Below are 72089 nucleotides of genomic sequence, written 5' to 3' on the forward strand. Positions count from 1 at the left end.
AAATGGCAGCACCTGATGAATGTAAAGGTTTATTCCAGACCATAAAATACATATTTGATTATATCTACCCGTATAAGACCAAAAAATGTCCTGCAAACATGCCATACCACAGGCAAAACTGGTGAAAGAAAAATATAGTGTATTTGTGAAATAAAAAATTAAAATGCTTTCTAAGAGAACTACATGATCTCTTCAGACCTCGAACAGGTCCCAGCTCAAGGGGAATGTTTTACAGCAAATATTTAAAGGTAACAAGAATTATTAGAACAGATGTAGAAGAAGTCAAAAAGAAGAACAATTGATAGCTTCTTTGAAGGAACTCAGAAACAATACAAAGCAGTCAGTTCCATAGCAGCATTACGGCGAGAGGCAGATGAAAAGGAATAGCGTTTTTAATGGACATTAAGTACAAAGTTTTCAGATTGTATCACGAACCTCCAGAGGGCTGGAGAAATAATTTGCACAAGAGAGAAATACTTTAGGTCGTGAATTAGCTAATGTAACTAAAAGATCCTTCAGGATACCTGGGTGGCAAATGAAAATACGGTTTCTCCAAGAAGGCATAGTTGACAGTGCAGGCAGAGGATATCCTGAGAAAATGTTAACTTTCGTGAGAAATAGTGGGCTAAGTATTCGACATGGAAATGTCCTTTGATTCGTGGAAACCGCTTTACTTTCTGTAAGAAAGACCTGATTTTAGTGGATGATAATAAATTATTCAGCATTCAATTAATTTAACGAAACACAAGTGTATTCCTTTTACATTTTTCATTGTGCAGGTGTTGTTTCGCTAATGACAATAGAGTTCAAAGATCTTTATTATATGTTCCCAATTTCATGCACAGGATGTTTAAAGGAGCAGTTTTCCACTGTAATTCCACTAAGTAATTCTGTGAGGTGGTTTCATCTGAATCATTACAAACAACATCATCCGGGACGGAAGTTTTTTAATGTCTCTGTGTTTCTTCAACGGACTTTACGTTCTGTTGCATGTGGCGTGCTATCACTGGCGCTACTACCACAATGAAAATTACGCGACGGAAATTCGTTGCTTTTAAGCGCCCATTTGCGCAGTAAATTAAGCGATACCGAACGCAAGTTTCTAACATAATCAGTTGCTTTGAAATGGCGGGAGCATATTCTAGCATTTGCTACAGTCGCAGCGTCTTTTCTACAGCACTTCCACAGGCAAATCCTCTGCAGACGTGCATCGCGAGGGAAACCATGAAGCACTATTTCAGTCGCTTTAGTATTGCGATTGTGACAGTTAGAGCCAACAACATCACGACCTGGCACTCCTTGAACACACTCAGAACACTTGTAGGTGGACATCATTCACTACACAAACGAAACTAAGCGAAAACGAAAACACGCAGCCTACAAATATGGCCACCAAGTGGTCCTGTCTGACTTCATGCACATAGCAGCAGTAACGCATTTGGTTCTGCGCAGCGTTTAGTTTAGCCCCTGGCCCGAAACAGGAAAAACCAATTGGATTTCACGACATTCAGGTCTGTTCACGTGACGTTGTTTGCTTTCAAATGCGAAAATTTCATGCTAGATTTCATCGTATTCTGTCTCTTCCTTCCTTATAACTTGCGTTTCATAATAGTATGGCATCTGAAGACATTGTCGCATCAAAGATTCTTGGTTCAATTTGTTACAGTTCAACAGCTGAGTAGAAAAAGGATAACATACCATTTACCAACTTTTTGAGGGTACGAGAAAAACTTTTTATTGCCCAAACCACACCGAAAATGAGAAATCTCTCTCCACAAAAATATTCTTACAATTCCAGAGAAAAACTTTTTATTGCCCAAACCACACATCGTATTGAAACCTTCACTATTAAGCAGTTGTAGTAGTATTAATAATGGTTATGCCTCAATTCAATTCGATTTATTGCTCGTAATACGTAATTTTACAGGCATGTGCGTTTTAACTAAGTATAAAGCTTTTACAGTTACAATTTTTCAGTTTACATTATTTCTTATTACATTTTAATTAATGATGAATTCAAGTTATAAGAGCATTTTTGGATAAGCCACCGCTTGACTCGCTTTTTAAAAGCATCCCCTATCAGTATCTTAACTTCATCTGGTAACAAGTTATTAAAAACAGCTCCTTTGGCACAGGGGCCTTTCAGTGTTAATCTTCTGTTAACCACATGAAAATGTTTTCTATAACTTGTTTCGTAGCTAAGAATATCCATGTTCCTTTTTGTGATCTCAGTGTCTTCTTTCGCTAGCATTGTAGTTTCTAAAATATACATGGCATAAACTGTGACAATATCATGTCTAATGAATAGGGGTTTGCTTTTGCTTTTGCTGCGATCCTCAAGGTTTGCTTCTGCAGTATGAAAACTCAATTCATACTACTTTGCCATGCCGCACTCCACAATACTGATTTATAAGACAAGAAAGGATGCACTAATCCATAATATACAGTCCTTAGAGCTTCAAAATTAAGATATGGCGATAATCTTAATACAAATAGACTGGGTGTTATTTTGTTACAGATATAATCAGCTTGCTGCTTCCATGAAAGTCGGTCATCTATGCATAAACCCAAGAATTTACCATCTGTACAGGTTTCTGGTAGAATTTCATCGATCACAGTATTTTCTGTTTGGACCATTTGGTTTAAAAGGAATAATATTAGATTTTTATGTTTACTTTTTGGTTCTCTCTTTCAATGTTCTCTTGCCTTTTCAATAAAGTTATTTGTCTATTCAGCTAGGATGGGCTCATCATCTACATAGCAGACACCAGATGTATCATCTGCATACATAGTGATCAATTGCTTATTGTCAAGAGAACTTGGGAAATCATTTACATAGCATATGAAGAGGACTGTACCTAATATAGAGCCCTGAGGAACACCAAAATCTATGTTTCCTTACTTGACCTTCTCTGCTCCAGTATTTCTCCATTAGAGTACACAATCTCCATACACTGTTGTCTACCCTTTAAATATGTTTCTAGCAACTGTATGAGTGTTCTAGTAACACAATTCTTCGCAATTTTTGATAAGAGCACATCATGATGTTCTCTATCAAAAGCCCTTGGGAGGTCCAGGAATACTGCTGCTGCTTGGGAATTTTTGTTTATTTTTTCAAGTACATTATGGGCAAATTGTAGTGCTGCTGAAGTGGTACTTCAACCTCTTCTGAAACCATGCTGGAAATCATTTAATATGTCAGCATTGTAGTAATGTTCCAAGATTTTTTTTTATTATTTTCTCTATCAGTTCGCTGAAAGTTGAGATAAGGGCAATGGGTCTGTAGTGCTGTACATGCTTTATTTCCCCCTTTTTGTGTATTGGTTTCACTACAGATAGTTTAAAATTGTCATGGAACAGAATGTCTTCGGGAACACAGTTTATTAGATGAACTAGTGGTTTCATTAGTTGATGTTCACATTTCTTCGATAGATATGGAGAAATTTCATCTAATCCTGGTGATTTTTTCTTTCTGCGGTTATGAATAAGCTGCATACCGTCATATGTGCTTACTGCATGTAGTGTACAGCAGTTTTGTTTGTTACAGGACTCATATGAGTGCTGTATATCCTGTTTCATAGAGACATCGTTTTTGACAGAATCTATGAAGTAATTATTAAGGACATTGCCGACTAGAAGGGGATCAGACATATCTTCATTATTCACAGTTAATAGAGTATTATTAATTTTGGTTTTTGTTTCATCGTTTCTGATTTTATTTACAATGGACTAGCAAATCATTGAATTGTTATCTGAACCACGTATCTGTTGGCTTATTATTTCTGATTTTAATCTCTTGACTTCTTTGTGATACTTATATTTCTACTGCTTGTAGAGTTCTTTATGTAACTGTGAGTTAGTCTTTGTACACTATACATGTTTCCCATTTTTTCTTTCAGATCTGTTGTTTTAAAATCTAATGGCACAGATTTTGTTTTGAAGGCTGATTTTTTTGGACACTCACTTTTTTTAATGGCATGGCTTTATTTAAGTGTTCACTCATAATTTCTGTGAACATGTTTCATTTATTGTTGACCCCAATGGTACTTATAAATGATTCCCATGATTACCAGCCTAAACTGTGTCTTAGTGTAGCAATGTTGTTTGCAGGTAATATTTTCCTGTGCTCGTACATTTTTCTTGGTTTGATTTTTGTATTACATTTTAATACTAGTGTTTGGCGTAAATGATCTGAGAGGTGGCCATTTATTATGTCTGTTGAGATGATGTGGTCCTAATTTCCGATAACATGATCAACTGAACTACTATGTGTGTTAGCTATTCTGGTGGGTATAGTCCAAGAAGATCTTTAACCCCTTAAGACAGGTTACAATCTGTAAAACGTTTGCTTTCCTGACTGTCATGTAAAGTGTTGATGTTCACATCTCCCCCGTATGACAAGATTTACACTTCTACAGCCTGACATTAATTTACTTAAAAATCCATCAGGTGATTTCAGAAAAGCATCTAAGTTTCCATGGGGCGATCTATATACAAGTATGACGTAGAAAGGAATAGCGCAAAAAGTGATTTTAAGAATTGCAATTTCAAAATGTTTGTCAACACAGAAATTGTTCCCCCATAGCACTTTATCCGAGGTAGTTAAGGTCTTACATTTTTTTTTTTTTTGATTAGTAGGCAACACCACCCCCTGTCTTCTGTGTTCTGCAATACAACATAGCTAGGTTGTAGCCTTCTAATTTGCAATACTGAATGTTGTTCACTGTTTTCTGGTGTTCTGTCACTATTTCTACATGTGGAGATAGTATTGTGATAAATGATTCAAAAGCATCTGTTTTGTTTCCTAAGCCCTGTTCATTATAATGCAAAAGCGATAAATTATTCTCGTGTTGACTGACGTCTGCTTGAGGCACATATGAAACACATACACTTGCATCTGGTGTTGCGCTGGTGGAAGGTTTTATTGTCTTAAAAAATATCACTCTTGTATTGCCGATGTATTGTCTTACTGACTTAGTGTTTCGTAGTTGATTCTCCCAAGTATTCGTTACTTTTGTTCTCGCGAGGGATGGCCTCTGTAGCACAACACTGCACATTCAATTTGCTGGTCACTATTTCTTGGATCCGTTATACACTCCTGGAAATGGAAAAAAGAACACATTGACACTGGTGTGCCAGACCCACCATACTTGCTCCGGACACTGCGAGAGGGCTGTACAAGCAATGATCACACGCACGGCACAGCGGACACACCAGGAACCGCGGTGTTGGCCGTCGAATGGCGCTAGCTGCGCAGCATTTCTGCACCGCCGCCGTCAGTGTCAGCCAGTTTGCTGTGGCATACGGAGCTCCATCGCAGTCTTTAACACTGGTAGCATGCCGCGACAGCGTGGATGTGAACCGTATGTGCAGCTGACGGACTTTGAGCGAGGGCGTATAGTGGGCATGCGGGAGGCCGGGCGGACGTACCGCCGAATTGCTCAACACGTGGGGCGTGAGGTCTCCACAGTACATCGATGTTGTCGCCAGTGGTCGGCGGAAGGTGCACGTGCCCGTCGACCTGGGACCGGACCGCAGCGACGCACGGATGCACGCCAAGACCGTAGGATCCTACGCAGTGCCGTAGGGGACCGCACCGCCACTTCCCAGCAAATTAGGGACACTGTTGCTCCTGGGGTATCGGCGAGGACCATTCGCAACCGTCTCCATGAAGCTGGGCTACGGTCCCGCACACCGTAAGGCCCTCTTCCGCTCACGCCCCAACATCGTGCAGCCCGCCTCCAGTGGTGTCGCGACAGGCGTGAATGGAGGGACGAATGGAGACGTGTCGTCTTCAGCGATGAGAGTCGCTTCTGCCTTGGTGCCAATGATGGTCGTATGCGTGTTTGGCGCCGTGCAGGTGAGCGCCACAATCAGGACTGCATACGACCGAGGCACACAGGGCCAACACCCGGCATCATGGTGTGGGGAGCGATCTCCTACACTGGCCGTACACCACTGGTGATCGTCGAGGGGACACTGAATAGTGCACGGTACATCCAAACCGTCATCGAACCCATCGTTCTACCATTCCTAGACCGGCAAGGGAACTTGCTGTTCCAACAGGACAATCCACGTCCGCATGTATCCCGTGCCACCCAACGTGCTCTAGAAGGTGTAAGTCAACTACCCTGGCCAGCAAGATCTCCGGATCTGTCCCCCATTGAGCATGTTTGGGACTGGATGAAGTGTCGTCTCACGCGGTCTGCACGTCCAGCACGAACGCTGGTCCAACTGAGGCGCCAGGTGGAAATGGCATGGCAAGCCGTTCCACAGGACTACATCCAGCATCTCTACGATCGTCTCCGTGGGAGAATAGCAGCCTGCATTGCTGTGAAAGGTGGATATACACTGTACTAGTGCCGACATTGTGCATGCTCTGTTGCCTGTGTCTATGTGCCTGTGGTTCTGTCAGTGTGATCATGTGATGTATCTGACCCCAGGAATGTGTCACTAAAGTTTCCCCTTCCTGGGACAATGAATTCACGGTGTTCTTATTTCAATTTCCAGGAGTGTATAACTAAGTCCTTCCCTAGTCTGTTCAGATGTAAGCCATGGAATGTGTGGAATCTTCTTCCTTCACAGCTTATGTCCACAAATGTTTGAATCTCATGCATATGTTTAGCATATGTTTATATGTGCTTTGCTCTTCTTTATTAACACATGACCAGGCAAGTCATGTCGATGTGGGACAGAGAAGACGATCATGTTTGAACTTCTCTGCTTATGTAGCCTTCTTTTAAGTGAGGTTACTAGGTCTTTCGTTTCATTTTTTGCTAAGTTATTTGTTCCCCCTAAGAACACGAAAGAGTCGTTATTTGTTGTTGCTGTTTTCATGTCATGATTCATGGAAGTGACTGCCAGAAATTTTTGCACCTGGGTTCACTATGCTAGTAATTTTGTTACTGCTTCTAGACTGAAATTTGGCTGCTATGTTCCGTCCTTGAGTATGTGCAAATATGTTTATTTTATACTTCGTTGCTGGTTGATAGGCCTGCCAGTACTTGAATGTTGCGTGGTGGAACCGTTTGTTTTGTCTTTTTTGTCCATATTAGTCGATAATCCAACTACAGGGAAACTTGATTTTGATTCACTGTCGGTGACTATACTCACTGTTGCATTGTGTTTTTTTTTTTCCTGTGATTGAAACCGACTCTGTCGTTCTTTGTCTCTGATGTCCTTTTTCTTACCATTTGGTTCGAAACAGCTCGTTGAGATATCAGTCTACAGCTGAAAGCACTTCAAAAAGGTTCTCGTGCACAAAGATTATTTCACCAGTATCTTTACTGTTTACACGATTTTGTATCCCTTGCGTGCTGTTTTTGTAGGTGCTTTTAATCAATTTTTTGCTAGCAGGGGCGACGCTTTGCGGAATTTGTCGACTATTAGGCTCACTTTTTCCAAGCTGAAAATTCGAAATTTTCACTTTCAGAGCACTGATTATACATTGCAAGGTGGACACATATTCGTTTAATTTTGTGATTTCGTATTTACAACTTGCCCACACCTCCTTTTTAATGGCAAAATTAACACTTTTCCTCCGAGAACCACGTCTAACTTTCACGTTGATCGCCATGTTGAAAATCAAAATGTCGTAATAGGAGTGTCATTAGTTAATGAGTAATTAATGATTAAACATGACAGAATACTTTCCTTTTTCCAATTACTGTTTAAACACCTCTGTCAATAACGATAAGGAAGGCTATTGGGAAGGCCGAAAAATCATTCTTTTAATTATAAATTTGAAGGTTATTAATTAACTTTTCCTTTAATTATAAATTTGAAGGTTATTAGTTTAATTAACTTAAGTCGGAAAATAGTCCCAAACAAAGCACTGAAGACAATAGCTATTATTTACAGCTGTTAATGGACAATATATTTTCTGATAGAACAAAATGTGGACCTACTAAAATTTACAGAATCATTTCGAGATGCTTCACTCATCAATGTCGCTGATCCCAGTGACACAAGTATTCTGCAGAAGGATCTCATAGCAAAATGACCTGTCTTTTTCAGGCACATTGTGTTTGAACCTGTAGACCTCCTCTAGTTTCTTAGAACTGATAGTGTTTTTTATTACATATGTTATTTCTTTCAGGAATTCTACATCCTCTTCCTCCTTCAGTTCGAATGTCCCCCCATCTAGGCCATCGATCGATGAATGTGTGGTAGGAATGGAAGTACATTACGACTCTTGTTTGGGAAATGAAGGGATGTGTTCATAAATTTTAGCTGTAGTCGTTGCAAGAGTATTTCCACAGTTTGAATGTTTTTCTCTCATGTCAATAGACGACTGAATACTCTGTAAAACCTTGTTTAAACGTTGTACCACTTTATCTGAACCAGCATGCAAACTAACATACGCCTTACAACAAGTTTCCAGCCAATTTCTTTCAACGCGAAGTATCAGCAGTATGACGTGTTTTGTTTGGATTTTCTGTGGTTGGTCTCTGTCTAACAATATCGTGTCTTTCTATCACTTCTAACAGATATGTGTCTCCTTCATTTTTCGGGCATCGACTGTACAAATTTTCGATCACACTCCGTTTTTTTGCAGCACTCAAACCAGCCATGCACTTGTTACAGCATAAACAATTTAAACCAGTTATTTTAGCCTCCCCTAAATAATTCTTTCTTGTGACAAATTCGTCACCCCTTTCTCCAGCTGGTTTCTCCATTTACTTTGAATGATTATTTTTTTTCACTTTACTTAGCTTTCGTCTACACTACTTTCTCACCTAATCCAGAAATTTTGCACATAACACAAAAGAATGCTTCATTCACTGTGAAATATCTACTACCTGCTGAATATAAACAACCCATGCAATAAGCAGTTCGAACTTACACTGTTACAGAAGCTGTCAACAGATCTAGCTCTCATTGTCAACCCATTGTTCCACCATTTCTAAACATCTATAACAACTATGCACCTATGAGTGAAAAAAAGGATAACATTCCTGGAATATAATATCTATTTCACTGAACTAAATTTTGAATTTCTATTATATCATTGAAATTCGACTGGAATATTCCCCTTTGTTCATTCACTGGAGAGCATTTGGCCACAAAATGTCTATCACAATCTAGCTTCCCTTTTCTTGTCACTACAGTATAAAGATATACCCTTGCCCTAATTGATCCCATCAGTCTATTGAAGAAAGGGCCCACCACTCCCACCAGCGATTGAATGGAAAAAAAAAGCTTTGGTTAGTACCAATCAGCTAGTGTACACTATGCCACTTACTCAGTTGGTGCTACTTTGGCGTGATATAGGCAATGCCCCTAGGCTTTGGATCTGTTCAGCAGTTCTTCTGTGTGTGTGCCTGTTCATTTTCAGTTTATTCTGCCTTCAAGATTGCCTGTTCATCGGCACTCTGTTTTGTGCACCATTCTCATTACTGTCCCCATCTCCATTTCACTGCTGTTTATTCACTGTTTTAACATCGTTACTACCATCACTGCTACCATCAGCGCTGCCTTCACGCTGCTGCCATCGCTAATGCTGCAGAATACGTCAGCCATGTCAAATGATAACCCTACTGCCACCATACCTTTTTAAAACCACTACCTTAATAGTAGGAAAACAGGGGTGTCATCCCAAAGTACTGTTATCGAAGATGGCGGCCGTGACGTCAGCTGTTATCCAAATACACCCTGCTGATGGCTGAAGCTCTCTAAATCAAAATATCTTTACCATTCTTATGACTTGACGTATGCCTCCCCTCGTCATCACAGTATTGCACGTCAAACACATACCTTCCTTATGACTGGACATAGTAATTTCCGTTGCAAATTTCGGAACACAAACACATAGTTTATGAGCCTCCGCTTCAAGGCGAAACTATCAGACATCCCCTACTACTAAGTATAATACATTGTCAATAACTGATTGCCTTCGATACGAAGTAATACTGCCAAAAAATCAACCATGGGTCGACATGTTTAGTAAGTTTTCTCGCGAATGGTTCCACTGTGTCCTACAAAGAGAGGCTTAATCGTCTTACATGCAGCGAAATGCAGAAAAAAAGCACGACCATCACAAAAGTCTTGGTTCTACACGGAATATACACAGTGTTCGCTGGAGCATACCGGGATTTGGAACTGAGTCCTCCCATTCAAGCACATACATGCGTAGGATCCTGTGGAGAAGTCATTCATTGATTACAACCACTAATGAATCATATTTCTAACACCCTCATATCTCAAAACGATTCACCTTTCTCGAACCTATCTGTTAGAGTAAAATTCAATCCTTGTTTTAGGTAGCTCCCATGCATCTTGCAACTGCTGTGATTTCTTCAGCTTTAAGAATGTGATTGTTCCAATTTAAGTCGGAACTGAGTAGGAGTTGGGGGAAAATATATCTACCACCTTCTGCAACCCAGTATAAACAAGCTGAGCTGGGTTACTGTCAGAGGACTGTGTTTTGACCAACATCCCTGTTTGCCCATAATCCCTCTACACTACTCCTACCAAACACCTTACTCTCACTCTCTTCGTCAAAATGACTGTTACCTGGGCCACTATCTTTATCCAAGCAGATAAACCCATTCTATACCACTTCCTACCACACACAGGCCATACCTTTTCAAACCGTATTAGTGTTGACCTTAACATCCATAACTGGTCCCCTGTTGAACTCCAGTGGTGGCATCATTTTACTGACTCCGTCCATGGTGATATAATACCTCTACCACTGTGCACTCGCCCTGAAAGCAGTTCCACTCCGGATGTTGTCCTCATGCCCCCTAACCTCCATGAGTGCATTACTGAGGCAGTCCTGATCTGTCACAGCTTCAAATTGCAGTCCATGAATTCACAACTTGTATCCTTCAACACCCAACCAAATTTAAAATGAGGTTTACTATTGTAGATATTATATCATAAATAGTTACAGGTAGCAACTAACAGGCACAGGCAAGTATCTGTTCTAACAGCTACTTCTGGTCAGGTGACCTTTCTCCATGTAATGGAAGTGACATGTTGTCGCCTGAAATGGGTGCAAATTGATTATTTCATTGCTGTAGCTTTCAAGTGGTTGCACGTTTCATAGGAATGATAATTAAATGTAAACTCTGAGTGTACAATGAAATTTCCACTCTCCCCTTGTTAAGGCCTCGCTATAGACGTAAATTCTCCGCCAGGTTATTATAGATAAAGATTTGGTTATGTCTTTTAGGGTTGATGTTATGCAAGCAAAAAGAATCAGAAGTACAGATATATTAAAAGCTGAAATCAGGAATGTTTTAACTTCAGTACCTGATGACACATGCAAAAAGTATTCACGTATATTGTAGTGTTGAAGAAAGTATTCATAAGTGGGTCTCTCCCCTCCCCCCTTGCAGTTTTGCAATTTATGTACTATATATTCGTTTAGTACTCGTCGAAATACTCGTGGGAACGTTGTCCATTACCCAAAACACATTTTCTGAATTTACCTTGCACTTTGAATTTTTATGATGAAAAGTGAATCGCTTGTATTTAAATGTGGCACAAACGAAAATATAAGGTTAACTATAGGTCCGTCTGTTGCCATTACCTTTATTAGGCATTCGTCGATTCTCAACTGAATTATCATCTTTCACCCTAAACTAGAGCTCGAGCTACGCTACTGATCAGTCTGTCGCCTCAACCAAGATTACAATAGTGTGTGTGTGTGTGTGTGTGTGTGTGTGTGTGTGTGTGTGTGTGTGTAGGAGAGGGGGGCGATAGTCCAACATCACCCTACACAACAGTGGTACAATCCTATGTACATCCGCCCACGCACTTGACAGTCATTTGGAGAATAAGTGCATCTACTTCTACATGAGTAGTCTGCAGTTCACAATCCCGCCTGATTCATCGAATTACTTTCCAACTCTTTCTCTACCGTTCCATTCTCGAAGAGCATTAGGATAAAACCAACACTTAAATCTTTCTGAAACATCTCTGCTTTCTTATTATAACGCTCCTTTTTCGCTGACAAAATATTTTCGCATTCAGAGGAGAAAGTTGACGATTGAATTTTCGTGAAAAGATACAGCCTCAACGGAAATGACGTTGCTTTGATGAGTGTCACAGCCCCTTGCGTATCAAACCTATGACATTCTGTCCTATCATTTTACGATAACACAGAACGAGCTGCTTTTCTCTGAACTTTTTCGATGTCCTTCGTCAATCCTGTCACATAATAATCCCAAACTGCACAGCAACATTCCATATGAGGACCAACAACTACAGTGTAGGTAGTCTCTTTAATAAACTTGTTGAAGGGGTTATTCTGCTTGATGTAATCCCTCATGATGCAAAGATCAGTTCTGAAGTGTATTATGCTACCCTCAGCAAACTGAAGAATTGTTGATCCATCATCTTTCGGGCGTGCACTCGGGACAGCGACAATTCTTCTTGCGATATTTCGGCTAGAAACCTCCCAGCCATCTTCAAGGCGTGTCAGAGACTGAGTTCATAGCATTTGCACGTTCCTATTTATACGGAGAGTCACGTGATACAAAGCTGCTGAGGATTGAAAGCGCATGCGTCAAAGATATCAAAGTCGCCACTACTGCGCTAGTCATAGATAAGATGTATATAGCAAAGTTAACATACAAGCGCAGAGTGCAAACAAAATAGTGCTGCTGCGAATCCACCGTGCTTGTAAATAAATAATTAATCTTTAAAAGTAAAGTAAATAAACTTTAAAAGTAAATCACGTGAAGAATTGTTCGTCACCACAAAATTTCAACGATCTTCTCCTTCACCCAAGCCTGTAGACTCGAGGTCAATCCCTCCAAAACCCAGGCGATCATTGTAGGTAAAACCACCCCTTCCTTCCGCCTCCTTAATTTCTATCTCACCGTCTATGGCCGTCCTATCGCCCTCACTCCCACCCTTAAGTACCTTGGCGTCACCCTCGACCGTCGCCTCTCCTGGACTCCCCATCTCCGGACAATCCAAGCCAAGGCACGCTCCCGACTCCGTCTCCTCAAGCTCCTTTCCGGCCGTACGTGGGGTCTGGACCCCTCCACCATCCTCCACACTTATAAATTCCTCATCCGCCCTATCCTTTGTTACGCCCATCCGGCCTGGATCTCCGCCGCCCCCCTATCTTTTATAAATCCCTCCAAATCCTTGAACACCATGCTCTCCGCCTCGCCTATCGCATCCGTCTCCCCTCCCGCACGCGGATCCTGTATGATCTCATCCCCTTCACCCACCTCCTCCTCTTCCTTGAAAGGATACGGATCCTGTACACCTCCCGCAAACTCGATCCTCCTCATCTGCTTGTTTCACCCATCCTCTCCCGCCCCTGCCCACTGCCGCGCCTGTATTCCCATGTCCCACCCGGTCTCCATCTCTCCACCCTCCTCACCCTCTCCCAAGGTGGCTTCCGCCAGCTCCCCCTCCCTGATGATGTCCTCCGCCCAACTTCCTGTGTCCTTTCCTTTAGGCACCCTCCCTCCCTTCTCTTTCCTTTTCCCCCGTACCCTCCCTCCACCACTCTTCCCCCGGGCTTCCCCTCCCCCTTCCTCCCTTCCCCCTATCTCCCCTGCCCATGGCATCTGCTCTCCCCGCTCCCTCTCCCACCCCCCTCCTCCTCTCTTGGCAGGTCCCCGGACTCGCACACGCTCAGTGAACATTCGCGTGCCAGAGATCATCGCCATCTGTGTCACGTGTGTGTGCCTTCGACTGCGGTTAGTGTTCTTTCGTCGTCACGCCTCCACTGTTCACGTGTGCCGTCGCAGTCGTCCGTATTCTGTGCTCCGTGTCAACAAGTGTTAGTGTTTTTTCGTCCAGCGTGAACGGCTTCATGTCTATTGTGTTTGTATCTACATTTTTTGCCCGCCATTTTTCTTGTATTGTTTGTGTCACCTCTATGTCTTATTATTGTACCCCTTAAGGCTGAAGAGCGGCGTAATATGCTGCTGACAGCCCGCCTTGTATGAGGTGCTTAAAAGTACAATAAAGAAAAAAAAATAGTAAGTGGTACCATCAGTGTCTCGTGTGTGCCGTCGTGTTTAGTGTTCAGTGTTCACCGTCACACTCCATCGTTCGCTAGTGCTATCATCATCTTCAGTGTTTGTGCTTCGTGTCAACAGTTTGTAGTGTGGATTGTCATCGAGTGTGAACGGCTTCATATTTTTTTTATGTTCATATGTCTACTGTTTTATCCCGCCGTTTTTCCAAGTGATGTATCTTCTCTGTTTATATCATTGTACTCTCTTCGGCTGAAGAGCGGCGTATTGTGCTGCTGCCAGCCTACCTGTTCCACAGGTTTTAAAATCACAATAAAGAAAAAAAAAAGAAAGTAAGTGATAGGGCACGTGAAGGGTATCGGTAATTTTGGAAGGGCTTGGAGTGCAAGTTGGCAATTACCGGATGCCCTCTTGAATAATCATAACTTTCATTTAAATGATCAGTATATTGAGAATTTATCAGTTATACCTGCAATTTTACAGTATTTTATACTGTGATGTTTTGAAATATATTTTGTGTTTAGTTATTTATTTAGAAAAATAGAAGTTTGAAGTTTTTACCATTAATTGAACATATTTAATACAAAAAAGGTTTTATAAAATTGTAGGTTGAGAAAGTACTGTTCATATATGGTACTTCAAAATCGTGTTTGTATCAGTGTTCTTGCATATAAGCGCATGTTTTAGCTAAAATTTTAGCTTTAACTGTACACAAAATTTATTTTAAAATTTAATTACATTGTTTGTTTTTGAGGAACTATATTTAACTCACTTTCCAAAGGTATGGTGTTCGCGTACACAATTACTGCAGTAAATATTAGCATGCTCTTGGCAGAAGAATGACAACTGTCACACTTTTTGCACCGGCCCTGCTTCCGGTTCTTGTTCTTTTTTTTGTTTTTTTTTTTTTTGTTCCTGAACTAATTGCAGCAATATTTTCTTAACTTACTTTGATTCTGTTAGGAATATTTTTAGTCATTCTGTCCTCTTACATTGGTTTTGTTAGCCCATATCCAAGTTCTCTTAGAAATAGCCAACTTGTGTACAACTTGGTTTGATTGTAGCCAGGATTAATGTGCACATACATCACATAAGAATTTATTGCAGCAATTCCTAGCATATTATAGAACGAACAAACAAACAGGCCATCTCTTAGTACGCCTTCTACAGGAATAAGTGCTGGCAAGTTTATCTGTTGCAACTCCTCCTTTGGTTTTGTTGTAATGTAATATTACTTCAGGCTTCTTATGCTCTTCAGGAGACAAGCTACTGTCATGGTGCATCATACAGAATAATACTACGGTTTTATTCTTTTTTTGGCACATACGAAACGAGCCCTACGTCCCTCTGAAATCCAAAGCTGGTTGAAAACACTGGTCTGCTATTGTTTGCCGGCACTTTCTTCGGAATTACAGCTTAGTTTTTTCTGAGACTTCCAACTAACGTTAGATTTGTCGTTAGAAGTTCTTTGGCCAGAATGTAACCCGTAAAGAAATTATAGGTGGTAATGTTTCGCATAGTCTTCTCAATATTTTCCACAAGCCTCAATACAACACTTCTGACTTGATTTATTGCTCGTGGACCATTTTCCGGCTTTTCTGTATATGCTTCTGCTGCAAAAACACGTGTTGGTTTCACATCAGATAACAACCATATTTTAATCCATTTTTCTCCTCTCGGTTTTGAAGGCATGTGCTGATGGAACGGACACCTTCCTCAGAATGGAACCAATTGCTCTTCGACTGTGAAGTTTTCGTAAAGAACGAACATTTTAGGAAATTGTTCTACAAACATTTCAAAGACAGTCCTGATAGCAGCCAGTTTATCATGGCGTCGCGTAGCTGGTCAATCTTCTTTGTTGTCAAATCTGAGAAATCTGCTGATAGTAAGGAAACCTTGAAGTGGCATCGTTGCACGAAAAACTGGTCGACCATTCATGTTGTTCCATAGCTCTTCAAGAGATCCTCCAGGAGATTTGTACACACCAGCCAATATAAGAAATCCCAAATGAGCCTTAAGTTCCTTTGGCTTGTGACATTCGGGTCATTTCTCTGTTGCTTTCATTCAGAATCAATGCCGACTTTCTTCAATTATAAATAGTGACAATGAAGATATTTGCTGTTGAAGGTGGTCTTTGTCTCATGTTTAATTTGTTTTATAACAAAGTTAAAGTGTATAGAACAAAAGAAAGTTCTATCTGGATTTTCTTTACTTCTAAAAATGTATGCTGCAGCATCAGTTGATTTAGTTGGTATTTGTGTTTTAGCCTTCCAGAGAAGACTAAAAGGATTACCCTCTTGTCTGTTCAAGGTTCAGTAACTATTACACTATTGTAGGACGAAGATGAGGTCACAAGGAGAAAGAAGAAGCTGCATATGCCGTTACAGGGGATATGCTTATTATCTCTTGGTACCTTTGCTTTACCTTTAATTATTTTAAGCCATGGTCTATTTATACATTCATCTGTACAAAAATATTCTTAGTGTGAATGTCGTTAATACTTCTCATAGTTAGTCCTATGTCTTTCAGAAACACTAATGATCAGGCTGACTAATGATTTGCCCATTTACTTAGACGTGTGCAATGTTTCGTATAGTGCTTTCTTTCAGATAAATTACTCTGGGAAAGGAAACATTTGAAGTGAATTGTTGAGTAATTCACGGTTTATAGACGGTAAATATCCGTGATTCACATGAAAATCAATACACTTCACAATTTTTCTGCTGCAGTGCTGTCATCTCCATTCATATGTGTCTGTGACAGATTAGTTCCATCATGACAGTGAGCTGTTTCGAACACTTGCCAGACAGCTGTGGCGCGTTGGAGAAGTATACAGCACCAGCTCTCTGCAACTGTTGTGTCTGATGAAGTAACAGGTTTTGAGACGAAGGCGTTTAAAAGTAATAAGAGAAGCGAAGTACAAGTGCTACTTAAGACGTTGCAAGACTCGACAGCGATCACGGGTGGGTATGCTTATGGGCCTGTTGAGAGGAGAATGGCAATGCCGTCGGTGCAAGTAATCGAAGTGGACATGTCACGAAAAACGTCATAAATACAACCTTAGGAAGAGGAGGTAAAAACGTCCTAGCGGGTATACAGCAGCCAGTCAGCATGATGGAAAACCCTACACGGTAACCTGGCCATCAGAGGTGGGAAGGGAATGGGAGAACAGCGACATGTGGTCGCTATTGCAGAGGTCACCATGTGTTGACCAATATAATGAAGGGAGAAGGAAATGGCCGGTTAGCGAAAGATCGATGGTGGAGTAAGTGCCATAAGAGGCACTAAAATGGGTAGGGGAACCATCATTAAGATGGCACAGGTCGTAAGCCCTAGGAAAGTGCTATATGAAGAGAGTTCAACTAGATCAAACAGCACGGCCCCAAAAGGGGTGTTTATTGAGCTCTGTGAACTTCCCGGATAATTCGTCAAATAGTTCAGAGCATATAGGTTTGCTCACCTCTCTGAACTGTTGATTAATACTATTCCTGAAATCATTAAATGCCTGATTTTGCTGTGCAAACTGTTGTCCTACGGGGTGGCGCACGAAATGTGTTCCCAATTGTTTCTTTCACAATTTACGACGCACATTAGATATCCCGCTGGAATCTCTATGGCAGTACCAGCAGAGCTTGGAAAAAGAAACGAGTTACGAAATGACGTGTAATTCGCGATACTGCCGCTAGGAGACTAGTAAGCAGCAATGGCTGACAATGGAAGACTGACGACACAGCAACCATCGGCAGTTGTGTTACTTTTTCATGAAACGAAAAACCTTGTTGTGTTCCACAGGCGTTTTCGACAACAGTTTAACACACGATGGGTCGCTTGCAAGAAGACCATCCACAGGTTGTACGATAAATTTGTACAGGAAGGAACAGTATTGGATGCGCAGGAGAATATTGAAGCAGTACGAGTTGCTGTGCAGAGAAGTCCCGGGAAATCGTGTAGAAAGGCAGCAGTGCAACTGGGAATAACCAGACACTCCATTCAACGCATTCTTAAAAGTGACCTCCATATGTACCTATACAAGATGACCTGTGCACAGAAGCTAACTGAAGAACACAAGCAGCAGAGGCTACTGTTTGCTCAGTGGGCGGAGGATAGGGAAGAAACTCTCAACAACGTTTGGTTCTCAGACGAGGCGCATTTTTATTTTGACAGTGTGGTTAACAAAACAAAATGTACGCTTTTGGGCCACTGAAGACCCAAAAGTGCTTCATGAACGACAACTTTATGCACCGAGGATTACAGTGTGGGCAGCAATTTCCAGTCACAGACTTAATGGACCCTTTTTCTTTGAAGAAACTGTGAACAGCGAGCGTTATTTGAGCACGCTTCGCAATAGCTTCATTCCACAGCTTCTTGCTAATGCCTTGCCATTCAACATGCAATGGTTCATGTAAGATGGAGCAAGGCCACATACTACAAACACTGCGTTGGAGTTTTTACGCGAGCATTTCGACATGTGGATCATTTCACCCAGGTTTCCAGGTCGCTTCAATGAGGGACAAAATTGGCCCCCCAATAGTCCAGACCTCAATCCATGTGACCATTTTATTTGGGGGTACCTAAAGAAAAAAATTTCCCGAAACGTCCACGTGATTTAATGGAGCTCAGAAGACTTATTCTTAAAGCTTGCAGTGAAATTACGGAAGACATGTGCTGTAGGGTAATCACTAACTTCAGCGTTCGTTTGAAAGGAGTTAGGAAACGAAATGGTGAACATATTGAGCATGTGCTGGGTTAGAACAAATCTCCATGGACGGCTCTTCATTGTAGTATAAGTTCCTTTCAGATTGTATTGACAATAAAATTTATATTCAAAAACAAAATGGTAACACATTTCGTGCGCCACCCTGTATATTTCTGGTGTCTTGCGAACTGCTGAGTAACCTGTTGTGTTATTAGTTGCTCGAGATGTGTCACATTGTGTGTCTCACTAGTATCTGCATTGCTTTCATGAACTGTCTCCTGTTCTTGCGTTCACGACGTCGCGAGAAAATAATCAAAGGAATTTTCGCTCCGCGCGCATCAGTTTCACTATTTGAAAAAATGTTTTCCGGTGAGAACTGAGAAACTGTCTCACCGAGCCTCATAAAAGTGACATCATGATTAGCTATATTACCGGTGTCATCATGGTTGTTTCGGTAGCCATTGGCCAGTTCATGAGTTGGTGCATTCCTTTCAACTGTTGCCAGGCTGGGACTTCCACCATCTTGACGTAATGCATTTTGTTATGAATTTTCAGCACTGGCCATTTCATTTGACTCCATTGTGAACAGCGTGTAGCAAAATTATGAAAAAAAAAGATTTTCAAACACGAAATTTTGTTTGTATCGGTACTTTACAATTAAATTACATTTACCTGCGTACTCTTTAATGAACCTGTTTATCCTCTGACACAGTCTTACAGAATTTGAACGAATTATTTTACACTTCGCTGTTCAAACTTTCCTATAGAAATGCACTCTTCGTGAAGGATATTAATTGGAAGGAAAAGAGATTATCTACTGGGAGAGAGACGGCGCCAAACGCGGCCATATAAGCATGTAGCGTAGCAGCTGCCTACCTTAATCGCTGAAATCCGCATTCCCAGGGCGTCTCTTTTGTGGGCAGAATTTAATTTTAATTTGCTCCTTCGAGTTTTTATTAATCCCATTATCACGGATACGTGACAAATGCGACAAAGATCTCATTAGTTAATCAACTGGGACATGTCATGAAAAAATACAACCTTAGAAAGAGGTGGTAAACAGGCCCTAGAAGATATACAACAGCCGGTCAGCATGACGGAAAACCCAGCACGGTAACCTGGCCATCAGAGGTGGGAAGGGAATGAGAGAATCGACGGGATGTGCTCGTTATTGTAGAGGTCACCGCGTGGCGACCAATATAATGAAGGGAGAAGGGAATGGTTCTTAGCGGTAGATGAAACAGCACCACCCCAAAGGGGGTGATGGGCATTGAAATCCCTGTGGAGCAAGAAGGGAGGGTGGAGTTGCTGAACGTGGGTAATTATGGGAAGGGGAATAGATGGCCTGGCAGAAGGGTGGTAGAGATTGCAAACTGTAACTGCAGAGTCCAGGTGGACGTGGATGACAACTGCTTCCAATGTAGTATTAAGGGGAGTCGGTACAATGAAAATGACAAAATTAATGTTTTTTGGTTTGTTTCACTATAAAATTATTTGGAGGCTTCTGAATAAAACAAATCAAGTTTCACCCTTCTAAGTGAATTCTAAGTGTTTTTTTTATCTCTGCAAAGTTGACGCGCCGCGTAAACGGTTGTAGCGACTTGGTGTGTCACCTCTGACGGCGCCGCTCGCTGGCTGCAAGCAGGGCATCTTTGCGGAATTAGACAGTGTTTTGTTTTCCAACGTTGTATGGCTTTATCTCTGTGACAAGTGACAGTTCATATTGGTAAACATAAACGCTAGACCGTGTGTGTTGACTTGTGGAGTTTGCTTTGTGTTGTTTAGCTATGCATTTGACGAATTTTGCTCGTACCTGTTTTGCGTATTTGGTTTGTGGATATCAATGTGCCCCATTTCAGCAATCGACTGTTTAAGAAAAGGCACAATGAGCGAAAGAGGAAATATTTTGTTGTTTCGAAGGGAGATGACGCTCAGACTGCTACACCGACTCCTCCAAATGAATGTGATACAGGGCTATTACAAATGATTGAAGCGATTTCATAAATTCACTGTAGCTCCATTCATTGACATATGGTCACGACACACTACAGATACGTAGAAAAACTCATAAAGTTTTGTTCGGCTGAAGCCGCACTTCAGGTTTCTGCCGCCAGAGCACTCGAGAGCGCAGTGAGACAAAATGGCGACAGGAGCCGAGAAAGCGTATGTCGTGCTTGAAATGCACTCACATCAGTCAGTCATAACAGTGCAACGACACTTCAGGACGAAGTTCAACAAAGATCCACCAACTGCTAACTCCATTCGGCGATGGTATGCGCAGTTTAAAGCTTCTGGATGTCTCTGTAAGGGGAAATCAACGGGTCGGCCTGCAGTGAGCGAAGAAACGGTTGAACGCGTGCGGGCAAGTTTCACGCGTAGCCCGCGGAAGTCGACGAATAAAGCAAGCAGGGAGCTAAACGTACCACAGCCGACGGTTTGGAAAATCTTACAGAAAAGGCTAAAGCCGTTTACAATTTCTACAAGCCCTGACACCCGATGACAAAGTCAAACGCTTTGAATTTTCGGCGCGGTTGCAACAGCTCATGGAAGAGGATGCTTTCAGTGCGAAACTTGTTTTCAGTGATGAAGCAACATTTTTTCTTAATGGTGAAGTGAACAGACACAATGTGCGAATCTGGGCGGTAGAGAATCCTCACGCATTCGTGCTGAAAATTCGCAATTCACCAAAAGTTAACATGTTTTGTGCAATCTCACGGTTTAAAGTTTACGGCCCCTTTTTCTTCTGCGAAAAAAACGTTACAGGACACGTGTATCTGGACATGCTGGAAAATTGGCTCATGCCACAACTGGAGACCGACAGCGCCGACTTCATCTTTCAACAGGATGGTGCTCCACCGCACTTCCATCACGATGTTCGGCATTTCTTAAACAGGAGATTGGAAAACCGATGGATCGGTCGTGGTGGAGATCATGATCAGCAATTCATGTCATGGCCTCCACGCTCTCCCGACTTAACCCCATGCGATTTCTTTCTGTGGGGTTATGTGAAAGATTCAGTGATTAAACCTCCTCTACCAAGAAGCGTGCCAGAACTGCGAGCTCGCATCAACGATGCTTTCGAACTCATTGATGGGGACATGCTGCGCCGAGTGTGGGAGGAACTTGATTATCGGCTTGATGTCTGCCGAATCACTAAAGGGGCACATACCTAACATTTGTGAATGGCTAAAAAAACTTTTTGAGTTTTTGTATGTGTGTGCAAAGCATTGTGAAAATATCTCAAATAATAAAGTTATTGTAGAGCTGTGAAATCGTTTCAATCATTTGTAATAACCCTGTAGAACTTCTTCCAGCAAGAAACATTGTGACAGCAAAGAAAAATTTGAAAACTATGAAAGTGACAGTAATGATGTGAATGAAATAATTAACATTTCCTTGCTCTCTAATATTTTGAAACAGAACGTACTATGCCGAGTTTGCAAAGAAAGAGGACTGGAATTGAAAATAGCTTCACACATTGGTTTGGCTCGTAAAATGTTATTGGAGTGTAACAAATGTGTTGCAGAAGTTTCGTTTTCTAACAGTATTCCTCGTAGTGGTAATAGTGGAAAGAAGGTGTATGATATAAATGTTTGGCTAGTGTATGGCTTGTGTTGCATTGACAAGGGCAGTGCTGCAGGGACAGTGTTATGTGGACTTATGAACTTGCCAAAACCACCAATCAAGTTTGGATTTTATACTGAATTGGGGGGATCTTCTGCTGAAGATATTGCTCAAGCAACAATGAAGAAAGCAGTTGAAGAAGCTGGGACGATAATGGGAATTGTAGAGATTTAGCTGTTGCTTTAGATGGATTATGGTAACGTAAAGGTCATAAATCTCTAAATGAAGTTGTGACAACTACCAGCGGAGACAGTTGCAAAGTAATTGATATTGCTATTCTCTCAAAACATTGTAGATGTAAGGGCAATACCAAGGACGAACACAGTGAAAGTTGTGAAGCAAATTTTCACGGCCCGAGTGGAGTGATGGAAGTAGAGGGAATGAAAGCAATTTTTTCCAGATCATAGGAGTGGTATAATGTATGATACACTAACTACCTAGGAGACTCTGATTCTAAGGGATATAAAGCCGTAGAGCAACTCAAACCTTATGGCAATGAAATTCACATTAAAAAACAGGAGTGCAGTGGATATGTGCAGAAGTGCATGGGGGCTCACTTGCGCAAACTAAAGAAGACATTAGGATCCGAGAACCTTAGTGATGGTAAGACCCTTGGAGGAAGAAGAAGATTGACAGATGGTGCAATTGATAGATTGCAGAGGTATTATGGGCGTGCAATTAGGCAAAATACAAGAAGCATTGAGCATATGAGGACAGCAGTATGGGCATTATTTTTTCCTACTGCATCAACAAATGAGTACCCACAACATGCGCTGTGCCCCACAGGGAGTGACTCATGGTGTAAGTACCAATCAGGAAAGGAATATGCCCATAAAAACAGTCTACCAAATGCTGTAATTGATGTAATTAAGACCATATTCATACATTTATCACAGCCAAGTTTATTGAGCAAGTGTTGACATGGGAAAACACAAAATCAAAATGAAAGTGTAAATAATTTAATTTGGATTAGGATTCCCAAAAGAGTATTTGTACAGATAAAAACATTGCATTTTGGAGTGTATGATGCAGTGGCAACATACTATGAAGGAAACATTATCAAATGTGATGTGCTGAAACATTTAGGTTTCCAGCCAGGACACAACACTATTTCCACAGCGCATCTAATTGATGAAGAAAGACTAAAAGGTGCAGAAAGAAGAGACAAAAGCCTACATCATGTGGCAAAAGGGAAGAAAAGATCAGTGAAAAGGAAATTAACACTGGAAAAAGAAGAGGATGCTGATAATCCATCATATGGGGCAGGTATGTATTAAAAACTTTAGAAGCCATTTCCTGCAACTTTAAAATTTTCGTCTTCGAGAAACATTTTCTCAAATAGCGCTAACAGTATATCAATGAAATTTATACACAATATTGTTTACTTCTTCTCCTTCATTTTTATAACAAATTCTAAAAAAATATTGTATAATGAAAGAGTTATAGAAGAAAAAGTACAAAATTTTGGAGAAAAAATAAAGATATGTTTAAACAAAAACCAATAAATATTTCTTAACATGGCACTATAACTTTGTAGAGAAATATTCACTGAACATGTACACCAAATTGGAGAGCAATATGTTTAATGGTTTTAGAAAAAATGTTCCTTCTATTTGCTAAAATTAACATGGAGGACATGGATCGCTCTGGGTCTCTTTAAGGGAGAGGCATGTGTTAACAATGTCCATATGGACCAACATGCAAACGCCACCAGAAGCCGTCAAAGGGCCAACTGGGTTTTGACAGACGAAATGGAACCCTGAAGGGTTAGAGAATGACCATCAGTAAAATGAGATTCCTGGAGAACAAAACAAGTAGCAAAATAAAAGAAATTAAGGGACTGGAAGACAGGAAGGTGAGAGCAGTAGCTACTAAAGTCCCATTGAATAAGCACAGAACAGGAATACAAATGAGAGGCAAACGGGCCAGAGCCAGTGACGCCACTGGGTCAACATACATCACTAACAAGGGCAGGGTGACATCAATAAACAAGAGGTCAAGTTGTGAATGGAGAGTCAGCTCCTCTGAGGGCTGAGGAGGGGCCTTGTTCTGGGACTTAAACTGCTTCACCTTCTCCTCCGACCCTCCTCCTCCTCCACCACCTCTTTCATAGTCCAAAGAGGGTAGGGCCTGGAGAGAGAGCAGGCATCAACGAGATCTGGAACTGAGAGTGAGCACACTTGGGGCACACAGAATGTGGGTCCTTCAGCTGACTTGTGGCAGCAGGCCTCTAGTCAAGGAGACACCAGTAGAACAAGTCCTAGGAGCAGACCCCATCACCAGTAGGTGTCAAAGAAGGGGGACACTTCTACAAACATGTAAGGGAAATGGCAACTGGAGTGAAGGGTGTAGGAACCACAGGGAAGGGGGAGAGGAGAGGTGGTGAGGGAAAGGCGAACTTAGATGTTGTAGATGCAGGGAGAAGATAGTCATATTTCTGACAAGACTTGCTGTAGGACAAATGAGCAAGGGACTTACACTGCTGGATTTTCTTTACCTTCTTATAAACAAGGAAATCCAGTGAGCACGGAGAGTGATGGTCATGACAAGTAACACACATGGGCAGCAGCACACGGGAGCTCCCCTCATAGAGTGGGTGTGCGTGTTCACCACTTGGAAAGTCTGCTGTACAGTGGGAAGACGTGGAAAAAACGCAATCGCCAAAAACACCTTAAATGCTGGATAATGTATGACTTCACATCACACCAATAAACCATAATCTTGACCTTCTCTCAGAGAGTGTCCCCTCAAATGACAGAAGAAATGGGCCCAGTTCTGATGCCATTGTCCTTTCTGAATTCACCGAATAAAACGAATACCTCTCTGTTTCAGATTGGCCCAGAGTTCTACATCAGTTTGAAGGATGAGTACCCTCGAAAAATTACTGTGTGAATCATATTCAAAGACAGGTGACGAGTAACGGAGTTTGGGATGTTGCCAAGATGAACAGAGTCGTGAAAGCGCATGGATTGGATCGCAGAAGAAGTTTTTATCAACAGCGAACCCAACTGCATCTTACTCAAAGTATTCATATGTCACTGAGAAAACTGTAGACAATTCAAAACAAGGCACTGCGCCTCCCCTAAGCTGCACCAGATTACCGGAATTCCGATGCTAAAAGATCGGAACCAGCAATCACCAACTACTACAAGTGACCTTGAGATCAGAAGAAACGAAACGAGATGTCACAGCAAAAAAAAAAAAATGGTTTGGAGGATGTAAGTAAAGCAGTCAAGCTGCTCATCCTGCAAAAGAGCAAGGCCAAGAAGTCACGTCGAGATGAAGTCACGGCGGAATGTTGCTGCTGAAGCTGGTGTATTTTCTCCGTCTTCTTGTGGAATCCCCTCCATGGCCTCCATCATCTCTGCAGTGTCCAGGGAGGGTCCATCTGTGTGGTGGCGTCCACCCTCACCCTCAGCCCCTCGGGAGAAATTATGGTGCTAGGCTACACTCGTTTCATACCTCAGCATACACCAGCCAATTTCTGTTTATGATGGTCTGCTTCTTTAGCTAGGCTCTCAGAGCCGTGCCTTCTCCCATCGTGCTTTCAGGACTGCACCCACATCAGCAGGGGTAGCACACAGCGTACCATCCTTGTCATCACCAGTGTTTTCATAGTGGCCTCCCTCCCCATCTCTTGCCAGAGACGATGAGGTGTGGTGTGGCCCAGTACCACATGCACCACGGGGCTGCGTGTATCCTCGTGACGTCACAGACTTACCAGAACTGTGCTGTGATGAAAACTGCAGCTAGAGTGTATGGACCTCAAGACTTTCAGATCTAAATATGCTGCGGTTTTTCAATGCTTCCTTCTCCTAGATAGCCTTGTGATTTAACTAAAGAAATTCATGCCATTACATAAAACAATAGTATGATACTGCTCGATGATTTATGAGCATTCAAAATAGTCTTGTCAACGTACTGCAAAAATGCATGTATAGGCCTGAATACAAACTATAATTATAATTTCTTTATTTCCCCACCTTGGAGTTTACCTTTTCTTGCATATAAAAACAGGACTCCTAAAGAATATAAGAATTTATTTTCCACATTATTTTAGTACATTTTCATCTCCACTTATACTTCAAAACGTGCTGAATACACATCAGAGTCATAATATCTGACAGAATAGAGTATTTCCTGAGACACTGTTCATTAAATCAGAAAATATGACCAACATCTTTCATTTCCCTGATTTTCCAGGTTTGTAGGGCTTTAAATGCAAAACATTTATGTGACTTTTATATTCTTGAGTGAAAATTCTGCAGATGTGCTATCCATTTAGTCAAAAGACACTTATTTTCTATTTTTCTTTCTACACTGCTTAATATGTGAAACACAGAATCCATGAAAACTAGTTTCAGTAGGTTGTTTAAGTTCAAAATGATTTCAGAAATAGCTATATTTGTATAAATCACCATAATTATCCTGTAGATAGTTGTATAGTTCAATAACATTTGCATGTATCACATTGGAATAAAGATCAAAATATCTATCAAGAATGATAAAAAGAATAGTAAATATTTTAGAGCCACAGAGTAAATGAAAACTTATTTTTCAGCACAGAAAAGTTTTATCACAATATCCATCAGTAAACTATTACAAAAGACAGTCAAATAAACAGCACACACAGCAGTACAATAGTAGATACTGCGATGCTTGTCTCACTATTCAAACAAAGCTATTTCCTTGTATCAGTGGAAGGAAGCTGTGCACAGATTACTATGCAAACTTCACTGAGGTAAACCTATGTTCAATCTTTGTTTCAGCTGAAGAAAGTTGCACACGAATTGCAATGCAAACTTCCTGAAAGTAGACTGTGTTCGCTGTTAACTATGTGAAATACCTTACCGAAATAAGTTTGATTTTTCATTAAAACATACCAAACATGAGACATAAGAAATACGGGCTCCTCATACAACTACACATAAGTGATGAACCAGAAAGTAGTTGTACAGCTGCCTTGTGTGCAACAAAACATCATTTGGAAGTCACAGATATTGAACAACTGCACTAAAACGATGATAGTCATTATCAAATTACTGCATGCATAATATAAGGAAAGGGGAATTGGCTGTATATATGAAAATTGGAACAAAACTGCAGACCACAGTTATAATTGAGTATCACAGTTAAGTTATTTTAGCTCTCACAGAAATTTTTTAAACTTTGCCTAGTAATAGGAGTGCTAATATTTAGTAGAAATAGTTAGGACGTCATTGTTTGTGGCTATTTCAATATTTACTTCATTTTGTATAATACTGATTGTACTAAAACCACTGGTTGAGGTAACTGCTGTCCAACTTCGGTTTTTTCCCCATAATAACAGTCCCAACTAAAAAGGGCATAGAGTAAATTAAGCATTGTTTCACTAATTCCTGCTATTTTTCATGAAACGGATGTGAACTCAATGGTAAACGGTTTATCTGCCTATAATGGTATAGGGCAGTGATAAACTATCTTCATTGGTGATGTTTAGTTAAAGGAGAGAGAAGGTAGAATCATAAGTGGTGACTCAGCTTCACTATTCAAAGAGAATTTACTATATGAGTAACAGGAGAAAGTTTACTGAGGGCAGACAGAATAAGATAAATCTCTCTCCAAAACGATATTCTTATAATTCTATGAATCCACTTATCCTCTAAAACATTCCAGAGATAAATGAAGTGGAAACAGATAAAAATTGCCAGAATACTTTCACTAAGAAATCTAGCTTGCCAATTAAAGACATCAGGCAGAAAATCAGAAATCTCAAGATATTCAGAAGAAACAAAAGACTATGTCACTACCCACTTGAGTATTTTATGAGAATCCTTGTACTTTCAGTTAACGCTATTCTTCATATTAACCAGTTTTTTTAATTCCAGGGTGTAGACAGATAATCTCTAAAATGAATAATGCAACATAAATGCTTAGCATAAAGTAGTACATGAAAACGGCAACTGAATATTACAAAGGAATGCATAAACTTTTTTTCTACTTTTCTCCTGACATAATTTATTATTTGAAAACTTCACATGATATACCTTCTGGCTGTTAATACAAATCTTGACTTCTTCAGCAGCATTGGATTTATGGGACGTGATGCATCAATGTTTAAATAAAGACAATAGCATAAAACAAACAGAAAGTTATATTTAACCCAGCAATAGAAGAACATAGTCAGGAAATCCAACCTTTCCTCCTCCTATTTGTTCTCATCACGGCAATGTTTCTAAGAGCTGCAGTTAATCCAATGAACGCCGGTTACTTGTGGAACTTTATACAAGGTTAATTTATAGTCAACCAGCTGTTTCCTCGCATTGTAACTATGTATGTAAAAAGAGGTCATAAGTAAAGAAATGTTATGTGATTTTCAGACGATACTAACTACATTAGTATGGCGCCCTGGATTACAGTAATTGGCTGTAACTGGTCATTTTCAAGGATTTCTCCAGAGCATTAAAACCAAATTTGATTACATCTATCCATAGCATACCAAAAAATATCAAAACATAAGTAAAAGTACCGATAGGAAAAATTGAACCGAGAAAGTAAAATGTATTTTATGGCAATTGCAAGAACTCTTCAAAGTAGCAACACGTCCCAGCTCAAAGGAAATATGGAACAGCAAATATTTACAGGTAACAATAATTTTTAGAATGGATGTAGAAGTAATCATGAAGAAAGTCAATGGTAGCTACATTGAAGGAACTCACAAACCATACAAAGCAGGCAGTTCTGTTGCAGCATTACAGGAAAAGGTAGATCAAAAGGAACTGTGCTTGGATGGCACATTATGTAGCGGGTTTCCAGATTCCATCATGAACCTGTAAGCAGCTGGATAAATAATTTCCATATGAGAGAAAACCTGCAAGTTGCCTTGTTTGTATGTTAGTCTGTGCCTGTTACACACAAGATGTATTTAAAAACTTGAATAAAAGCCTTTATCATCAGCGTCTTCAATAAGCATATATAAAGTACCAAGTATTATCTCACGTAAGTGCTCCATATCTTCAAAATCTGGAGATGCACAGTTTTCAACAGAGTTCAGAATACTTTTGGTATCGTGAAAACAATTTACTTTCATAGGAAATTTATGCACTACAGCACCAAAGAAACTGGTATAGGCATGCGTATTCAAATACAGAGGTAATGAAACCAGGCAGAATACGGCGCTGCGATCGGCAACGCCTATATAAGACAACAGGTGTCTGGCGCAGTTGTTAGATATGTTACTGGTGCTACAACGGGAGGTTACCAAAGATTTAAGTGAGTTTGAACGTGGTGTTATAGTCAGCACACAAGCAATGGGACACAGCATCTCTGTGGTAGCGATGAAGTGTGGATTTTCCCGTGCGACCATTTCACGAGTGTACTGTGAATATCGTGAATCCGCTAAATCATCAAATCTCCAACATCGCTGTGGCAGGAAAAAGATCCTGCAAGAAAGGGACCAACGACGACTGAAGATAATCGTTCAATGTGACCAAAGTGCAACCCTTCCGCAAATTGCTGCAGATTTCAATGCTGAGACATCAACACGTGTCGACATGTGAACCACTCAATGAAACATCATTTATAATGGCTTTCAGAGTCACTCGTGTATCCTTGGTGACTGCATGACATAAAGCTTTACGCCTTGCCAGGGCCCGTCAACAGCGACATTGGACTGTTGATGACTGGAAACATGTTGCCTGGTCGGACGAGTTTCCTTCCAGATTGTATTGAGCGGACAGACATGTTCGGGTATGGAGACAACCTCAGGGATCCATGGACAATGCATGTCAGCAGGGGACTATTCAAGCTGGTGGAGGCTCTGTAATGGTGGGCTTGTGCAGCTGGAGTGATGTGGGACCCCTGATAAGTCTTGATACGATTCTGACAAGTGACAAATCTGAGCACCTGCATTCATTCATATCCACTATGCATTACGAGGGACTTGGGCTATTTCAGCAGGACAATGCGACAAATCACACGTCCAGAATTGCTACAGAGTGGCTCCAGGAACACTCTTCTGAGTTTAAACACTTCTACTGGCCACCAAATTCCCCAGACACGAACATTTATTGAGCATACCTGGGATGCTTTGCCACGTGGAGTAGCAGCGCCGTCTTGGGCGCCTTGTCACGGTCAGTGCGGCTTCCGTCGTCGGAGGTTCGAGTCCTTCCTCGGGCATGGGTGTGTGTGTTGTCCACAACGTAAATTAGTTTAAGTTGGATTAAGCAGTGTGTAGGTTTAGGGACCGACGACCTCAGCTGTTTGGTCCCATAAGATCATACCATAAATTTCCAAATGGGATGCCTTGCAATGTGCTGTTCAGGAGAGATGGTCACCCCCTCATACTGTTACGGATTTATGGACAACCCTGCAGGATTCATGATGTCAATTCCCTCCAGCACTACCGCAGATATTAGTCGAGTCCATGCCACGTCGTGTTGTAATAGCACTATCCTTTGACAACGCTTTTACTCTAACGCCTAACATTCTACAGCCAGCATGGTATTAATCTTTTAGGCTATGGAGTTATATTAAGAAGATATAAAGATATGACAGAACTGTTTTTAAAAACAGCTGACATGTGATGGAAACAAATAACACACTACAAATTTATCGTCATTTACTCACATGATGTGCATGCACAAAATCCTTTCTGGGTACTACTGCTAGCCAGCGATTTCTCATTTTCTCGCATTTGGGAAATCGGCACATGTACACTTCCATTTCGTATACATGTTGTCCTCTTCCTTTCTTGGCCTCATTTTTCCGTAGGTGCAGATACGCAAGTTTTATAGATTAATTGCTGTTTTTTGTAACTGCAGTGAAGTCTTTTTAAGACAGACGCAGTTCGCTTTATTCTAAACCATCTTCAGTTGCCACTGTGACAATATAGTTTTTTTCTTTACAATTTTGTTTGCAAGGATAATGAACAGTTCGTATGCTTTACTTACTACTAAAACAGTTTTAATTCTTATGGTTACTAACGGTTTTTGTTATTGTTTACTTTATTCTTGTTGTTCATCCACGTGTATATTTCCGGTATTTATTACCCAGCGCTTTCACTATACTAAATATTCACGTTTCTGTGTTGAGAAGTACTAGTGTCGTCTCGCCATTTTGTGTGTTTTGTTTTGTTATTAGGAGATGCGTTCTTCTTTTGTTTGTTTTGGTAATAGTGAGAGTATCTGCTACCGCGCTGTTAGTGTTTATATATTACGACTAGTGTGTGTGTGTGTGTGTGTGTGTGTGTGTGTGTGTGTGTGTGAAGGTATCATGTCTCGACTACTGAGTGTGTAAGTTATTGCTTTATTACGGCACAGTGCTGTATGATCCAGGGTGCGGGTATTGTCTAGTTTGTGGTATTATTTTGTGGTGTCTAGTGGGTTGTTCTTTCCCTACAATATGTTTTATTCGTTTAAATACAGCCTGGTTGCTGATGTTTGTCTGGTCATTTATTATGTATTTCTTCTCTATTTGAGATGTAAGCTTCTGTGAGAAATAAAGTTCTTTTTTGAAAAATTGGAGCTAGTAGTTAAAAAATCTTTAATAATAAGCCATTAATTGCTACATGTGATGATTTCAATACAGAAATGGCAAGCGCAGGGGGGCTAGTTACAACATTTCCGAATAAGCTAGTATCATTGGACCTATATTATACAAATCCACACATCAAAAAAAGGTTTGCATCACCCCAGTTCCCAGAATTCCTGTTGACTGTGGATATTTTATTACAGACACAGTCCCTTTAACTGTTTGGAGATATCACTAAACCTGCCCAAAGATGTAAACACCCGTGCATGAGCACCACCTATTAGACAGATGGGGGTCTGTCAGCTGATCAGTTCCTGTCATTCCATCAGGAAGGAGGTACACAGCTCATGTTGTCTGTAGTTCAACCATGCCTAGATGGTCGCGTCTGCATTGTTACTTCGTGCCAGGAAGGGCTCTCAACAAGGAGAGTGTCCAGCAGTCTCAGAGTGAACCAAAGCGATGTTGTTCGGACATGGACGAGATACAGAGAGACAGGAACTGTTAATGACATGCCTTGCTCAGGCCGCTCAAAGGCTACTATTCCAGTGGATGACCGCTACCTACGGATTATGGCTCGGAGGAACCCTGACAGCAAAGCCACCGTGTTGAATACTGCTTTCATGCAGCCACAGGACGTCGTGCACAATAGGTTGCATGATGCGCAACTTCACCCCCGACGTCCATGGCGAGGTCCATCTTTGCAACCACGACACCATGCAGCGTAGTACAGATGGAACCAACAACATGCCGAATGGACCTCTCAGAATTGGCATCATGTTCTCCACGTGTATATTTCCGGTATTTAGTACCCTCCAACCAGACAATCAGAGATGTGAAACTTCCTGGCAGATTAAAACTGTGTGCCCGACCGAGACTCGAACTCGGGACCTTTGCCTTTCGCGGGCAAGTGCTCTACCAACTGAGCTACCGAAGCACGACTCACGCCCGGTACTCACAGCTTTACTTCTGCCAGTACCTCGTCTCCTACCTTCCAAACTTTACAGAAGCTCTCCTGCGAACCATGCAGAACTAGCACTCCTGAAAGAAAGGATATTGCGGAGACATGGCAAAGGTCCCGAGTTCGAGTCTCGGTCGGGCACACAGTTTTAATCTGCCAGGAAGTTTCATATCAGCGCACACTCCGCTGCAGAGTGAATATCTCATTCTGGAATCAGAGATGTGTTTGGAGGCAACCCAGTCAGGCAGAACGCCTTAGAAACACTGTCCAACTAGTGCTGCAACTTGAAGGTTCCCTGCTGTTTTGAAGTGGCATTATGTGTGGCCGACATACGCCGCTAGTGATCATGAAAAATGCCATAACGTACGATACGTGAATGCCTTCCTCCGACCGATAGTGCAACCATATTGGCAGCATATTGGGGAGGCGTTCTTCTTCATGGACGACAATTCCCGCCTCCATCTAGCACATCTTGTGAACGACTTCCTTCAGGATTACGACATCGCTCGACTAGAGTAGCCATCATTTTCTCCAGACATGAACCCAATCAAACATGCCTGGGATAGATTGAAAAGGTCTGTTTATGGGTGATGTGACCCACCAACCACTCTGAGGGCTCTACGCCGAATCGCTATTGTGGAGTGGGACAACCTGGACCAACAATGCCTTGATGAACTTGTGGATAGTATGCAACAATGAACACAGGCATGCATCAATGCAAGAGGACGTGCTACTGGGTATTAGAGTCACTGGTGTGTACAGCAATCTGGACCTCCACCTCTGAAGGTCTCGCTGCATGGTGGTACAATATGCAATGTGTGGTTTTCATGAGCAATAAAAAGAGCAGAAATGATGTTTATGTTGATTCTATTCCAATTTTGTGTACAGGTTTTGGAACTCTCCGAACTGAGTTGATACAAAACATTTTTTTATGTGTGTAATTGTACTACACATAAGTATGTGTACATACACATTATTGCAGTGAATTTCCATAGGGAAGACTTCACACTCAGGCTTGCAGGAGAGGGTCTGACAGATCATGAGCCTATGCTCCTCAAACCTCATAAGACGCAACCAATTAAAATCGAGCAGCCTAAAGTGGTACTGGTAAGACGTCAAAAGGAAGAGTACACAAGACTGTTTGTTGAGAGTCTAGGTAGTGCAAACTGGAACTTGATATGTAATTGCCAATTGGCGAAGAGGGGAGCTGAAATGAGCTCTGATAACTTTCTAAATAAATGTACAGATTTATGGTATTCTTATTCTCCAGCAAAAAAAAAAAAAATCTCCAAATGCACCTAAAAATAAAAGGCTGAACGAGCTCTCCGAAGAACTTTCGAAAATCAGAGAAAACATGCTCATACTGTACAAGGTGCATAAGCATGCCTGTACCCAAAGGACAGAACAGAGGGAGAACATTTATAGGACTTATCTTAAATACCAAAAATTCTGCAAAGCTAAGCTGCTCATGGCTAAAACTGGCAGTGGAAAACTATATGGAAAGGGCCCCAAATAAATGCAAGGCAGCATGGCCAATAATAAAACAAGAGCACACTAAAATGCACACAAGCAACTCTGCTAGACGCCGAGGAATGAAATCACTACTTTAAAAACTCTATTTAAGAAATAGAAAACAATATTAAACCAACAAGCTCATGAGCAATGGACCTGATTAAAGCCCCAGTGTCAGGTGAACATGTCTTTCAATGGTATATTAACACGTCTGCTGATATTATAAAAACTATCTCCAAATTTTCACATTCTAAAAGTACCAGTTGCTATTGGTTGTCAAATTACATCATTAAAAAGACATTACACTCAGTTTTTACACCATTAGCTTTTCTTTTTAATAAATGTGTAGAATTTGGAGTATTTCTGAATCATTCAAGGTATCAAAAGTTATTCCAGGGACAAAGAGCATCCCCATAGCTACAGAGTAGTCTGAATTGTGCCAATATTTTCAAAGATATTGGAAGTACTGCTACATGCACACAAATAAGCAGCTATTTCGAAAAACTCACTCTCCTGTGTAACAATCAGTTTGGTTTTCACAAGGTGAGAAACACAGCAGAAACCTTTTTGAAAACTGAGACAAGAGATTAAGACACAGATTCAACAGGTTAAAATCCCGACGGAAGAAGGGATCGCCGGAATTGGTAGTCAGATCACTCAGATAAATGAAGACGCGAAAGAATCTAGGGAAAGAATCCAGGTACTAACACAACGTCAGCTGCAAATACGCACTGACGTGGATAAGGTCCAATTGGACATCGTCAACGTTGACAAAAAGATGGAAAAGGCGAAAAAGGCCACTCGAATAGCAATACAAATTTCGGAAGAACAAGTGATTCAAAGCAAGGTCGCACAAGTTGCACTGAAAAAGTGTGACCAGCGGATCAATAAAATAAAACTTAAAAACAAAGATCAGTTTGAAAAGCTTCGAACGAAGTTGATACAAACTATCGAAGAAAAGATCGAAACCGATTACACCTGTAGCGAAACAACTGATACGTCAAGCATTAATTCAGTACATGAACACGCGCCCTCTAAGAAAGTTCAAGTAGAACAAAGACCAGAAGTAACAATTCCGCAAAAGTCGAAACAGAAGGCCCCGACTAAAGTGACATGTGACACGCCACGGAACCAGGCACAGTGTCTAGAAAAGCGGGACACATACAGTCAGCCGATACCAATGGAAAGACAAGCGACTGAACCAGTAAACCCGAAGACACAATATAACAGTAGCGCAGGTACAGTACCGCGAACGACGAGAGTAGAGACAAACGAAGAACATTGTTCACCAGTGTTACGATATAATGCGAATATGGGTCAGGAAATTGAGAATAGGCAGACAGGCAGTGGATTGCCTGAGAATAGGCAAGACAACACAAGGAATGGCAGATTATTTGAGTCTATGAATCAGGCAAAACCCGGATTTATGGGTAGATACAATACAGATCACTTTCTGGCAGAAAACTCCTACATTTCAAGGAACAAGGCGGTAGATTGCATGCACGCAAATTGATCGATCAGCCACTGCTGGTCTGGTAATATACACTCCAGCGATCACCGTCTCGGCATTCGTCCGGAAAGATCACCTCATTCCGAGGTAATGTCGTGCCTCGATTTATAAAGTCCATATAGCTTTTCACGTGAATACTTGTGTGCGCCTTATGAACCAAGACCGTTTGTGACAGACCGTTTGTGACAGTAACATGGCCGGCCGGAGTGGCCGCGCGGTTAACGGCGCTACAGTCTGGAACCGCACGACCGCTACGGTCGCAGGTTCGAATCCTGCCTCGGGCTTGGATGTGTGTGATGTCCTTAGGTTAGTTCTAAGTTCTAGGGGACTTATGACCACAGCAGTTGAGTCCCATAGTGCTCAGAGCCATTTGACAGTAACATACAGCAGTTGGTGCGATCGTGTTTTTTAACATCTCTTTCTAAGACGCAATGGTAGCACTCGCAAGAAAAACTTATGAGACATGTCCACCCATTGCTGATTTTCTCTCAGTATTATTTCGTAGCGTAGGCAATCAGTGGGGGATGCATGGTAGATTCACCTTGAGCATCTGGCTTATAAAGGATGTGTTTGTGTTCCTACATCTGTAAAGGAGATGATGTGGAATACTGTGATAGCAGAGGAAAGAGTATGTCAAGTCATAAGAATGGTACAGATATTTCTATTTCCAGAGCCATAGCCGTCAGCAGGGTGTATTTCCGATACTTCGCTCATTGTCGAATGCCATTCAATTGAGACTGTGGTTGTAACATTTAATTGTAAGTACAATGATAAAACATATATGTGACTGGTTTTCTAGGATGATTCCGTGTATGCATGGCCTGTGGTGGGAATGATTCATGTTTCCCGTTAATGGTAGGAGTTGCCAGAATCGAGAGGCTTATTGGAGTGTAGGAATGTAGATGAATTAACTGTGTTGTCCTCTAGACGAGCGAATAGCCAACTAATACTTAGTATGTGTTGGACGGCTTTCGTGATCAAGTGGAAATCTGAGAGGATTAAATATGGAGGTGCGTTTGCTCTGGACCGTTATTCCCTCCCGTGTAAATTGCTTGGTTGACTGCTTCTGCACATTTCGCGCCTTTATTTAGTTGAGAGAAGATCGATTGTGGTGTGGGAATCTAGCACGTGGAAGACTCATTTGCCGGTTCCCTAGACATGAGAAACACCCTAGTTGACCTTGTAAATTACAGGGATGATTTGGAATCTGTTACATCACCGACATCAGTATTCGAGAGTGGAAATATTAGTTTCCTGTACCTGTAGTGAGTTCTCACGTAAAGGTCCTCGCAAATTGGATAAGTGCTAAGATTTAGGATTTGTAGATAAATATTTTCCAGTCTGTATCTTTGGAATTATGATCCACAAGCGATCGAAAGGCTACTTCTGTGTGCTTGATATCGAGAAGTACCACGAAAATGGTACAGTAGAGCGTCGATTATCCAAAGTACTTGGGGGACATGGGTGTTCGGAAAACTGGTTTGTTCGCATAATCGAACTGTACATGTTTATTTGCGAAAAAGAAGTACTGTACAGTAAATTTATTCATAAAAACAGGCATCTCTTTTAGTATTACAAAGTAACATACAAAGGCAACTTCAGTAGGAAGTGGCACAGTTTATTAAACATAAATATATACATATTACATACGCATTTTGCATGAACAATACACACAGTATACAAAATTAACGTTTAAAAAATCCTTTATTTTGGTCTGTCTAAGCAAGCCTACACGCTTACGAGCAGCTAAGTCACGTACTTTCTTCATTACAGATATCTGAAACTGGTCACTTTCATCTTGGGCCTCAAACCATCACAAGGCAGTATCTAAACAAGTGAACGCCTCAGAAGCTGTTGGTATACTTTCATCTTCGCTTTCTGGAGCACTGATTGATGAGATGCTGGCGGCGTCATCTTTATCAGTGACGACGTTTACAATCTCGCTGTCCTGCATGATTTGATGTCCTGGATCTGCATCATCGATATTCATCCATTCATGAACGTCTTCTGCATCACATTCGTGGCAATCTATTCCTTTTAGCATACCGAGAATTTTGGACATATCATTCTGTTCGTCATTTTCAATCATACCTTGTGAATTTTCTTCTGTGTCCAGAATTTTATTCCAGGCTTTCTTCAAATTCTCTTCTTTTACACTATTTCATGCTGCGCTGATCATGTAGGACGCGTCTTTCAAGTCAATATTCTTATGATTTCTTAAGAGACTTCCGTCTCCATCCTCTTCTCTTTCTAACAATAACTTACGCAACAATTCTTTCTTGTAATATCGTTTGAAAGTCTCTTGATCCATGGGCTGTAATAAGGAGGTTACGTTAGGTGGAAGAAATATTACCTTTGTGACCTCGTCTTTTTCGTTTAAAACATCACATGACGGATGAGTTGGTGCATTGTCAAGGAGAGGTAGTGTTTTCTCCCTCTTCCCATTCTTTAGCTGATGAGATTTTACAGAGGGTACGAAAACGTCCTGAAATCATTCATAAAAATCGTACTATACATCCAGGTACTCTTTTGCGAGGTGTACACAACAGGCAGGGCTGACATATTAACGTGCATGAAACAACGCGGTTTTTTACTTTTACCAATGACGCACATAGGCAGTCGGTGATTTCCAGTAGCATTAGCACAAGCCAAAGCTGTAATACGGTCCTTGCTTGTTTTAGGACCAGGTGCTGCTAATTCATGACGTGAAACAAGAGTTTTTCTCGGTAAAGCTTTCCAGTTAAGTCCAGTTTCGTTAGCATTGTAAACGTTTTCGAGAGCATAATCTTCTTCCCTTAATACGTCCCTTAGTTTGACTTTGAAAGAATCAGCTGCTGAAGAATCAGCCGACAGTTTTTCTCCCTGTATTGTAAGCTGACGAATGTCGTTTCTTGACTTGAAGCGTTTTAAGCAGCCCGTGCTCGCTTTAAAGTTCGAAGGCCCTCCAAGTTTTTCGTTGAACTGCATTGCCTTCTCACACAGAATGGGACCTGAGATAGGTTCTCCTCCCGATCTCTTTTGTGTAAACCACTTGTAAACAACATCATCTAGATCTGTGTTAGTGGCGAGCTTCATAGTTTTACGGCTTGTTGATCCATCAGTAGCATCAAGCATAGCTATAAAATTTGCTATGCTCGTCTTTTCTTTTTTTATATCCGTAATTGTCGACTTCCCCACCTTGTACTCATTGGATAAAGTGGTTGCAGATTCACCTTCTTCTAACCTCTTAACAATATCGTACTTGTCCCTCATAGAAAGGACAACACGTTTACGTTTAAGCATTTTGTATCGTCAAGTTTTCTTCACGCAGCAGCACACAAGTGGTCGTAACAGAGAACAGAAGGTGACTGTTTGCTCTTCTCGGGAGCGCGCAGTCCTTCAAATTGCGCGGAGCAGCACGCCCCAACTCTAAGCTGGCGCAGCTGTTGCTGTGGACAGCTCTGACACTGCCGCTACTTCTGCTGCCAGAGCCGAGCCGACAGAAGTGTGCCGACTGTTGAAACACAGCGACTGGCGGCTTGGCCGGTGAGCAGCGCCTCGTGAAGGCCCCATTAGAAGCAGCGGTGGCCCAGTGCGGCGACTACTGTGGGAAACTTGGTTTACGAGTGAGGGCGATGATGGACGGTAGGGTGGGAGAGTAACAGGTGCGAGCGAGTACACAGTTCGGTTAAGCGGTCGTTTGGTTGACCGACGTTCGGATAATCGACGCTCTACTGTACTATATTATGGCGAACCATGCTAAAATATATGTGTTCTTGTAATCCCAGAGTCTGGAGATGGGTGTAGAAAAACAACCAAGTAAGCAGATCTGGATCACAGACAGTAATGCGTTTGTGTCGTGGGGGAAACAAGCCCTAATTTGTAGAACAGTTCTGACCGTGACTTCGGTCCTCTGACGGTACTCTGGTCTCCTGTTGGGAGTGGATAACAGCCAACCTCACGGTAAATATCTAGTGCCACGAGTATATTCTAAACTCAGATTGGAATGTATACCGCAAAGACAGGCTGGACAGTGAAGGGGGAGGCCTGTTTATAGCGATAAGAAGTGCAATAGTACGGAACGAAGTTGACAGACATCCGAAATGTGAAATAATTTGGGTGAAGGTCACGGTTAAAGCAGGATCAGACATGGTAATAGGATGTCTCTATAGGCCCCCTGGCTCAGCAGCTGTTGTGGCTGAGCACCTGAAGGATAATTTGCAAAATATTTCTAGTAGATTTCCCCACCATGTTATAGTTCTGGATGGAGATTTTAATTGGCCGGATATAGACTGAGAGACTCAAACGTTCATAACGGATGACAGGGGCAAAGAATCCAGTGAAATTTTTTTAAGTGCTTTATCTGATAACTACCTTGAGCAGTTAAACAGAGAACCAACTCGTGGCGATAACATATTAGACCTTCTGGTGACAAACAGACCCGAGCTATTTGAAACAGTTAACGCAGAACAGGGAATTAGCGATCATAAAGCGGTTACTGCATCGATGATTTCAGCCGTAAATAGAAATATTAAAAAAGATAGGAAGATTTTTGTGTTTAGCAAAAGTGACAAAAAGCAGATTTCAGAGTACCTAATGGCTCAACACAAAAGATTTGTCTCATGTACAGATAGTGTTGAAGATCAGTGGACAAAGCTCAAAACCGTCGTACAATATGTGTTAGATGAGTATGTGCCAAGCGAGATCGTAAGAGATGGAAAAGAGCCACCGTGGTACAACAACCGAGTTAGAAAACTGCTGCGAAAGTAAAGGGAACTTCACAGCAAACATAAACATAGCCAAAGCCTTGCAGACAAACAAAAATTACGCGAAGCGAAATGTAGTGCGAGGAGAGCTATGCGAGAGACGTTCAATGAAATCGAAATTAAAGTTCTATGTACTGACTTGGCAGAAAATCCTAAGAAATTTTGGTCTGATGTCAAAGCGGTAGGTGGATCAAAACAAAATGTCCAGACACTCTGTGACCAAAATGGTACTGAAAGAGAGGATGACAGACTAAAGGCCGAAATATTAAATGTCTTTTTCCAAAGCTGTGCCACAGAGGAAGACTGCACTGTAGTTCCTTCTCTAGATTGTCGCACAGATGACAACGAAATAGACGACAGAGGGATAGAGAAGCAATTAAAATCGCTCAAAAGAGGAAAGGCCGCAGGACCTGATGGGATACCAGTTCGATTTTACACAGAGTACGCGAAGGAACTTGCCCCTCTTCTTGCAGCGGTGTAATGTATGTCTCTAGAAGAGCGTAGCCTTCCAAAGGATTGGAAAAGGGCACAAGTCATCCCCGTTTTCAAGAAGGGACGTCGCACAGATGTATTGAACTATAGACCTATATCTCCAACGTCTACCAGTTGTAGAATTTTGGAACACATATTATGTTCGAGTATAATGACTTTTCTGGAGACTAGAAATCTACTCAGTAGGAATCAGCATGGGTTTCGAAAAAGACGATCGTGTGAAACCCAGCTCGCGCTATTCGTCCACGAGACTCAGAGGCCCATAGATACGGGTTCCCAGGTAGATGCCGTGTTTCTTGACTTCCGCAAGGCGTTCGATACAGCTCCCCACAGTCATTTAATGAACAAAGTAAGAACATTTGGACTATCAGACCAATTGTGTGATTGGATTGAAGAGTTCCTAGATAACAGAACGCAGCATGTCATTCTCAATGGAGAGAAGTCTTCCAAAGTAAGAGTGATTTCAGGTGTGCCGCAGGGGAGTGGCGTAGGACGATTGCTATTCACAATATACATAAATGACCTTGTGGATGACATCGGAAGTTCACTGAGGCTTTTTGCGGATGATTCTGTGGTGTATCGACAGGTTGTAACAATGGAAAATTGTACTGAAATGCAGGAGGATCTGCAGCGAATTGACGCATGGTGCAGGGAATGGCAATTGAATCTCAATGTAGACAAGTGTAATGTGCTGCGAATACATAGAAAGAAAGATCCCTTATCATTTAGCTACAATATAGCAGGTCAGCAACTGGAAGCAGTTAATTCCATAAATTATCTGGGAGTGCGCACTAAGAGTGATTTAAAAAATGGAATGATCATATAAAGTTGATCGTCAGTAAAGCAGATGCCATATTGAGATTCATTGGAAGAATCCTATGGAAATGAAATCCGAAAACAAAGGAAGTAGGTTACAGTACGCTTGTTCGCCCACTGCTTGAATACTGCTCAGCAGTGTGGGATCTGTACCAGATAGATAGAAGAGATAGAGAAAATCCAATGGAGAGCAGTGCACTTTGTTACAGGATCATTTAGTTATCGCGAAAGCATTACGGAGATGATAGATAAACTACAGTGGAAGACTCTGCAGGAGAGACGCTCAGTAGCTCAGTATGGGCTTTTGTTGAAGTTTCAAGAACATACCTTCACTGAGGAGTCAAACAGTATATTGCTGCCTCCTACGTATGTCTCGCGAAGAGACCATGAGGATAAAATCTGAGAGGTTAGAGCCCACACAGAGGCATACCGACAATCCTTCTTTCCACAAGCAATACGAGACTGGAATAGAAGGGAGAACAGATAGAGGTACTCAAGATACCCTCCGCCACACACCGTGAGGTGGCTTACGGAGTATGGATGTAGATGTTGATATATGTACTGTGCTGTTTGACTTCATATTACATGTACGAATGACGTAAAAGGGCGATTTTTGTATGGTGCAGGATAGGAATTGATTGTTTACTACATCGACACAGTATGCAGTGATATATTGATCGGTTGGAGATTGGCTCCACGTTCTAATATTCAAGTTCCTGTCCTGGGTGGGAGGGTAGTGTAATTGAGTAGGAATCTTTCTGTATTTGACAATATGTAGGGTACACTGTGATATATTGATGGGTTTTGGGTCGGTTTCATGTTCTAATATTCAAGGTCCTGTCCTCTGTAGGAAAGCAGTGTAATTGAATAAGTGTCTTTCCATATTTGACGATATGTAGGATAGTTTGTAAGATTTAATTGCTGGTGCAATATAGCGATCTGTGTAAAATAACTGCTGAAAGTCTGGTCTGCAGAAAGATAGATAAAAAGGTAGAGGGTGCTTCCACACCTGCAGCATCAGTAATTCATAGTGTAAATTCGATAAGAGCCAATCATAGTTCTCTATTTATTTACATCCTTTTTGCTGGGATATAGGAATCTCTACACAGCGGTGAGAACGTTTGTGTATGTTGGAAGCAGGAAGGGTAAGACATAATGGTTGGGGTGCCATGTTAGGACCATGAGGAAGACCGCATTCGACGTTATTCTGCGTTATTTTCGTAAACAGGTTCTGTTAGGGCAAGACTTTCCGTGCATACAAGCTGGGACATCAAGAAAGCGAGCATTACCTCTTTCTGGGACACTATACAATTTCCGAGAGGTCTACCTGGCTGTTATTTTGCATAGCCATGTGACATCAGTATAACAGTGAGAACCTTATTAGATGCGCTTGTGATGGTTTGTAGCTATGCACGCACACTTCACGGCATTGCATCAGTCATGCTGGGTGGTTAAGCATGGTTACATGCATGTCACATGTCGTGCTAGGAACAATACACCCTGTGCTATGTGGTGATGTTAGTATCCTCAGGTATCACATCAGTAATGGGAAAACACGTTTGCTACCCAGAGGTGTCTTGCATATGGGAATGGCATGAATGCATGCTGGAGTTCTGTGATGTTAGTATAACACTTGGAGAACTCTAACTGTATACTCGAAAATATTCGCAACTTTCACCTGGTCAGTATAGGCAGCAGCAGTGAGGGAGTGATGGGTCACACTGGCTTGCATCTGGTGGTGACTCATGGCAGTGTGGAGGTGCATGCGCCCCTGGGGTGTCTTCACTGTGCAAATAGGTCTTCGCTCCCATCTGGTCGTGTCAGCAACAGTGTCTAGGTGATCACTTATTTTTGGAAAGAATTCCTTAGGTGTCAAGTATGAAAGGGATGTTGCTGCCTCATGCTTGAGGGCACCTGTGCATGGTTTGACAGCACCCTCTGGTGGCAGTACTGTGTACTAGGTCAGTTGAACTCTAGATCTTGTGATGGACACACTTTCTGCAAAATAGAGACTTATGTACAGCTCAGACAGAGTCATTTTCCCACCATTTCCCTCCCCTCCCAAGACCATCATCTTGGATTACATCATGGAATGTATGACAACACACTCTGGTGGTGGTACTGTGTACTAGACCCAGACCTTGTGGTGAATACACTGTTTCCCGCCATCTTGGATAACGGTACTTGCCTCATCATGGTGGTCATCTTGGAATATGTCATGTATTAGAGCGCCCTCTAGCGGTGGTACTGTCTACTAGATCAGTTGGACTCGAGACCCCATGGCGACCCCATTGTTTCCCTCCATTCACTCCCACCATCTTCGATTACATTACAGGAGGATGACAGCACCCTCTGGTGGTGCTACTGTGACTAGGTGAGATGAAGTCTGGACACGTTGGCGACCAAACTGGATGGTGGTAGTGCCTCTAATTGTTTAAATAAAATAGTGCTTGCAGAATAATAAAGACTTACATCAAGCACAGGTCGAGTCCACTCCCCACAAGTTCCTAGGAAGAGGTGGTGGTTGGTTGACGTAGGATAGTGGAGGTAGCCCAAGTGACCTATCTTCCTGCCATTTTCTTAAGTTAGTATAGATAACTGTGGTGTGATGTGTTCGTTATCCTGTTGGAATCTGAACTTCCCCCCATTTTTTGGGGGGTTATGTTAGTGCGGGTAGCCCAGTTGACCTTCTTCTCACAAAAATTCAAAGTTCCGAACCAAATCCGCCATCTTTGATAACATCACAGCCACCATCTTGGATGACGTCATCGCCGCCATCTTCGATACATCTGACAACAATGGAAAGTGGCACAGAATGCAGGTTGTCCCAATACTCTTGTCTGCATCATTCAGTTATCACTGTATGGTTTGCCTCATCTGGCAAATATGGACAGATGTTTAGTTTATTATCTAACACAAAAAATATCTTTTCTCTCAATTTTTCATCAGTTATTGTGTGTCCGTCTTATGATCCGTTTTTCCCTGGAACAATTTGGTGTATCGAGTTCAAATTTATGTCACAAACTGAGGTTGACGGTCTGTTGGCGGTGTACGAGTTTCGTGCTCCTAAGTGAAGTCAATCAGATGTGACTGCCACTTATGTTACATGTTTTAAAACACGAAGAGACGCGCCATCGACGCCAATAGTGTGCTTTCTGTTGATCTAGAAGAATGAGACATTGATAGAATCAAGTGTTCACATTAAGGCAAATAACAGAAAGTTGTTAGCTTGCAATTATAGAAGACACAAAAAGCCGAGTGTGGGCATGTCGCATACTTTGTCATTAAACGTTGTGGTGAATAGTCTCTAAGGAATGTAATGCAGACTTTTGGACACACACCACCATTCGGCATATCTAGCAGGGCTGCTATGTCAAACACACTGTTGGACAAACAATGCCATTAGGCACATCTAGCAGGGCTGGTATCTCATGTGCACTGTTGGATGCACAATGCATTAGGCATATCTAGTGGGGTTGGTACACCTCTCACTCACATCCCACATTAGAGCAAATTGCTTACCATCGATTCTCTTCTGAAAACTTCTCCACTGGCGTCACACAGCAGTGCTTGTGGTTTAAATATTGTAATGCTCCAATGTACGGCGATTTGTGCGTGTTTGATCTGTAAATTTCTGTTGCTGTTGTGACAGATAGCAGTTTGCAGTTAGGCACAGCTCCTATTCTACAACTTGGTGTCAACACTGTATTAATCGATGTCTCCCAACTTCATGGAAGATCATACTCTCGTATCACCAGATAATTAGTGTGTGTTTGCTCCTCATCAGTCTCCATTTAATTGCCTGAAAAACATGTTGGCGTGATCGCAATTATAGTAAACATATTATTATTTACACTATATAAAATATATATAAACACTGTATGATTTATTTGTTAGTATACGGAATAGCAAGCTCAAATAACGGTTAATAATGACATGTACAGTATTGCACACTTAATCATTGTACATATACATACATTTTGGAACATACTAGTATCGTTCCTATTTACGTAAACCAACGTTACCTGTCGAAGCAGTCCTACTAAACACGCCAGGTGGCGCGAGTAGACCGCATGGCTATGCAGAGGTACTTTGTTTATATTTCTGTTCACTTGTGAATGTGTTTGCATAAAGGTATAACACGCTGCGAAAGTAATTGAAAATAACCACAATGTGCCAGATTCCTTATGAGCCGGAGTGATCGAGCGGTTCTACATGTTACAGTATGGACTCACACGATGACTATGGTCGCAGGTCCGAATCCTGCCTCGGGCATGGATGTGTGTGATGTCCTTAGGTTAGTTAGGTTTAAGTAGTTCTAAGTTGTAGGGGACTGATGACGTCAGAATTTAAGTCCCATAGTGCTCAGAGCCACTTGAACCATTTGAACCTTATGAATAATGGGTAATGGTTATCACATTCCACCAAGATGTCAATCGTGTCCGACAAATCGCAATGAAACTGATGATTTCCATCACCGGAGTTGTCAAAACCGTACACCAGCGTCAAGAAACAGGCTCCTATGGAGATCGTCCTCGCTCACGAGCACCCAGGAAGATATCAGAACGCCAAGGAAAGTATTTGGTAGTGACCAGTAAACGTAACAGATTAGAAACTGTCCCTGAATTGACTGCTGAATAAACGTAACGAGAGATACTCCAGTGGGTGAGTCAACAGTGAGACGACGACTGGCAGATGACAAGGTTATGTAGCAACAAGGAAACCACTGTTGCGCCCTGTTAACAAGAAGAAAAGGCTTGAGTGGGCTAAGACACCCCAACATTGGACAGCAGAGGATTGGGAAAGAGTCTTACTAACTGATGAATCCAAGTTCCAAATATTTGGAAGTAAACTCCGTCAGTTTTTAAGCCATTTACCCCCTGAACGCTTGAATCCACAGTGCGTAATTCCAACTGTAAAGCATGGAGGGGGTTCTGTGATGGTATGGGGATCCTATGGAGGGAATAAAGTCAGATATTTGGTGAAAATAGATGGAAAAATGAACCAAAAGGATCATCATGCCATTTACTAGCGACATGCTAAGACATCTGGTATGAGTCTGATTGTGCAAGGGTTTAACTTCCAGCAAGACAACGAGCCAAAACATACGTCTCGCTTGTGTCAGAACTATGTGAAGTCTCTATGGGTTCATAAAATATTGAAAAACATGGAATTGCCGCCACAATCCCCTGATTGTAATGTACTGTTTTTTCTTTCTGTTGTCTATAATTACTAGGTGTTTCCAAGTTTCCCAACTAATGGAGGGTAGTATATATATATATATATATATATATATATATATATATATATATATATATATACTACCCTATATATATATGCACACTCCCTACCTAAGTTCGGAAACACCTAGTAATTATAGACAACAGAAAGGAAATACGGTATAAAATGCATTTGGTTGTTTTTTTCTCTCTATCCCTCCATTCAGTCCCCCATCTGTCTTCCTGCTTCTTTTCCTCGCCCATTCCCTCCTCTACATCTACATCTACATGATTATTCTGCAACTCACATTTAAGTGCTTGGCAGAGGGTTCATCAAACGATATTCATACAATCTCTCTACCATTCCACTCCCGAACAGCGCGCGGGAAAAACGAACACCTAAACCTTTCTGTTAGAGCTCTGATTTCTCTTATTTTATTTTGATGATCATTCCTACCTATGTAGGTTGGGCTCAACAAAATATTTTCGCATTCGGAAGAGAAAGTTGGTGACTGAAATTTCGTAAATAGATATCGCCGCGACGAAAAAGTCTTTGCTTTAATGACTTCCATCCCAACTCGCGTATCATATCTGTCACACTCTCTCCCCTATTACGTGATAATACAAAACGAGCTGCCCTTTTTTGCACCCTTTCGATGTCCTCCGTCAATCCCACCTGGTAAGGATCCCACATCGTGCAGCAATATCTTAACAGAGGACGAACGAGTGTAGTGTAAGCTGTCTCTTTAGTGGACTTGTTGCATCTTCTAAGTGTCCTTAAAAATGAAACGCAACCTTTGGCTCGCCTTCCCCACAATATTATCTATGTATTCTATCCAACTGAAGTTGTTCGTAATTTTAACACCCAGGTACTTAGTAGAATTGACAGCCTTGAGAATTGTACTATTTATCGAGTAATCGAATTTCAACGGATTTCTTTTGGAGCTCATGTGGATCACCTCACACTTTTCGTTATTTAGCGTCAACTGCCACCTGCCACAGCATACAGCAATCTTTTCTAAATCGCTTTGCAACTGATACTGGTCTTCAGATGACCTTACTAGACGCTAAATTACAGCATCATCTGCGAACAAACTAAGAGGTCATTTATATAGATTAGGAACAGCAGTGATCCCAGGACGCTTCCCTGGGGAACACCTGATATCACTTGAGTTTTACTCGATGATTTGCCGTCTATTACTACGAACTGCGACCTTCCTGACAGGAAATCACGAATCCAGTCGCATAACTGAGATGATACACCATAGGCCCGCAGCTTGATTAGAAGTCGCTTGTGAGGAACGGTGTCAAAAGCTTCCGGAAATCTAGAAATACGGAATCAACCTGAGATCCCCCGTCGATAGCGGCCATTACTTCGTGCGAATAAAGAGCTAGCTGTGTTGCACAAGAACGATGTTGTCTGAAACCATGCTCGTTACGTATCAATAGATCGTTCCCTTCGAGGTGATTCATAATGTTTGAATACAGTATATGCTCCAGAACTCTACTGCAAACCGACGTCAATGATATAGGTCTGTAGTTCGATGGATTACTCCTACTACCCTCCTTAAACACTGGTGCGACCTGCGCAATTTTCCAATCTGTAGGTACAGATCTATCGGTGAGCGAGCGGTTGTATATGATTGCTAAGTAGGGAGCTATTGTATCAGCGTAATCTGAAGGGAACCTAATCGGTATACAATCTGGACCTGAAGACTTGCCCGTATCAAGCGATTTGAGTTGCTTCGCAACTCCTGAGGTATCTACTTCTAAGAAACTCTGCTAGCAGCTGTTTCTGTTTCAAATTCTGGAATATTCCATTCGTCTTCCCTGGTGAAGGAATTTCGGAAAACTGCGTTCAATAACTCCGCTTTAGCGGCACAGTCGTCGGTAACAATACCATCAGCACTGCGCAGCGAAGGTATTGACTGCGTCTTGCCGCTTGTGTACTTTACATACGACCAGAATTTCTTCGGATTGTCTACCAAATTTCGAGACAATGTTTCGTTGTGGAACCTATTAAAGGCATCACGCATTGAAGTCCATGCCAAATTTCGCGCGTCTGCAAATTTTAGCCAATCTTCGGGATTTCGCGTTCTTCTGAACTTCGCACGCTTTTTCCGTTGCCTCTGCAGCAGCGTTCGGACCTGTTTTGTGTACCATGGGGGATCAGTTCCATCTCTTATCAATTTATGAGGTGTGAATCTCTCAATTGCTGTTGCTACTATATCTTTGAATTTGAGCCCCTCTCTTCTTATCATCCTCTTTGCCCTATACCCTTCCTCCATCTTCTCACCATACCTCCGTCCAACTCCCCTCCTCCTCCCCTTATCTCTGTCACTTGCCCTCTCTCAAACCTCCCACCTTCTCTCCCTCTCCCTTCCTTCCTACATCCCACCCCAACCTCCCTGCCTCCCTTCCTCCCACCCTCCATCACGCCCTCCTACCCTCCCACCCTCCCTCCATTCTTTCTACTTCCTACTTTTCTCTCTCTGCATCTATTTCTTTCTGCATTACAGCATGGAAAGCAATTAATGCAAACTCGACAGTTATTGCACACACATTAGCTGGAAACAAGAGACTTACTGTACACGCAAGAGTCACTGTGCATGAAGGAGTTACTGTGTATCCAGGAGCCACTGCACAAGTGTGACTTACACTGCCCATTAGAAATACTGTGCATGCAAGAGATCCTCCACACACTTTGGTTGCTACACTAGCTAGAAATGCTGAATGTGCAACAGTTCCTGCACATTCCAGTGTAATTCTACATGCAAGTGTTACTGTGTACAGAAAAGTTTCTGCAAATGCAACAGTTACTGCACACCCAACAGTTACTGACTGCATTATAGGTATGGCATGCAAAAGTGTAACTATGTATGAGAGTTACTGCATGAACAATAGTTGTTGCACACACAAGACTTTCCGTATGTACATGATTTACTGCATGCACAAGAGTTACTGCACATGCAAGAGTTACTGCACCCATGAGAGTTACTGCACCCACAAGAGTACAATTATTGTGCATGCAAGAATTACTACATCGACAAGAGATACTGCATGTCCAAGAGTCATTGTGCACAAGAATTACTATGCACACAAGGCTTACTCACTAGGTTACTGTATACCAGATAGATACCCAGATACAAAGAGGAGTTGAGGAGTTGATGTCACACTATGCATCAGTCTCTGAGTCATCACTTCCACATCACAGAAGCAATAAAATTATTTCGTCTTTACTCAGAATCACAGCAGCAATGCTACCAACACAAATTGTGTTTCATTTTCAATGCCTTGAGAACTGACCAACGGTGCATAGTCCTTCGCTTCATTAATACCGATGCTGTAGGGTCTCATATGTTGCCCATAGTAACTGGACGTACCCTTTTGTCACGACATTTATACATTCACTATTTCAGCTGATAATTTTCTGTAATGAAGAAACATATTTTACATCTTACATCGTAGCACCTTGGTTAAACGTATCTCATTTTCTGTCACGTAGTTACCATCTGGTAAATTTCAAAGCTATAAATCGCCATGAACGCATTCTGTCATTTTGCCGTTTCCAGCACTTTCTATGGTCTCCTGACAATTCGACCATCATTCTGTAACATCTTGTCTGGGATATGTAGTGTGCGGAGAAACAACATGACCGAAGGTGTAGGCAGAAAGACGGCATCAAAAATAATAATAATAGTCTGAGTATGGGAACTAGAGATCGTAGTTGAATATTTACGGCGCTATGCCAGCATAAAGTGGTAGTCTGTTTCAACCTTTGTTAAGGTGGACGCTTAATTATTATTTACATCGAGCTTGTTAAGACATCTTGAAACATAAAACATGGACATGTGGTTGTTTCTAATGAAGTGCTGTCTGGAACGTCAGCTGAGTATGTGATGTTTTAAGTTTTTCTTGATATCATCCCGGAGACTGGTTAGAGTGTGTTTGCGCATACATTTCATTTTCAGTAAAGACGTCAGTATGTCAGATTTTAATTGCGTTACTGTAGCGCCGTAAATATGGATTTGCAACCGCGAGTTGCTGTACTCGAATTCATGTCTTTCATACTGTCTTTCCTCCCTACTCTTTTGGGCAGATTGATTTTTCGCACTCTGTATAACTTTGCCGGATGGCAAACCTTGCTCAACCACCACTGCTTAAATTATACATTTTTTACGTACGGTATACATACGTCATTGAATGACTTCCAGCCCGGTCGTCTGGCTATTCGTCACTGCAAAGCCAGCACGCGAAACGCAGAATCACGAAAGCACCATCTGACCCGCATAATCACACTACTGACTGTGAGCACATTTAGACGTTAATCACAAAGGACAATAGCAATAATGTAGAAGCTGATTATGTTGTTGTTGTTGTGGTCTTCAGTCCTGAGACTGGTTTGATGCAGCTCTCCATGCAAATCTATCCTGTGCAAGCTTCTTCATCTCCCAGTACCAACTGCAGTCTACATCCTTCTGAATCTACTTAGTGTATTCATCTCTTGGTCTTCCTCTACGATTTTTTCCCTCCACACTGCCCTCCAATACTAAATTGGTGATCCCTTGATGTCTCAGAACATGTCCTACCAACCGATCCCTTCTTCTAGTCAAGTTGTGCCACAACATTTGTACTCTAGCCATTCCTGCTTAGCCATTTTGCACTTCCTGTCGATATCATTTTTGAGACGTTTGTATTCCTTTTTGCCTGCTTCATTTACTGCATTTTTATATTTTCTCCTTTCATCAATTAAATTCAATATTTCTTCTGTTACCTAAGGGTTTCTACTAGCCCTCGTCTTTTTACCTATTTGAACCTCTGCTGCCTTCACTATTTCATCCCTCAAAGCTACCCATTCTTGTTCTACTGTATTTCTTTCCCCGTTTCCTGTCAATTGTTCCCTTATTGTCTCCCTGAAACTCTGTACAACCTCTGGTTCTTTCAGTTTATCCAGGTCCCATCTCATTAAATTCCCACCTTTTTGCAGTTTCTTCAGTTTTAATCTACAGTTCATAACCAATAGATTGTGGTCACAATCCGCATCTGCACCTGGAAATGTCTTACAATTTAAAACCTGGTTCCTAAATCTCTGTCTTACCATTATATAATCTATCTGATACCTTTTAGTATCTCCAGGGTTCTTCCATGTATACAACCTTCTTTCATGATTCTTGAACCAAGTGTTGGCTATGATTAAGTTGTGCTCTGTGCAAAATTCTACCAGGCGGCTTCTTCTTTCACTTCTTAGCCCCAATCCACATTCACCTACTATATTTCCTTCTCTCCCTTTTCCTACTCTCGAATTCCAGTCACCCATGACTATTAAATTTTCGTCCCCCTTCACTACCTGAATAATTTCTTTTGTCTCATCATACATTTCATGAATTTCTTCCTCATCTGCAGAGCTAGTTGGCATATAAACTTGTACTACTGTAGTAGGCGTGGGCTTCGTGTCTATCTTGGCCCCAATAATGCGTTCGCTATGCTGTTTGTAGTAGCTTAACCGTACTACTATTTTTTTATTTATTATTAAACCTACTCCTGCATTACCCCTATTTGATTTTGTATTTATAACCCTGTATTCACCTGACCAAAAGTCTTGTTCCACCTGCCACCGAACTTCACTAATTCCCACTGTATCTAATTTTAACAAATCCAATTTAGTTTTAAGTTAATCTTATGTCTCCTTCAACCAACACAGCATTGTTACTGTCTCAGCGACTGACTGTTGCTACTAGCACCGCGGAATGATGGCAGTTTTTAATTATCTCGTGAGTAATGGCAGTTTTCTGAAGTAAATGAAAACGGAGAAATCATTCACATGCAAGTGTTCATCATCGAAATGAGAGTGAATCCCTACTTGGTGCAGCGACTTGATTTTTAATATCTTCCCACATGAGAAGCTCGCGTATCCCTACAGTTGCGAGATGCGTGTGCGTTCCCACATGGGAATCACACTCCTAGTCGCTGGCCAGTTGTACCATTTTAATGGATCCGGAGGGTGCTGTTTCGTACTCCGCACATTCATGGATAGCCTTCTGATACAGCTGCCTCCTGCTTATGTTAACTTACATGAGAAGGAGGCGATTGTATGAGAAAACCTTACGGAAAACACGTAAAGAAATCGTCAAAACTACCTTTAAAACGTTTTTATCCAAGCCAATTAACTCACGTGATACTGTTTTATTATGCTCACCTGGATGACATGCGTTGTGCAGAATATGCGAAGCGGTAAAAGGGCGAACGTGTTCACACTCCATGGTTTTGATGTTTGGAGTGGCTAGAAATATCCCTCTCGATTCAAGCCGATATCTTAGTTATGTATGTAGAATTAGTGGATATGTTGTCACCAGCTATCGCTTGTCTAGACCCAACAAACAAGATAACAGTATCACGTGTTTTGTATCGATGCGAAATATAAACTCAGTGTGAGAACCAGTTTTACTTCGTGGCAATGTGTCCCGCTGTTCTCCCTCTGATTCTATAAACAGCATTCGTCAAACGGCAACAGATAAAAAACGATGCGTCGAGGGCCTTTACAGAATGGAGGAGGACCGCATCCAAGTCGAGAATTAATTCACTGAAAAGGCAATGAAAAGAAAAAGAAACTTGTGTCAGCGATATTATTCGGTCGTGTCGCTGGGCAGCAGCGATAGCGAGAACGAAGGCCACCAAAGCTTTATTTTACGGTGCTTGACTGCGTTATACGCCCCTAGTTCTCGTATATGGACAAACACCACCCTTCATGCCATGGACCATAGACATGCAAAAACAAACGGCGCATGCTTCAATCCCTGCTTGATGGTATCTGAAACCAAATAGATCAGACAGTTGTAGCCTCTGTACCTGGAATCAAGAACTGATTTCAACAACTGATCTCGTTGTTGTATTAGTGTCACACATGCAGTAATTCAGTTAACCAAATTTCCCCAAGAGTCGCAGTATTAGTCCGATAACTATCGTTGTTACGTTTGGCTCGGTGTAACGACAGCAAACGTTTCAAACACTGTCCCGGCAATTCGTTTTTTACACAAACGATAGAATTGCAGTAATTCGACGATTTTCTGTTCTTGTTGAACTGTGGCTCATTTAGCTGGCCGTTTTCACAGGAGACCGAATATCGGTTTGACGGGAAGCACATGGTTTTCTGGCCATTTACTGAGGAGTACGTGTGATGTGTTTTATTATGCTTTGTGAAGTAATATCCGTAATGCCCGATTTTTACAGGGAATAAAAGGCTATGACTTCTCCTTAATCGAATACGACTAACGATATAATATCGAGATAAGAAAGATGTGCCAGGATACGTTACTTGTAGGGGGAATTCATAATACTGGGTTAGAGATTAACGTTCTGTTGTGTCAAAAATTTTCGCCTTTCGTAGAGTTTTAGTTCTGACGACCGACGTAGCCTACATCCCTACTTTCATCGAAGCAAGGATTTTGGAATATGATGGCTGCGTAGGTCGTGCAGTCATTTAGCTCGAAATTCTCCCTTTTGAAAGAGAGTGACCAAATGTTGCCCGGTGATTCGTCACTGGGCAAACTGTAACGACTTTTGTTACACGGGTGCTTCTGATGGTCGGCAAGCATTTGCACCTTTAGCAGTGTCGACAACTCACCACTGTAAACCCAGCCCCGGAAACGCGTATGAAGATGTAGTCATCTACCTTAGAACATTTACACATACAATTCCACACTTCGCAGCAAATCTCGTTGTGTGATACAAAGCCGAGTCGTCATAAGATGGATGCTGTCGTCGTGTTTAGTACGACTGACACTGCAACGCCACATACGCGGCCCCTACAATTGACAGAGCTTTTCCTTACACCCTTCTCACTGAAACAAGCCCTAATACGCAATTAAAACATTTAAATTGTGTGCATTTAATCGATCGTTAGGAACAGGGTGGTTTACAAGCGACAAACGTAGGGATTTCCTTCGCTTTATTTTCTGCTCGGCATTCGAATCGCGCAACCTCTGTTGCCAAAGTGTTTTCTTTCTAGTTGTTTCTTCCTCCGTGAAGTAGATCTGCGACATCGTTCACCCTCCGGCCTCGTACATAAGCAGCATCGGAGTAGACTTGATGACGACAGAGGAGAAATCTGTCATTAGTAGCTACTCAAGCGGAATGTGATGTGCGCGTTTGAATTCTCCATGATAGAAAACTACTAGGAACTGAAGTGAACCTAATCTTTGAAAAGCATGACAAAATTAGGGCAATGACAATTGCTATGCTACAACTACTGTCTACTATTAAAAACTTTGCTTTCTGTTCAATACACTGACTCCATGTACGAGAGCGTAGCTTTTGGTGATAAGAAACTGTTAGCACCTATTTGTCCCGGCGCATTGTCCTTATCATTGCTGGAAGTAGACGACAACGTCAGGCAGATTATGTTACTCTTGTGCCATAGGTATATGTTGAGACGAGAAAGAAGGAAACGGTATCACGTTATATAACGCCTTCTCATTCATTTTTGGTTGTTGAACATTAACCAAAGTTGGTGAAAACAATTAGAATTAGAGACTTGATATTCCGATCAACGCACAAGAGAGGGTACATCTTGGTCGACAGGCAGGACTTCCTGTAAACAAATACCCTCGATGGGAGTAACAACAGAAGGTCGTTGCCACGTCGCCTGAATGGGGGACGTCAACGGAACAGATAAATTCAGGGGCGCGTCAGTTTTCTGCTGTTTAGTCACTGCAGCACCATAAGGCTCAACGACTTCTTCACCTTTGTATGTTTCTGCAGGAGTTGCTGCAGCTGTGGGAGGGATACTAGGAGAGACACTAGCCACCTCAGCTTCCATTTTCACACCATCGACCCTGTTAGTAGTGTAGGAGTCAGCGCTACAGGATACAGCAACCTACAGACTCACTTGAGGGGGCGGTGTGTGAGGGGTAGATGTGTCTGACTCCTCACTGTCCTGCACACGACGTCTCTCGTGTTGCACTGTCTTCACTGCCAGTTTGGCCACAGCAATGTCAGGACCGTGCTGTGGCGGTGTTGTTCCATTGCGCACGGAGAACAGGTGGCACCAACCTCGCGAGCAGTAGAAACGAGACCAGCCAACAGCAGTTTCCGACACTGTTCAGAGGAGACCTTCAACAAAAATACCTGCCTCTGAACGTTAGGTCTAAGGTTCGTTGCAGAGAAAGCACGTCCCTACTTGCCCTTATTCGTTCCATGAGTGCGGTAATCAGAGTTCTGTAAATGAGAAGGAATGTTTTGTTTGACTACCATGTCCACTGAACGGATCCTGCTATAACATTACAACCAGTATTGAATGGACTAGCTTCGCAGTGTATACCCTTCACATGACTATAAGAGAGAAATGTCGATTGTTGTCAGCTTCTGGCGGGAGATTAAACACTCAGACATTTGTATACTTCAGTTCCTCGTTACCAGGAAGCAGCATACTTCTGGAACCATCTCAGTGCTTAAACAGAAGCTGAGAACATGGAGGCTAAAGCAACCTATCAACTTGTAGTTGATCCAAAAACTTAACGAAAAAGACATATCAGAATGAAAATAGACGGTATGAACGTGATCAGATGTTTCACCTATTCTATCAACGAGCCAGTTGTGAATCTCCAATGACCCAGGCTGGAAGGAACCAGTGGGTTTGTCGAAACTGAAGCTGTCTTTACCTTTTCACAGAACATCCATGGCCGATATTATGAGCGGACTACTCTGTTATCAGTGGACTCACACAACAACTGACACTAACGTTCTGACGACCATGTGCTTCACACGACGACACAAAAGACACCGAGAGAAAGCTGTCCAGGTGCACGCGTACTGTGGTGAGACAGTAAACTGGCGACCCTCCCAGTCGGCACTCGATGCGGAACTACCCCTGGACCAAGGCTGCGGAAATATCGTAGAAGAATCTGTGTCTTATGACATCACATTTGAAACTCAGATTTCTCTGGTCACGCTGTGGCTTTGAAGCTTTCACGAGACTAATTACTCTACTAGCCTGTAGAATGTGGCAACCTCATGCTTTGGCAAACAGTTTCTCCAAACATTATTCCACAAATATTTCTTTTGTGCGCGTTTGTGTTCCTGTTCCAAGCGAGGTATACAGCTAGGGAGCCTGACATTCCCACATTATGACCATACGCAGAATGTCGGCAGAAACCACAAATGTGTAGCAATAGCCGTGGTATATTCGGCGCCGCGTTTACGAGAGGTAACGATGAAATCGCGGTCCATCTTACCAGATTTAAATTTTTGTGGTTTCGGCAAACCACTTCAAACAACCAGCGTGGCTTTTCCTTGAACACAGGTTCTGTTGATTGTTGCCCCCATCCTTGTCTACTGAGGACCCATGTCACTGTTCGAATGGTCTCGACGACAAGAGAACTTTAAAGTTCAAACTTTCCTCCTTTTCTTCAGGAACAGATCTCGCTGTTTCGTTCGATACCTGTCACAGGCAATATGGTTTCGCTGAAGTAGCTACATTTAGTAATCCGTATATCAGGTGAGGGTCCTGCTCAAACTAAGTATACGAGAGCTTAGATTATGTAAGGGCCTGTGGAGACATGTCGGCTGATGCAGACGACCCCAGTTTTCTAAAAATATATATTAGTGCCCAAGAATGTTCATCTCCGCCTTAGCCGTTAATTTACATCTGCCACTTTCCTTAGACAGCCCCTACTGGCCTATTCTACGTCAACATCAAGAATTTTTAGTTCCAGTAGGACTGAGGCACGTCTTACGGTGTTGGGCAATCGACAGTAGTCATTCATCTGATCAAATTCTCATATTTGATCGGTAAATGGCTACAGAATTATTGTTCTGTTGTATAATTTTCCTGTAAGATTTGTATGTGCAGATTTCATGTTAGTTTCCAGTCAATAGTTAGTCCTGTGCATTTTAGTGAGTTGGTAAACTGGATAGGATGGTTTCATGAGGCAGTAGTTGCAGGGGTAAAAAGCGGTGATCTGTCATATTCAATTATACGGATCTTGGTATGGCTGGTTTCAATTCAAGGTGTCTTTGGTTGCACCTGGTTGAGGTGGGGTCGTCAACAGATTGGAGGAAACGGGCAGGGTGATTGAACCCACCCACTCCTACCATTTCCATAAAGAGTATATTTTTTTGTCAGCTTATCCACTAACTCAATATTAGCAAATTCGTCATCTCTGCAGCTCTTACCATGCTGTGTGTGTGTGCGTAGAGGGTGAGGGACTAGTGTCTGTGCCCCTAGAACAGCATTGCACAGTTCCTCGTCTGCAGCATAGCGACGTGCAGATGCATGTGCCTCAATGACTCCCCATCACGTGTTGTCAGGTGTGGTGAGGTCAGGACTTCTCGGTGGCCATTTCAAGGGAGCCACTATTGCTGATGATCCACGACCTGTCCAACCAATTGAGAAATTGTTCCATATACACTTGTATTCGCAAGAGTAGCACGCGGCTAGAAATACTAAACACCCTTTCCAGGAGGATATTGCAGCACCGACAGGCGTTACTCAGCCGGCCCACTGTTTCCGTGCTGACAACAAGACAGCGTCCCTGTAGTCCGCGCAGCCGCTACGACAGTGCCGTCGCGCTGCCGTCAGCTTCTTCTCGACTAATTTTCTTGACAGCCACGTGGCAAGCCCACAAGCCCTCTCACTGCGCTCTCAGTGTGGTCTGCTAGCGTCGGTGTGATGGTGTATAAAGTGGTCAGGTGCTGAGCTAACACTGATTCAGACGTATATGTGATTTCAGTCTTTCTCGGCGTATTCCACTGATGAATTCTTCTCGGGTTATCAGCCGAGTGGTGGCGTGATGTTCGCCAGAAGATGATGGGTACGAAACTCATTGAAACGTTGCGACAAGACGACGTCACCACTTGGCTGATAACCCGAGAAGAGTTCATCACTGATTATTAACAAGAAATTCCTACCCAATATTTACAAAAAATTCATGTCACCCAACCTATTCTTTTCTTTAAAAAATGTAATCATTACAATACTCTTCATTAAATATTAATCCTGATCCAGTATTGATGGCAACTAGTTGTGATAGAATGACGTCAAATTTAAGATTATGACAATTACGACATTAGTGAAAGTTACTGCTAAAACTGGCTAATTGCTTAACATTAAAATTTAAATCCCAAAATCCCTCTTAAATATGTATATAGTAAACCCTTAACAAAATATATGATCATAAGTTGACATCGAATTTCAAAGCATTTTTCATAGAAAATCAGTTTAATATCAGAAATTATAATACACAGTGTAAACTACGTTGGGACTCCTACTCAAGTTTACACCCACAACTTTCATTCGTTGCACAATTTAAGATTTACTCAAGTACTGTTCGGAAGTACCAGTCGTCATTTTTTATTTCACTCCTGTACTGTGGGCACTTCTTGGTGATATATTAAAAACATAATTAAATTCGCATGACGAAATCTCCCTTTCTTTGTCGCTGTGTGTTGTGCCTCTATCGAACTTTATACGGTAGACCGTTTTTCTCCCCTCTGTTGCCCATCTGAATACGTGTATTTCCCTTTACTGTTTGGAGTGAAGGTGGAACGCCACATTCACGCTCACGAGAAAGCCGAACAAGAACTACGAGCTGGTCGCACAGGGCAAGATATGAAAAAAGTATAAACTTTCACTCGCTGACAAACAAAGGAAAAAGTGCCAGTGTGTTACAATATGTTTAAATGACGTACAAGGCTTCATGTGACGAGTTGGCGCATAAAATCATGCCCATTAGCGTTCATTCAATTGCTTTTCTTCATGATCACACCCAGCCTTCGATACGTTGTCAATCATGTGTTTGCAACCCCTGGACTCGCACGTCCACAGTGTATATTCTAATACAGGGAGGCATTTTAACTGAAAGTCGCTTGTCCGGTGTCTGCCGACAAATACGTTGTTGCAGTGTGTATGTTGTTCAGAAATACGATGCTGTGTTTCTTCGAACATGCATGCATGCATATATGCATGTATGTCCAGAACAACATTGCATTGTTCTTCTGAAGAACACAGCATGTGCAATTTTATACTCTCGTCCAAGGAAAAAACTTTGACCAAAACTTAAGTCACACTCTTTACTTTGTACAGATCCTATGTGACACGTCTGAGTTATCAGAGGGAAAGTTTGTATAGTCCTTTCTAATCAACAGGCCTAGGAATCATAAACAAATTAACTTGTGCCTCAGAATGTAACCTATAGATGCTAATATCTGTAAGTAATGCTTTTCGGTGTACTTAATGACATAAAGAATTTTTGATACCTCCAACCGTTCAGTGCTTAGCTTTTCCGATGTTTATGTAATACCACACAATTCCTTCCGTTACGATTCCTTGATACTTGAGGATATATCCTACAAATCGATTCCTCCTATTAGTCAGATAGTACCAGTACTGTTTACTATCAGTTCGACCCAATACTTCTTCATTACGTATTCGATTTAGCCATCTTATCTTCAGCTTTGTTCTGTATATCGTTTCAGATGTTGAATCGATGAGAGCATGACAGCTTTTTTTCCGCTTGCCAACGTATGGAGGGCATGTGGGCTAATGTTGCAAGGCCAGACTTTCTGCCACTCACCTGGATTGGTCCCCTCTAACTAAAGAATAGGCTGCTGCCCCTCATGGGGAACCATATGTTGGTCTGGCTCCTGCATAGACGCCCCTTGCACGTTGTAGCATCTACAGTATGGCTGTTTGCATCACTGAGGCACATACACCACCCCACCTCTGTATGGCCTTGTTGCTAAACAGTGGAGGTGGAGGTGGGATTGGAGTATTGTAGTCTACAGTGTGGAATATCTTTCTTGGTTCATAAAAGACATGAGGGTATCACAGGTCTCTGTATTCTCCCTTGCATTGATAATGGCCAGGTAAGACTGCCTGCTCTGACGTCTCTATGTCTACTGAATCTTATTTTTTTCAGATTCTTATATAAAATTTTTTAATTTGGTGTTTGTATCTGAGGATATACAGTTAAAACCGAATGAAGCGGTTACCAGTGACTGTAGATATAAAACAGAGAGGAAATTAATTATTGATTCTTTATAGGTGCTTTGTATGAAGCACTTGGTGACATGTACAACATTTAAGCCTGCAACCATTTTACGCCACACATTTAGAGCGTATGTGGAGTTTGTGGCGTAGCAGAAATGTGTGATTTGTGTTCTGGAATGGTTTCCGGCAAGGAGACGTACACGCAAGGTATTTCGCATAACCCCACGAAAAGAAATCCTTGGGTGTCAGGCCCAAAGGTGTAGGAGGCAGAGAACGCAGCGCCGCCATGGCAAGGTCGACAGATTCGTCGTTTTGGGAGGTGCAGCTTGAAAAATGTGGAGCAGCTTTGGATTCTCCGCTCTTGCACAACGATGGAAATTCTAAAGTTTATTTTACATTGCCTGTAATGCTTATGACGCTCACATCCCCGCTGTCAAAATTAGGAGCAGTTTGAGCACAAACAGGATTTCAGCTCACGCAAATAGCTAACCGCCTGCGGTTACAGCTAGGATATGACACCAGCACTCGTGACCGCACTTCCCACACACACACGTAAGCATGTGGAGTATTCTTGGCGCACATCCGCGGTGATGTCGTTACGCAAATAAGACATAACATGTCCTTTAGTGGCAAGTGCATCTGTGGTGGACTAGTGTGCTGACAAGTGTGCTGTTCTCGCCCACGTGATTTAGGCAAACTGAATTGTAATGTGTAATGGTTACTCACAACCATCGATAGACACCAAGGCCGATAGTCACAAGCTCCTAATACCATTTAATAGTTTATGACTGAAATACATTTTCACATCGACCTCCCAATAGAGAATCTATAGTTATTAAAAGGTTCAAGGAAATTTTGATCCTCATGTCAGACAGGTACCGCGCTAACACAATCACGTAAAGCTCTATTTGGGAAGTAAGATCCGATCAGGTGTAAAATGGAAAGCACAGAGAAAATCCGATGATGCTTTACACAGATGTGATTGGCAGTGAGTCTAGTATGGTAATCGATCGCGTCGCGTCGCTCTTTCCGGTTCTGACCGCACAGTGAGCACGTAAGGATGACTCGAAAATAGTGTCTCCCATCAAGTAAGGGTGCGTGCACTGTGTTTCGCCTGATTTAATGCAACCCCGCATAACGTACCTGTCGTGTGTTTCCTTCTGCTGTGGCAACGAAGACGCTCCAGCAGCGTTTTGGATGGGCAGTTTTGATCGGCCACCATACATCCCAGACTTGATTCCTTCTACTCATATGACCTGCTCGCTTTCAGGACAAACTCTTGGAACAGACAGAGAGCTGCAGAAGAGCTCGGAGAATTGGCGGACAGCATAGGTGGCTGCTTTCTATGACAAGGATGTCGGAAAGTTGGTACAACGCAAAGACAAATATCTAAGTCAGGGTGCCGACTGTGTATAGAAGTATCGCGATCGCATAGCTGTTACAAACAAAACACTTTATATTTTCACTGTGGTTTCCATTTCGCGGCCGATCGCACCTTACTCTCCGAATAGCCTTTGTAAATGGTGGTGACTCCAGTCTACACTCTATATGTTTGCGACAGTGCATATTAAAGTCGGTGACAGGTATAAAATACTGTCCGAAAATCCACTAAATGCTTTTTCCGAAATTTATTTCAAGGACTTGGTTCCGGAGCCAAGGTCTGCGAAAACATTCAGTGACCATTCCGTAACAAATAATTCTGAGCACACTGGGGGCATCATGACGCTTACACGGATTGTTGCAGCTAGACTGAACAACTTAACACCCAATTTCACTGGGAATCAAAGAAAAATATATATAACGTTAGCTTCATGACTTCATAAGCTTTCAAAACTATGCAGGCTTAGACCGGTTTTCACTTCAATTTAAAAAAAATAGTATCGACAGCATTCGAGAGATTTATAACAACAGATCAGTATGACCTGAAACTGCTCTCCCATGGCGCACAAAACAGGTCACTTTCGAAGAAGAAACAACAGGAAACGTTGTGAAATTTAAAACAATACAGTATCTCCAAGACTGCCGATGTTTTAAAGAAACTCAAAATTTAGAGTAGGCTTCGGTGTGAGAAGCTTTTAATATTTCCCACAATAGAATCTACATCTGGCATCAAACCAAGCGAGATTCTGGTCGTATGTAAAGTACGCCAGTGGCAAGACACAATCAGTACCACTCTGCAAGATGACAGCGGTAATATTACTAATCAAAGTGCCGCTACGACGGAGTCACTAAACACGGTTTTCCGAAAGTCCTTCACCAAATAAGACGTAGAAAATATTACGGAATTCGAATCAGCAACAGCTGCCAACATGAGTAAATTAGCAGTAGATACCGTCGATGTAGAGAAGCAACTGAAACTACCTAATAAGGGCATTTTTTCCGATTCAAATTTTATACCTAGCTCGACAAAATGTCTGCACCTAAGGATTGAAAAGTTCCGCATGTGACACCTACAGTGAAGAAAGGAAATAGGAGAGATTCACCGAAGTACGAACCACTACGAGTAACATCGATTTTCAGTATGACCTATAACATCCACTGGGTTCGAACATTACGAATTATCTCGAAGAAATCGATATATCGACACTTACTCTGGACCGATTCAGCACATATCGTTCCTATGATACACAACCAGCTTCTCACTCAGTCAAAGTAATAAGAGCTATCTACAAGCAATCTTAAACCGATTAATTTCCAGATTTCTGGGAACCTTTTGATACCGTTCTTCACAAACTGCTTGCAGTCACATAACGTGTCTATGGAGTATCGTCAATAGACCAACATCGACAGACGGATCAGGACTCCCCAGCTGCAGGCACCACAATATCAGAGACATGAACTGTGGATTGAGTGAACACGGAATACGGAAAAAATGGGTTAATTCGTATTTCTTAACAACAAAGACAAATATAACATTATTGATCATAATTACTTCTTAGAGCGGTAATAAACAATTGAGAAGAAACACAAGGTCAAGAATACTATGAATCATTCATTGACTTCTGTAGGCATATGGAGTGTAAATGTAAGTGAGGAGGGTGCAGGAGGATGGACTGGGGGCGGGTTATAAAATGACTAATAAAATGAAGAAGCTATTATAGTGGGTGGGTGGGGGGCAAAAGGGTAAAAAATAAAGGAATAAGAATAAAAATGTGAAGTTACTGACTTTTTTAAAATTAAGATACACCTATGGTAAATGGGCACTTTTAAATGTTAAAGCTAGGACCAAATATAGCATATGTTAGGTCATTGTGTGGGAATGACGTGTCCAAAGTGAAGGTATGGCTTTAGTGTGTATCGGTATATTCTCTGTGTGGATTCATGTATCATAGTATTTTGTGTGTTAAATAGTTGTGATACTAAAATTTATTCCATAAATTTAATAAAATAAAAGGTTTTATTGAGACTTAGTCAGTTTGTCCTTTGGTTATTGACAGACGTTTGGGGGGAGGTATATTGATTCCTGATGAAAGTAGTATATGTCAGAGGGAGGAAAGGGTACTTGAAACAACATCAATGACTAGCTGGACGGCTATACATTTATTGATGCTGCGGATGTTATCGACAGGTTTGTTACCGTTTATGTTTATGAGCTGGCAACTTCATGGTATACTGAGATAAACAAGTACTGCAAAGATGTAACCGCTACCAAAGAAAATAAATTGCTCCTAACCTTTCATATCCTACCGTACACTGAGTCCAAAGATTTAAAAAAGTCACCTGCTTGTAAGCGGAATTTCTTTGACCAAGACAATTTGACACTTAACCAAATGTCATTCAGTCAATATGGTGTACTCAGTAATGAAGCAAAGCAGTAGACTCTGTGTCTAATAGTGCATTTTAATACGATAGTATGGCATCTTAGGAAATTTATAACACTTGTAAGTAAGCATTTCAAATATAGATTCTTATATGATCATGTCATTTGTTATGTATTTCACTGTTATTGTCTAACCTACTTACAGAAGACACTTGATAATGGCACTTTGAAGCCGATATCATGATTGTGTAAGTGTAAATGTAACACTATAAATAAACAACAGTCTAATGGCGGTACTGACTTTAAAGAAAAAAAGATTAATGGGTACATAATTCGGCCTAACGTAGAAATGGTGCAGAGCATGCAGCATGTCCTTTTGTGCCGTCACAACATTGCCCCCGTCGATCTCGAGAGACGTGTTACACGCATGAGGAAGACGAGTCTGATGCCGAATCAGGTGATACAGAGGAGTCAGTTGGTCCACAGCCCAGCGGACGTGGTTTGGAACGCCACCTCAACCCTCCCACTTGACGCCGCTCCACTCCTAATGATCGCGCCTTTACACGCCTGACGTCTGCAATACGTAGCAGAGCCCGATGCGCACTTTCTTAAAGGCCACACAAGAGAGAGTTGTAAAATTCTTGCCTGCTCCGAAATTTCCGCGCTCTATCAGCGTACAGTCGTATCAAGGTTTGTCACAACCTCGGGTTTGCCCTCTGAACTCAGCATTCCAAAATGGAGGCTTATCACGCAGCTGACCAGAGACTATGGTACAACACTTCTGGGTTCACCTTAATACGGTAAGGATCTCCATCTGCGCCGTATTCAACACCCAACGGAATCAGAACATTCTCACCGACAGTCGTGTGTGACGTAATGTGACAGCCACTACACTGTGGTCCGTGAAGTCGGCGGGGATGGCATCGATAGCCAAAGTCCTTTCACACGTCCGGTCAGACTAAATATGTGACACCTGTTGCTAGAAGAAGCAGTAAAATAAGTTAATCTGACAAAAGTCGGATATTTACAGACGCAAAGAACGGACAATTTAACTACTGAAACTTCCTGGCAGATTAAAACTGTGCCGGACCGAGACTCGAACTCGGTCCCGAGTTCGACTCTCGGTCCGGCACACAGTTTTAATCTGCCAGGAAGTTTCATATCAGCGTACACTCCGCTGCACAGTGAAAATCTCATTCTGGAATTTAACTACTACCGACAGAAATAAAAATTAGGTAACTTGTCTACAAGACGCAACACACAGTTAGAACAACCACCTGTCAAAATAGTATCCAAACATTTGTGTAACAAATGAATCACCTGTTGCTTAAAAAATTCGGACAGATCTAAAGTGCGTCACGTACTGGATGACGCATAAAGGAGAATGGTCACGTGAAGAAAAGTTCATCTTATCCCTTTACCTTTATCAAGGATTTAAATTCATTCAATGGAAATGTCCTCCACAAAAAAACATATGGAACACACGGGAGCCACATTAAACACATGCAAAAAACCAAGACAGAGAAAGATGTTGACTCCTTGCAGGAATACGGTACCTGCAAAGGAAACACAGAACAATTTACATGAAGAAGCTAGCCGCAAATCTGATACAGCCCTATTAATATTCAAAGGAAGAAGCGTATGAGCCAGCACACTATAACAAACAAGAAGCTAAATTCGATCTCATGGCTGGCTTAATTACGTGACCAGATTGTGTCAGGGTCCGTTTCCGAGTCCGCTGACGCGTCCACGTTAGACCGAGCGGCTAGCCGGGCGGGCTTATCATCACTTACTCAGCACCGATTCAGTCAGTTAATATCGCTCCTGTGAAACACTACCAGCTCTTCACTCACTCAAAGTAATGAGTGCTATCGACAAGGTACCTTAAACGGATTCCTTTCCACATTTCTGCACGGCTTTTGAAACAGTTGCTCACAAAAGGCTTGTAGTCACATTGCGTGCCTATGGAGTATCGTCCCAGTTGTTCGTCTGTAATCGTGTATCCCTGTCGGAAACGACACAGTTCGTAATAAGTGACGGAAAGTCAACATAAGCTCAAAACCAGTTCGTTTTGTACCAGCGCGATGTAGAGGAAGGAGTGTCACGCATATGATCTGCGGGTTTGTGGTGGCAATAATTCAGACAAAGATGTTTTTAGAATGAGATTTTCACTCTGCAGCGGAGTGTGTGCTGATATGAAACTTCCTGGCAGATTAAAACTGCGTGCCCAACCGAGACTCGAACTCGGGACCTTTGCCCGCGAAAGGCAAAGGTCCCGAGTTCGAGTCTCGGTCGCGCACACAGTTTTAATCTGCCAGGAAGTTTCAAAGATGTTTTTCGTTGCGTCGAGACAAATTCAATTAAAAACTTTCTCCTGCGAATATAAAAATAATTTGTGGATGTCCATCCACATAGCGAGGAACGATAATCGTAATAAAGTACAAGAAATCGGACGTAGCATTTCACTTCTCATGCACGATGTTCGAGAGCGGAAGTGTACAGAAATAGGCTGGAGGTGGTTGGACAGACCCTCTGCCAGGCACTTTAGAGTCAATTACGGAGCGGCCATGTACACTTGTTGTCCGCCTACACACTTCATTTGGTCAACACTTGTTTGTGGTACAGGCACTGGTCTGATGGTACTTTACCGGCTGGTACGTCCTTTGCACTTCTGTACAGCCACTGCCGTGACATCCATCTCAGCCTTCTTACGGTAGTCGAGCGTTGGTCCCCCTCTGCAGTTTCAACCTCCAGTAATTCCCTCATTAGAAACTCTACAATTCCTTGAAGTCTCAGTGTGACCTCTCAACCCAACCAATCTCTTAAGCAAGTTACCGCTTAAGTTTCCGTTTTTCGCATGTCAATGTAGTACTTCCACATTAGTTACTCGATCTACCCATTAAATAGTCAACAGTATTTTGTAGCGCCACTTTTTAAAAGCTTCTGTTCCCTTCTTGCCTAAACTGCTGTTCAACATAAGACAAATAGCTCCAGGAGAAGTTCGTAAGATTTCTATTTACATTCAATGGTAGTATATTCCTCTTTTTCAGATAGGCTTTTCCGTTCTTCAAAATCTCGTTCCTGCTATTACTTTTTTATTTTGTCGGCCTTTGTTTCGTCAATCTTCAGTTATTCTGTTGCCTATAGAGCAAAGCTCATGCCTACATAATGTCGTAAATTAATTCGTTCAGCAGCGCCTCATCTAATTTCATTACATTCCATTATCACTGTTTTACTTTGGTAGAAAATCATTTACAACCGGTTTTCAAGATATTATCCATTCAGTTCTATTGCAGTCCCATGAGTTTCGGCGTCGCTGGCGGAACTGTGTCATGCAGAATGCTTAAGGGTTTTGCTTCTCGCCACAGAACTTTCATTTCCTCACAAAACTTCTCTTCCTGTTCCTTTACTTGTTGCTTAGTAAACAGATAGTTCAACTCTCCATTTCAGTACTGTTTTTGGTTTGATGTGGCATTCCAAACGACCCCAGCACGACCTGCAGGATTAGGATCTGTTTGCTTAGTGAACCATTCAAGGCGCGATAGAGTGCTTGAAGGTTTGTGTACAGACCTGGAAGATGTAACTGTCCATAGCACACTCGTCATGAATGGGTAGGATGAAGGACAACAATTGGTCACCAAGAATGTTGAAATAAACGACCTGATTTATATTCACGATATTCATGGTACATTATCATAACGTCACAGAAGCGTCTGCAACCTGAGCAGTGCCCTCAACACAGGGCGAGTTAAGCAACTCACTGGACTGACAGTGGCCTTGACACCTCACATCATCTGAAAGACGCGACCCCTCAGCGCACACTGCACTCGCCTCCCCCCCCCCCCCCCCCCCCACACACACACACATTCCAGTCAGCCTCTGGACAGTTCCTGTGCTGTTTGGCCCACTGGAGACGTGCAGCGTTATGTGCCACTGTGAGCAACGGCCTTCTTACAGGTACCGAGCTCCACGTCTCCTCTGTGTGCTCGCTTGGAAACTGGTTGACTTGGATCTCGATTGACTGGCAGAGAACTGTTGTACTTAGAATCAAAGGAGACACCTCCAACGTATTCCACTCTTCTAAATTTCTCACTACCATGCCCTGCAAAGATAGCCATCTTGTCTACGATCGATGCAACAATTTATGAATTTTGATATCTAAAAACTTTTTAAATTCATGCATTTGCTCCTGTCACCTAACACTTGTTTTACAATGTTTATGAATGTTCCTAGCGAGGTCGCCCAATCTCTGGGAAAACATTTACAAGCGTCACTAGCACATTTGTGAAGAGAGTAAAATATGAATTAGGAAATAATTAGTTCAGGAAGTTTTTCAGTTAACCGAGTAGCAGCAGCGATTCTTGGACGTTTCATATAATTACAGTCAGCAGAAGCAAATCTTATAATATTGTTTTCAGGAAAGTTGTATTAAAAAATGAAAGAATTAGATTAGAATAAAACGTTTTACTTGTTGCACCTTATCATATTCACCGTGCCTAGAGATTTCACAGAGGTTCCACAATTTACGTTTACCTTTATTTGTGTCCTCGTAAAATTTTTAAGAGCAGATAGTAAAAACCTGGGTGTTGACTCTTGTCTTTCTGCAGTCTACTTCCATAATGTAACCATTACGGCCTGTAATTGTAGTGATATTATAATATACTACCTTACCTTCACTTACTTAAATACTCCAGTCCACATGTTTAATTTCATTATTAACTGTCTCACCAATTTTAATTTTCAGCATATCTAGCTGGGAAGACTCCACATTTCGATGTGGTACTCATCCGACACTGGCGTGATTTTATTCCTAATTTAAAATGTTGTTTCTTATAGATTACATGAGCAGCTCCTCCAATCGTTCAAAAAAGAGGTCTTAGTTTTTTCAAATCAATCGTTCACCATAGAGCGATTACCGAACAGCGACCTGGAAATTACATTTCCTGAAATTCAGTCCGTCTACGTCCTCTGTTTTGCTACTCCAAACACTAATCTGAGACCATCATCTTCATTCTGGTAGCGAAATTCTGAAATAGATCAGTTGGCGAAAATGGGAGATCAAACTTACATCTTCCATAGCTGTTTCTGATTCTATTACTGTATTCAGCTGTCTCCTCTGCATTTAACAGTGGAATTCCCATTGGACTCCTAATTTTACCGCCCTTCCTTTTAATTTCACCGAAGGCTGTTTTAACTTTTCTACACTCCTGGAAATGGAAAAAAGAACACATTGACACCGGTGTGTCAGACCCACCATACTTGCTCCGGACACTGCGAGAGGGCTGTACAAGCAATGATCACACGCACGGCACAGCGGACACACCAGGAACCGCGGTGTTGGTCGTCGAATGGCGCTAGCTGCGCAGCATTTGTGCACCGCCGCCGTCAGTGTCAGCCAGTTTGCCGTGGCATACGGAGCTCCATCGCAGTCTTTAACACTGGTAGCATGCCGCGACAGCGTGGACGTGAACCGTATGTGCAGTTGACGGACTTTGAGCGAGGGCGTATAGTGGGCATGCGGGAGGCCGGGTGGACGTACCGCCGAATTGCTCAACACGTGGGGCGTGAGGTCTCCACAGTACATGGATGTTGTCGCCAGTGGTCGGCGGAAGGCGCACGTGCCCGTCGACCTGGGACCGGACCGCAGCGACGCACGGATGCACGCCAAGACCGTAGGATCCTACGCAGTGCCGTAGGGGACGGCACCGCCACTTCCCAGCACATTAGGGACACTGTTGCTCCTGGGGTATCGGCGAGGACCATTCGCAACCGTCTCCATGAAGCTGGGCTACGGTCCCGCACACCGTTAGGCCGTCTTCCGCTCACGCCCCAACATCGTGCAGCCCGCCTCCAGTGGTGTCGCGACAGGCGTGAATGGAGGGACGAATGGAGACGTGTCGTCTTCAGCGATGAGAGTCGCTTCTGCCTTGGTGCCAATGATGGTCGTATGCGTGTTTGGCGCCGTGCAGGTGAGCGCCACAATCAGGACTGCATACGACCGAGGCACACAGGGCCAACACCCGGCATCATGGTGTGGGGAGCGATCTCCTACACTGGCCGTACACCACTGGTGATCGTCGAGGGGACACTGAATAGTGCACGGTACATCCAAACCGTCATCGAACCCATCGTTCTACCATTCCTAGACCGGCAAGGGAACTTGCTGTTCCAACAGGACAATGCACGTCCGCATGTATCCCGTGCCACCCAACGTGCTCTAGAAGGTGTAAGTCAACTACCCTGGCCAGCAAGATCTCCGGATCTGTCCCCCATTGAGCATGTTTGGGACTGGATGAAGCGTCGTCTCACGCGGTCTGCACGTCCAGCACGAACGCTGGTCCAACTGAGGCGCCAGGTGTAAATGGCATGGCAAGCCGTTCCACAGGACTACATCCAGCATCTCTACGATCGTCTCCATGGGAGAATAGCAGCCTGCATTGCTATACAAAGGTGGATATACACTGTACTAGTGCCGACATTGTGCATGCTCTGTTGCCTGTGTCTATGTGACTGTGGTTCTGTCAGTGTGATCATGTGATGTATCTGACCCCAGGAATGTGTCAATAAAGTTTCCCCTTCCTGTGACAATGAATTCACGGTGTTCTTATTTCAATTTCCAGGAGTGTATTTCCCGGGTCACTCCTTCCGCCAATTATTTATCTCTTTTTCGATTTCATCACATTTCATGCAGCCATTCCACTTTAGGTTTCACGAATTTCCTGTTTATTTCATTCCTAAATGACTTGAATTACCTTATTCCTGATTTTGCCTGCTCGTTTCTGTACTTCCTCCTTTCGTCAGCCTGCTGAAGTATTTCTTCTGTTACCTTGATTCTGTTTCCTCTCAATTACCTTCTTTTTAGCTATGTTTCTCTTTCCAAATTGTGTAGTCCCTCTTTTTATAAAAGTCCATTCCTCTTCAATTGAATTTCCTTCTGAGCTATTCATCGGCGCTGTAATTATAGCCTCAGAGATCTTCAACCATATATCTTTATTCATGAGTATTTCTGTATCCCAGTTCTTAGCGCATAATTTATTCCTGCCCAAATTGGTTATCTTTAGTCTGCTCTTCGTCATTACTAAATTGCGATCTGAGTCTACATCAGCTTCTGCGTGTACCTGTTTCTAGTGCTGGATTCCATATCTCTTTTGATTTCGGAATCTCTGCCTGACCATGATGTCATCTAACTGGACTTTTCCCATATTTCCCGGTCTTTTCCTAGTACAGGCCTACCCCTACCACTCGTAAATACTGAACAGAGCCTTCGTTATTACTACCTGAAATCTACTGAAGAGCTCAATTAGTCTTTGT

The sequence above is a fragment of the Schistocerca americana genome, chromosome 11 (assembly GCF_021461395.2).
Source record: "Schistocerca americana isolate TAMUIC-IGC-003095 chromosome 11, iqSchAmer2.1, whole genome shotgun sequence".
Classification (NCBI taxonomy): domain Eukaryota; kingdom Metazoa; phylum Arthropoda; class Insecta; order Orthoptera; family Acrididae; genus Schistocerca; species Schistocerca americana.